The sequence below is a fragment of the Cryptomeria japonica genome, chromosome 10 (genome assembly GCF_030272615.1).
Source record: "Cryptomeria japonica chromosome 10, Sugi_1.0, whole genome shotgun sequence".
Taxonomy (NCBI): domain Eukaryota; kingdom Viridiplantae; phylum Streptophyta; class Pinopsida; order Cupressales; family Cupressaceae; genus Cryptomeria; species Cryptomeria japonica.
The window spans coordinates 625,607,189-625,679,277 of record NC_081414.1 but is presented as its reverse complement, the minus strand read 5'-3'; the positions used below and the strand labels follow the sequence as shown (position 1 = coordinate 625,679,277).

General features: G+C 37.9%; 1 protein-coding gene across 1 annotated transcript; it reads right to left on the bottom strand.

The window, feature by feature from the left end:
• Positions 1-53,438: 53,438 nt before the first annotated feature.
• Positions 53,439-55,813, bottom strand: LOC131036138 (GDSL esterase/lipase At2g30310-like). Its single transcript, XM_059212638.1, has 4 exons — positions 55,555-55,813; positions 55,337-55,467; positions 53,858-54,116; positions 53,439-53,763 (listed from the first exon to the last, which is right to left on the bottom strand). Exons 1-4 carry the CDS (start codon positions 55,811-55,813, stop codon positions 53,570-53,572), a joined length of 843 nt encoding a protein of 280 aa, XP_059068621.1. The 3' UTR covers positions 53,439-53,569.
• Between the last annotated feature and the right edge of the window lie 16,276 nt (positions 55,814-72,089).

Sequence of the window (72,089 nt, the reverse complement as noted above, 5' to 3'; positions counted from 1 at the left end):
GTTGCCCATACTTATCATACTAGAAATAATAGGCAGCCTAATCCTCCTCCTGTTACTCTAGTTTCTCTTCCTAATCCTCAACCAACTCTTCCACAAGCTCCACGTATTTCACAAGTTCTTGGCAAGGAATATGATCTCATAGAACAACTTAAAGCTACCCCTGCTAAGATATCCCTTTGGGATTTGATCCAAACTTCTTCTGCTTATCATGGAATCTTACAAGATGCCTTGAAAGATTTGAATGTTCCTCCACCTAATGCATCTAGTAATATAGTATCTTTAGTTAACTCTGTGATGAATCCTAAAGCTCAAATTGTGTTTACTCAAGACGAGTTTCCTACTAGTGAAATTCAAGATCAATATGATCCCTTGATGATTGTGGTTATCATAAAAGACACTGCTATAAGACGAGCACTGGTAGATAATGGCTCTGGCCTTAATGTGTGTAGCATTAATCTATTGCATAAGATGAATGTGGATACATCCCTTATTGAGCCTGACTCTCATCCCATTCGAGGCTTTGATAATGTGGCTAAGTCTTCATTAGGTATTATCACCTTACCCATCATGGTGGGATCTGTTACTTTGCCTACTCCTATCCATGTTATGTCAGGAAATCTAACATACAACTTGTTATTAGGGAGACCTTGGATTCACAGTATGCAAGCTGTCCCCTCTACATTGCATAGACAAGTTAAATTTATCTATAACAATAAGACATATACCTTGATAGGTGATACTAAGTTTCAAGCTTGTTTGCAAACATCTACTTCCAAAGGGAGTTCTTCTAAGCCTTCCTCTTCTGGTGATGACTCTTTACCTATGGACGAATCATCACCCTCTGATAATCAAAGTTCTTTGGATGAGCCTGAAGTTCCTGAAAAAGATTCTTCTCAACTTGAATCAACACATGAAAAGGCTCTTGATCCTGAAAAGGTTCTCGTAGAAGATGACTGGGGATCTCTTGATTTTAATCCCACCTTTGTAGGTGAGTATAGGGTTCCTTCTAGAGAGCTTAAAGTTGAAAAGAAGGAAGAGGCTAAAAATCAATCAATCTTACCTGAACCTATGAGCAATAATTTTGTGGCCGCCTCTCAAACTTCTTCTCCTCACACCTCTAATTCTGAAGGATTTGATTCTTTGTCTTATGAAAAACCACCTTCTCTTTCTGAAATGGCTGATCGTTATGGTCGTGGTTTTCATATTCTAGCTAAGAACGGGTATCATGGAAATGGTTGTGGTGCTCACGAACAAGGGATAAAGGTTCCTCTAGAGAATAATCTTTATGATGTGACCTTTGGACTTGGTTTTAATCCTTACAAGCGCACTAAAGCTTCTAAGAGACCATGTATTAGTGTTAATACTATTTCTACATCTCTACCAATGAGACACCCTGAGCATATTGATGGGGATCCTTCGTGTGCCTATGCTTTGGATGTCTTTCCTACCGATGATGCTTTAGCTGAGTTTTTAGGAGCATATGATACTCTCCCTCGTTATCATCACAATAGGGGACTTCCTTATTGTTTGAACACTGAAGCCTATTATGGAAAAGAGATTGATAATGATGAGATTGTGAAAGAATTCCCTTAGTTAAAAGATACTCCTCAACAAAGTAATCTTCTCACAACTGACACCATTGATGTTAAGATGGATCTTGGCAATGAAGAAAAAGTTATTAGAATTGGAAAATGTTTGGATGAAGAAGAACAAAAACAATATGCAGATTTATTGCATGAATTCCCTGAGATCTTTGCTTGGACATATTCTGACATGCTTGGTATAGATCCTAAGATTGTTACTCATAATATTGTCTTAGTTCCCGATGCTAAGCCTATGAAACAAAAGATTTGAAAAATGAATCCTAAGGTAGCTTTGCTTGTTAAGGCTGAGATTGAAAAATTATTGGAGGCTAGATTTATCCGCCCTATTGATTATTCCCCGTGGCTTTTGAATATTGTCGCTGTGGCTAAATCAGATAATAAAATAAGAATGTGTACCAACTTTCAAGATTTAAATAAGGCTTCTTTAAAAGATGATTTCCCTCTCCCAAACATTGACATGATAGTTGATTCTATAGCAGGACATGCTTTGTTATCCTTCATGGACGGTTTTTCAGGATACAATCAAATTTTCATTAATCCTCAAGATCAATTCAAAACTACTTTCACCACTCCTTGGGGTACGTTTTGTTGGGTGATGATGCCTTTTGGACTAAAAAATGCAGGCGCAACTTATCAATGAGCGATGACCCTTATCTTTCATGATTATATGCATAGGATTTTAGAAGATTATGTTGATGATGTTTTAGCCAAATCCATTCTCCGTATAGATCATATTAAGATCCTTCGTCAAATCTTTGAAAGAATTCATAAATATCACATGCGCTTGAATCCTCGAAAATGTGTTTTTGGTGTGGATAGGGGAAAACTATTAGGATTCATAGTTTCGCATCATGGGATTGAGGTGGACACTAAGAAAATAGATGCTATTGTCAACATGCCACCTCCTAGAAATGTGTCTCAACTCAAAAGCTTACAAGGAAAGATTCAGGCTATTCGTAGGTTCGTATGTCAACTTGTGGATCGTACTTTTCCTTTTACTCAACTTCTCAAAAAGAATATCACTTTTCAATGGAACGAAGATTGTCAGCAAGCATTTGAAGATTTGAAAGTATATTTGGCTAATCCTCCTATCCTTCAACCTGCCGAACCTTCTAAACCCTTCCTTCTTTATACAACTGCTTCCTCTCATGCTCTCGTAGCATTATTGGCACAACATGATAAAGATGGTAAAGAGTGTCCGGTTTATTATATAAGTTGAACCTTGCTCGATTATGAGACCCAATATTCTATGATAGAAAGACAATGCTTGGCCTTGGTGTTTGCGACTCAGAAATTGAGACATTATCTTTTGAATTCAGAAGTCCACGTCATGGTAAAGTTTGATCCTTTGAAGCATCTTTTCTCTAAAGCTGATTTATCAGGACGCCTAGCTAAGTGGGTTATGATGTTAAGTGAATTTGACCTTAAATTTGTTTCACAAAGAGCAAATAAAGGGCAAGCGTTGCCCGATCACTTAGTTGAGGCCCATTCACCTTTCTCCTTCCCTAACCCTGAGTCTTTTCCTGATGACTTCATTCTATGTACAGAGAAAGATGAAACTTGGGAGCTGTACTTTGATGGCTCTAAGTGTCGTACGGGATCGGGGGCAGGTGTTGTTATGATTTCTCCTACAAAGAAATCCATTCCCTTATCTTATCGCCTCAATTTCCTATGTACCAACAACATTGCTGAGTATGAGGCTCTTATAGTAGGAATAAAGGCAGCCTTGGCTCTGAATGTAAAGCACATACATATTTATGGAGATTCTCAATTAACTATAAGACAAGTAACAGGACTGTATCAAGCAAGACAAGACAAACTATCACAATATAAAGACCTTGCTATCTCTTTGTTACAAAAATTCGATTCTTATACCATGGAACCTGTTCCTCGAAAAGATAATCGACATGCAGACGCAATGGCATGTGTGGCTTCTCTTGTATCTTTAGAGGACCCTGTGGTTGATCTTAAATTTGTTATTCACAACCTTATTTCTCCAGCTATTGTAGATGATTCTAGCCTGGTGACATGTTGCGACTTTATAGACTCAGATGAATGGTATTCGCATATCGTAAGATACTTGACCGATGGTACCTTTCCTAATTCCGCCAATAGAAACACTAGGGCTAGAATCCGCAAGTTGTTTGCTAGATATATCATTCTTTCTAATGTTCTTTACCGAAGGGGTTATAACAGTCTTCTCCTTCATTGTCTTAACAAATCAGAAATCCCTCTTGCTCTTGAAGAGGCACATTCAGGTGCCTGTGGGGGGCATTTTGGAGGCAAATCCTTGGTTCAAAGATTGCTTCATATGGGATATTATTGGCAAACTATGCAGAAGGATTCTTTTTCATTTGTTAAGAAATGTCATCAATGTCAACAACACAATAATCTGATTCATGCTCCTACCCAAGAACTCCGTTCTCAGGTAGCCTCTTGGCCTTTCTCTGCATGGGGGTTGGATCTCATCGGTAAAATCTCTCCTCCTTCATCTCAAGGACATACTTTCATTATAACCGCAACAAATTACTTTACAAAGTGGGTAGAAGCTGTTCCTCTTTTCTCTACTATTGCTGACGCGATTTATTGATTTCTTCTAGAAAACATTATTTCTCGATTCGGGATACCTTCCACTATAATCTTAGATAATGGGACATCATTTAAGAACAAAGACATGAAGAAATTCCTTGAGAAATATCATATCAAACATCGATTTTCTACACCATACTATCCTCAATCAAATGGTCAAGCCAAATCATCCAATAAAATAATTGAACAAATTATTCGCAAAACCATGAATAAGCATGGTAAGGACTGGAGTACTCAGCTAATTTATGCTCTTTGGGCTTACCAAACGAGTGTACGAATTGCTACAAGAACTACCCCTTATAATCTTGTTTATGGTGCTGATGCTATTATGCCTTTAGAATTAGAGATTCCATCACTTAGAGTTTCTCTCAAAGGTATAGTAGATGATGAATCTTATAGAGAGCAAAGACTTCAACAACTTGAGATGCTTGATGAACAGTGTATAAATGCTCTTGAGCATATTCAATCGTATCACAAAACTCTACAATGAAGCTATAATGATAAGGTTATTCAACGTTCCTTCTCAATAGGTGACTTAGTTCTCTATGAGAATCAACACAATGTGAATGCCTTACTTGAGGAAAAGGGAAAATTTAGTCCTAATTGGCTTGGACCGTATATTGTTATTGAAGATTATGGATTAGGTGCTTACAAAATAGCAGATGTAGATGGTACGCCTCTTAAAGAACCTATAAACACTATGCACTTGCGTAGATACTATGCTTAATTCCTCATTCCTTATCATTCATCTATTTCCTTTTCACTTCTTCAAAATTGGATAATATGTTAGCATATCTTTGTTAGAGAAATTAGAATTAAATGATATGTTGTTTAATATATATTGCTTTGTTCCTGACAAGCGTGTTTTTTTACTCTCTAGTTTGTCTTGAATTCATTTATGTAAATTGCAAAATATTTACATTTTCATTATGTTGGCATATTATACAATGTCTTTATGTGTTAAGTTGAATTGTGTCATGTTGTGTTTAAGTTCAAATTAAATCACATTAGTTATATGATTCTTAGGCTTAACACATATTTCTTCCCTATCATCAATGTAGTACTTGATCAAATATTTTAATTAAGTCACACATGTACCAATTTAATCATGGAGCACTGAAAAATCAATCACATGGAAATTAAATTCAGAACATACATGTAAATCTACCAAATGTGTTAGCCTTAATCAAAGCAAAACATACATTGTTTTAGGCATTAGAGATAACACGTTTGAGACAAAGAGAAGCATGTGTATATATATATATGTGACTAGTATGATACAAAAGTAAGTCACTATACAAAATGTGACCTATCCTACATCATGAGATCATCTCCTATCCCTAGGGCTAGTGGCTAGAGAGTGACAACTAGACGCTCCCTCCTGATCTGGCCATGAAGGTGGACCCATAGGTGTATAGCATGATATAGACCATGAATGACTCCGAGAGGAACTCCTACGATCCCTATCCATAAGGATCACGTGATACGAGGTAGCCTCGGCCTGAGCTGCTGCTAGGTCACGTTGTGCCTGTTGAAGGTTCTCTGATAGAACTCTCTCTCTCTCCCTCCATATTTCCACCTGTACTCGAAATGGGGAAAATAAGTCCTCATGCCAACCCATGTTCCCCTAAGGCCTATAAGCAACCTGTGAGGAACTAGGGATCTGTGCCCTCATGGAAATATCTGTCACTGCTTGTTGGATCAAGGAGCGCCACTCTTGCACATTAGCTGTAGCAGTAGAACAGATTTTGTATTAGTACCATTCTATATCATCAAAAAATTAATCAATCAACATAAACCTACTATACCTGGATCTCCCTCGCGCCAGTAGGGATCGTGATATGGTAGCATCTGTGACTGGGAACTGCTAGGCTCCCTGCGCTTGAATGATCTGTGCACGATGGGTACAGGTCTCCGTATCGCCTCGTGTTCCCCCTTTTGATGAATATGAGGAGGATCCAAGGCTATGGTATCATCTCTTGAATGGTGGGGAGCTACATCTGACTCCTCCTCATCATCTCTATCCTCCTCCTCCTCGTCTGCATCATCGCCCACATCCTCGTTCTCCTCATCATCATCTCTATCTATGTCATCCTCCTCTCCTTCCTCCTCCTCCTTGGCACTAGGCTGATCTCCTATGGGTGGATCAGGATCTCTTGCCTCCTCATGACCCTCTCCCTCCTCTAGCTCCTCTGATCTGGATCCCGGATCCTCATCTCAGTCTCCATGTCTCCATGGACCTGGATGGCCTGTCGAGTGATCCGGTGGAAAGATAGGCCCTGGGTATGTCCTCACAAACCATGACAGATACCTGCGCTGTGCTCCGAGATCTGCGGCATAATCAATGACCACATCCTGATCGGACCCCTCTATATCTGTGATCTCGATATCATCTATCGTAGGTCTCGCTACTGCTCTGGGTCTAGGAAGGACTCGTGAGTGTCGAGTGAAGATGGGTACATCGGCTGGAACACACTGCTCTAGCCCAAACTGCCTCCGTACTCGGTCAAAGTAGAATGGGACTATGATATGTGGGTATCGTCCTCTCAGTAGGTGGTTCCTCTATAAGCATGCTAGCTGCCTCTCCATCCCATCCCATCTGTGCATCTGCAGATATGGTCTCCATACTGTCACCTCAGCTGTCAATCTATCAAATGTCACTCTCCAATGTAATAGATCCCCAAATCTCCACTCGCTGGTAAGTGGATAGGCAAACACCCTGGGTCACTCGCTAGCCACAGTCATCAGATAGCCGACAGGCCTAGTGCATGTGAAGTGCTCAAATATCCACACCTGCAGAAGTGTGCATGTCATCAAGCTACAACCCTGTCCAAAAACATACTCCTCGAGGTCGTGATAGAGATGTGCAAGCATACTCCGACCCCAGGCATATACTCTCCTATGTCTCTCCATAGCCCTAATGCACCATGTGAGACCCCCATGCATGTGCATACCTCGCCCATTAGGGCAGACAACTAGTGCAATGATGGCAATCATAAGACGTCTCATGAGGGGCACCTCTCTGGTAGGATGTAAGAGCCAACTGACCATGATGCGACCTCTCGTCTCACTCGGCATGACTCTCCCTATGCAGTATACCTACTCCCTCTGATGGTCCTCTGCTGACCGATTGGTCGCGTATGTCATGGTAGCTCCTTTGATAGGTAGGCAAAGTATGCGGTACACATCCTCAAGTGTCACTATCATCTCCCCTATTGGAAGCTGGAATGTACATGTGTCAAGATCCCATTGCTCCATAAGTGCCATCAGCATCACAGGATGGAATCAAATGGATGGCATGAGAATCGTGGACCATAGACCTACTATAGATAATGTATCTCTCTCTGCCTGAGTCAGCTAGGGAATCTGATCTCGCAGACTGCGAAGAATCTACCCCACAGTGTGCTCTCTCATGTACGGGAGACCCTGCGATACAAAAACATCAGTGTAATCAGTACTCAATCATCACAATCATCTATGCCAAAAATGAAAGTTGTCGACCATCAAAAGCTAACCCTAGCATCCCTCTCCAAGTCCTGATTGGGACCATGGTGCCCTTCAGGGACCATGGCGCCCTAAGAGGACCATGGCACCCTCCAGGGACCATGGCACCCCACAGGGACCATGGCACCCTGAAGGGACCATGGTGCCCTGGGTGGGACCCAAGGTCAGATTCCTGGGCCCGCATTCGATCACAGAAACTCAAAGTCAATAGAAATGCAGTCAAAGTTCAGTCAACTCACCTCGTCTAGTGGCTCATCGCTGATCACAGCCTGTCGCATGATCTCTATCCTCGTGGGATGCTCTGGTCATCATGAAGGCATGATGATGGCTATGTGGGCTTTGCTGCAATGAACAATACTCAAAAATCAACAAAGTGACAAATGCAATAGTCACTTTCAAGGTATATACTTTCATTCCTTTACCTTTACTTTCAAAACCCTAATTCTCCTCTATCACTCGTTTCATCATAACTTGAGTTTGGGAAATGCGATTTTTGAATTGCTTTTTGCGTAGGAATCGTATTTTCATTCCCTTACTCCCTTGATGTTCCAAAATGTGCTCTGATGAAGCCTTTTAGTGAACATCTATCATCAATAATCTCTCACACAATTTGTCATCAGTAAACATGCTACCCTGTTTCACCTCCCTAATAAGCAAGCCGAAACAGGGGGGGCATATAGCTACTCGCAAATTTCATCACTTTCCTTAGTAACCATTAGGTGATTTTGTGATCTAACGTGTGTTTTTTAGGGTGCGGTTCCTAACTGTGTACTGCAGATACCGCTGGGGGCTTCGTTCGACGGACTTATGGATATATCCTTTTTCAAATAATGTTTACTTTCCTGTACTTTAGCTTGCATATGCATGTAGTACTCATATGACCGCTAAAGTGGGGGCTAAATGTAACGTCGTAAATTATACGCACTTGCTAAAGCAGTACAATTTCACACCTAGTTTAGCACCCGCATTGGTGCATTTTGCATTTGGCATTGCATTTCCCCTTTAGCACTTAATTAATCAAATTAATTAGGTCTAAGGTTCTATTTCATCATCTTCCACATCATAAAGTCGGGCCCTTTTCATTAAAGTGTGCCCCTTTCATTTTATTCCTCCAATACATCATTTAACCAAAAACCCTAATTAGGTCCTATTTTTAACTTAGGGGATTGATTTCGGGGGTCAAAACATCTCGAAATCACCTATAACTTCGGGATTCACTCTAAAATCATCATATCTGACGGCCCTAAAAATTTGGTGAAAAGTTGTCAAGACCGTGGTGCCCGGAGTGCACACGGTCTCAGACATTTTTCCCAAAATTTTCGAAGCGCAATCCAATCATAAAATAAAGCTTAACCCCAAGAAATTGGCGGGAGATTCAATCTCTAGGTCAGCCAAAAGTTGGAATTAAGACCTAGGGTTTCATACATAAGAGCTCTCTTTCTTCATTTGAAAGGATCTAAATTTTGGTTTCAGGAACCTCATCTGCAACAAAAGAGCAGATCTTTGAAGACTTCAGCAACATTCAACATTCATCCATCAAGCATTGATCAATTTCATTCATCCACTTAGGGCTTGGAAGACATTGAAGAGCAATAGGGGATCACTGATTGAAGATTGGCTTGTACCCCTCCATTGGGGTTGGGTATGATTTCATGCTGTTTTCATGTCTTTGCATAAGCTTCATTATATCATTTGCATTCATGCTTTAGATCACTTTGCACCTTGATTTGGAGCATTCACATTATCATTTACAAGCAATTAGGGTTTACTTTCTAGGTTGCTCTAGTTTGCTTACTTGCATTTTAGGATCTTGCACACACACAAGGTCTGCACACACATTACTTTTACAATACATCTTGGCTATTCATGGAGGTGGAAATCACCAAAGCGGGGGTGTGACTAAGGTAAAACCCTATATAGCCACCCAAAACACCTTTTTAGATATAAGTGCAGATTTTGGGATTTAGACGACGCCGCAAGTTGCAGATCCGAAAGAAGCAGACGGAGACCAAACCATACACCAAGTTTCAGAGCCAAAGACTAGGACAGGGGTGTGGGGCACCCTGGTCCTGCTAGGACAGGGGCGCTAGGTGCCCTGGTCCCTAGGACAAAGGCGCTGGGTGCCCTGGTCCCTCTGTCAGACAGCAAGTTTTCGGCAGTTCGGACAACTTTCCAGGTTGTAAGACAATAGTTTCAGGGCCAAAATCAGGACAGTGGCACCTGCGCCCCCGTCCTGAACATTTTCGCTTAGATTTTGACTCTGAGTACGCATTTGCATTCTTGTCTTGTCCTTGTGTTTACAGCTTTCCATAGTTTAAGTTTAATTCTGCAATCTTGTTATTAGTTCATACTTGCACTTTGGGGTTAGGGATTAAACTTGCATCATTTTATCTTTCAATTACAACAAAGGAATAGAAATCCTAATAGGTAGCCCATGGCTCTCTCTTTCACAAAAAGAAGTAGCCAATTGTGTGATACCTCTAGGCTCTTTCATATTCCATAATGTGTGTCAAAAGGTAGGATTAGGACATGTTAGCCTAGTCTCGCTTTTTCCCCTACACACATACATTTATACTTGATGGTCACTTTCTTCAATTTCCTCATGAAATTTGCTTCCATCTCATCTAGGATCTCATCATCATCCAGACCATCTTCAGATGCTTTGAATGTTGTTTCTAATTTATCCTTATCTTTTCCAAACTTTCTTACTTCAAATATAGACAAGGTACAAATAGTGTAGAACACAAGATGCCACTAAGAGGGGGGGTGAATCAGTGGTTTCCAATCTTAACCCTTTTAAACCTAATTGTGAATACTGGTTAACATATCAAAGGCCAAGAGGACATACCAGTGAGATAAGGAGAAGAGAAAAAGATGCAAGCACACACAAGGATACATCACATAACATCGAATGTCAGAGGAAAACCCAATGTGAGAAAAACCTTCGTGAGAAAATCTATTGGAGACTACTGCTCCAATCTAGCCTCACAATAAACATTGAATACAAAGTTTAGGGCACCAACCCAAGGAGCACCAACCCCTGCACCAATATCCAACTCAGTGATTACAATGACTATAAGTGATATAGTAGTAATATGCCAGTTACAAATGAGATATGTAACCTCAGCAATCTCTCTTCTGGTTCAGCCTTGATCTTTTCTCTTCTTAAGCGGTTCTCTACTTTTTTTTCCTCTTTGGTGCAACCTTAATAGTTCAACTCTTCTCAATATTTCTTCTTCTATTCTCTGTTAGTTCTGTGATCAGTTTTACCCGCTTCTTCTTGACACCATCGATACTCTTCACTCTACCAATTTTTTTCACTCTGATCTCTACTGGTTCTCATCTTACTGGTCAAGACCTACTCTGATCTTTCCTTCTCTGATCTTCACCTACACTCCCACTGCACTACAACACCCTATGTTGCCTTCCTACAGGTTCTAGCACCACTAGTTCTCTTGACTGCAACACACTTTGCAGCTTAACGCTCACTCGAACCTTCTTGGTTAAACCTCTGCTAAACACTCTTGCCAGTTGCACCTCCACACACTTAGTCATTTATGATCTTCACAGATTACACTTGGACTGAACCACTAATGCACTCTACTTCTCCTTTATCTAGCCTGCAACACCATAGGCAACATTATCCATCTTCAATATTCTGCTTGCGTATATATTCATCAGTCTTCCCACCAAAACTAAAAATAAAACCTTCACACGCTTAGGGTTTCTTCTATCACACCATTCATATCAAATCATATCTGATCTTGTCTTGGGATTGCCAACTTACAACAAATTAGATAACATGTCATTTTTCCTTCCAATACATGTTTACCAAACATGACAACCTACAACCTGTTTGTCGGCCATATTGCTTTTTGGTCAATCATCATAAATAACCTCGCGGTTGTCTTCACCAAAATAGACCTGTATCTGCACAACCTGCATCAGTCATCACAACACAGACCTCCACTATTCAGTCTGCCTTGAGCTACAAACTCCTGCACTCAACTCGTGATTTACACAATCAATATTAATATTGACCAATAACCAACTACCTCACTGACAACTTCAATGACGCATTGTTCATTTGCCACTTGGAGACCATGTGGCAACTCAGTTGACATCCAACTCAACTCTATCACCCGTGTTGATTTAGATTCTATCACTGACCACATCATACACTATCGATGCTTACCTACCGGCTCTATAACCCTTCCAGATAACCTTTATGTCTACACTTTATTGTCCTGCCAATCGAACACATCTACCCGGTCACCAAACATACCAATCCATCACATCCTCATCTCCATTTGATGGGAACCTTTCACTTCTGCACTCTTTTCTCTCTTTCCAGTTGACATTGACATGTGAACAGTCTTCAAGAGTCATACTCTAGCACAAATACAATCTAACCTAGAAATAAAGTAAGCAAACAAATACTAATCTGAGAATGCAGATCAAAGAACAATTGATACACTGCCAAAAAATACAGACCAAATGACAAAATCAAGGGTGCACCTATGTCTAAAATCTGAACAGAAATGTTCGGGACTAGCGTGCCATGCCACTGTCCTAATTCTACAATTTTGGAGTTGCAAGTGAGAGGAGGGATTCTAAGACCTATGAATTATTGTTCTGCCAAGTCCTGTTGATAGATGGGCAGGACCAAGGTGCCACACCCTTATCCTTGATAGGTGTTCTACACTTCTAAAGTTTCTGAGTGATGTAGATGCCTATTCTAGTCATGTACTTGCTTCTAGATTCCTGTTTCTGCACCTGCAAGATGAAAAGGGAAGGTTTGGGGTGGCTATATAGGTTTTTGTCATAGTCAAACCCTCATGTTGGTGATTTCCACCTCTACGAATAGACGATAATGTACTGAAATAGTGTGTGCAAGAACCTTGTGTATATGCAATATCCTAAGAATGAAAGTAAACAAAGTAGAGCAACCCTAAAGAGTAAAACCTAATTGCTTATAGTTGACAAAGTAAATGCTCTAAATCCATAATGCAAAGTGATCTAAAGTATGAATATGAATCAAAATTAAGCTTAGGCAAAGATCTAAAAACAACATGAAACCATACCCAACCCCAAGGGAGAGGTACAAGCCAATCGTCAGTGGATGATCTCCTATTGTTCTTCTACATCTTCAAAAGCCCCCAATTGATAAAATGATGTTGGATGAATGTTTGATGGATGAATGTTGGATGTTTTTGAATAATTCAAAGATCTACTCTTTTACTACAAAGAAGGCTCTAATACCCCAAAAACCTGCTCTTAGATTCTTAGAAGAAGACCCCTTCAAATGAAGAAAGAGAGCTCTTAAGTATGAAACCCTAGATCTTAATTTCATGTTTAGGCTGACCTAGGATTTGAATTTCCTACTGATATTTTGGGGTTAAGCATTATCATATCATAGGATTGTGCTCCCAAAATTTTGGGAAAAAAGTTGTGGACCATGTGTATTCCCGTCATGGTCCGACCAACATTTAAGCGAATTTTTAGGGTCGCTAGATATGATGATATTAGATCGTATCCCAAAGTTAGAGCCAATTTCTAGGTGTTTTGATATGTGAAATTAGGCCTAAATGGTAAATATAAGACACAATTAGGGTTTATCATTAAATGATTCATTGGAGGAATAAGATGAAAAGGGGAACACTTAGGGTAAAGGGCCCAACTTTGTCATATGTAAAGTGATGAGACATGAACTTAGATTTAATTTAATTAATTAATTAAATGCTTAAAGGGGAATGAGAAATGTAAGATTCCAAACACACTAAGGCAGGTGCTAACCTAATTATGAAATTGTACCACCCTAGAAAGGGTGTATAATTTATGACATTAAATTTTGTCCCCTTTAGCAGTCATATGACACTACGTGCATATGCAAGCTAAAGTATAGAAAAGTAAACATCATTTGAAAAAGTATATATCCATAAGTTGTCGAATGAAGCCCCCAACAGTATCTATAGTACACAGTTAGGAACTACACCCTATAAAACCACATGTTACATCACAAAATCACCTAATTATTACCAAGAAGAGTGATGAAATTCGTGGGTAGATATATGCCCCCTGTTTTGACTTGCTTATTTGTGAGGTGAAATAGGGTATCATGTTTTCCACAACGAATTGTTATAAAGATTGTGATGAATAAAGTTCAAAACAAGGCAACATTACTCATCCAAGTGCATTATGGAACTAACACAAAGCAAGAGGGTAAACTCACGATTACAATTCCACCGACGGTGTGAGAATTGGAGCTTCCTAGCTCAAGATATGATAGATTGAAGAAAAAGTGAAGAAATTAGGGTTTTAACTTAAGAACATAAAATCAAAAAGTGCATAATACATTAATATGAAAATGACACCTTCATTTGTCACTTTCTAACTTTTTATCACTATTCACTATAGAGGAGCCCACATACAAGCCATCACACCTCCATGTTGACCTGATCAACCTACGTAGATGGAGATATTACGCCAATCCATACTCATCGGTTGACCGCTTGATCAGGTGAGTTGACTTCCCATTGACTGCATTTGACTATTTCATGTTTTTTTATAGTTTTTAGAAGTGATGATGTCGCTACCTAGTCTGGGCCAGGGCCCACCCTTCAGATACCTAGGTGTCCTAGGGTGCCTTGGTCCTTTTAGCGCCCCATGGTCCCCTCTGGGTTCCATGGTTCCAGTAGGCTCCCTGGTCCATATAGGGCACCCTGGTCCCTATACGGGGTGACTAACGATGACACTAGATTAGGTAATGAATAATAGGAATGATAGAATGATTGAATTGATTAGATGATGATAGATGATTGATGGATTACTGATGAGAGATTTCTTTGCATTTTGCAAACACTACCTTACATCCATGAGTATACCGCTAGCCTCACCTTTCAGAGCCTTCAAGAGCAAATCCCAATACTGATAGTAGGAGAGAGGGATTTGCTATACGCGGTGGGTTTGTGGGATGCAATGACCATGCCGGCCATCCGATTCCATTCTGCTATGTTGATGGCACTAATGGAGAGGTGGGATGTACATACCTCGATATTCTCACTACTAGTGGGGGAGATGACGGTCACCGTAGAGTATGTGTATTGTATTCTGCATCTACCCATCAGAGGAGATGTTGCTAGATATCTATCTGACCGTACAAAGCAGGACTACATGAGAGAGTAGGTATACGCTATGGGGAGAGTGATATGTAGTGAGATGAGGGGTCACATTATGGTCAGCTACCTCCTACACCCTACAAGCGAGGTTCCATTGGTGAGGCGACTCATGATTGTGACCCTTGCATTAGTTGTGTACTCTAATGGGCATGACACACATATGCATGGAGGACACATCTACACCATAGGAGCTATGGAGAGACACATGAGAGTATAATCTTGGGGTCAAAGTATGGCTGCACATCTCTATCACAACCTTGGAGAGTGTGTGTTCAGATAGGGATGTAGCCTTATGACATGCACACTACTACAAGTGTGGATGTTTGAGCATATCACATGCACTAGACCTGGTGGAGCCGCTATAGAGTTGGTCCCAGAGCACCCTTGGCTATATGCTTATCCTCTTACCCATGAGTGGAGATTCAGAGATCTCCTGTATTGGAGAATGAGCATGGATAGATTGACAGTGGGCGAGATCATATGGATACTCTACCTCAAGATGTCCATGTGGGTGGAGCTACACAGATAAACGTTCAGCATGCAGAGGAACCATCTACTAGGATGGTATAGCCACATAGTCATTCCTTTCTACTTCGACCGAGTTTGGTGGTAGTTTAGGTTCGAGCTGTGTGTTCCTCCTGATGTGCCTATATACATTTGACACTCACGAGTGTTGCTGAGGCTAGGAGCCATTCCTAGGCATAGGAGTGATGAGATCGACATCAAAAATTCAAATGGAAAACATCAGGACATAGCGACAAATTATAGAGATGACTTAGATGCACATTGATGATACATCACATGGTGGAGGAGGACATACCACAGAGCCATCTTCCCAGTAGAATTCCCTAGAGGGAACCCTAGACCATGGAGACAAGGAGGTGACAGAGAGGGATCCGATGCATCTGAGTAGGATTCAGATGATCAGGGTGATGACATAGAGGAGTAGGAGGTAGGTGGAAATGGAGGCGATCTTGATACCAGAGAAGGAGATAATGATGGAGATGATGATGATGATGAGGATGAGGAGGAGGAGGATGACATTGAGGATGAGGATGAGGAGGACATGGAGGAGGATGAGGAGGAGGAGGATGAGTCAAGTGCAATTCATCACTGCAAAGAGGATACAAGAGCCATAGATCCACCAAGTCTCGTACAACAAGAAGAGAGGGGTCCCATAAGGGGTCCTGATCCTAATCCTCATCGGCCTATACCTATACAAAGACAGTAAGAGCAGGGAGAGCCCAACAGATCCCAGACTCAGGCAGTCATTGTCCCTGATCCTCAATGGTGAGAGGGAGATCCATGTAATGTGTTATGTTATTGATTAACATATGCATTCTACCTGCTTTAGATTTAATGATATAGAATGTTACTAATGAAAATTTATCTCTATCTTGTAGCTAGCGTCTAGGAATGGCCTTCTCTGATTCAGATGGTAGTAACATACCTTATTGTGAGTGCACATGTACAAATACCACATAGACCCCAAAGGAGTGCATGACATCATGAGGACCTTTTCTCCCCCATTCGAACAGAGGCGGAGGACCTATGATACATATTACGATAGCCAAAGTGTGATCTAGCGGCGACGCAGACAGAGATAGCCACATACTGAGGGATCATGATGGAGAGAGATTGCAAGAGCTCCTCGTGGTCCATATCATGATACACCCCCATGGGGCCACCTGCACAACTAGATCAGGAGAGGGAATCTAGTGACCATCCTCCTATTACTAGCCCTAGGGATAGGAAATGATTTTGATGTACTGATGTATATATGAAGACACTCATGATTATGTTATTTTTAATTCTTAAACAATGTACGCATTACTTAGATTAGAAGTAAAATATTCAGTAATGAGCATGTATATCTGATTTAATTTCCATGTGATTGGTTTCTCAATACTTCATGATTAAATTGATACATGTGTGATTTAATTAAATAACTAAGTATTTAATCAAATGTTATTGTGATTATATAAAGGAATAATGTATTAAGCATGAGAACTATATGACTAATGTGATTTAGTTAACTCTAATTAAACACAACATGATATAATTCTACTTAACATATAAGAAATTGTATAATATGAAAACACATATGAAATGTAAATCCAATACAATTTACATAAAAAGAATCCAAGAAAAATAATACAGTAATGAAACATGCTTGTCAAGAATGAAGTAATGTAGACCAAACAATATAACATCATTTAATCTTACATACTTTAATGAAGATATGCTAAAAATTACCCAATTTGGAAGAAAAAGATATAGAGAGAGAACAGAAAGAAGATTAGAAAGAGAGATAGAGAGAGAGAGAGAGAGAGAGAGAGAGAGAGAGAATAACTAGGCATAGTATCTATGAAGGTGCATAGCATTTATGGGTTCCTTGAGAGGTGTACCTTCCACATCTACTATCCTGTAAGCACCTGATCCATAGACCTCCATGAGGATGTATGGCCCAAGCCAATTAGGACTAAATTTTCCATTCTCCTCAGGTAAGGCATTCACATTGCGTTGATTCTCATAAAGGACTAAATCCCCCACCGAGAAGGAACATTGAATAACCTTATCATTGTAGCTTTGTTGCAAAGTTTTATGATATGATTGAATATGTTCAGGGGTATTGATACGTCATTCATCGAGAATCTCAAGTTGTTGAAGTCTTTTCTCTCTATAGAAATCATCATCCACTATACCCTTAAGAGAAACTCTCAAAGAAGGAATTTCTTACTCTAAAGGCATAATGGCGTCAACACCATAAACAAGATTATAAGGAGTACAACCCGTAGCAACATTTACACTCATGCAATAAGCCCATAGAGCATAGGTTAATTGAGTATGCCAATCTTTACCATGCTCTTTTACAGTCTTTCAAAGAATTTGTTCAATTATCCTATTAGAAGACTCAACTTGACCATTTGATTGAGGATAATAAGGTATAGAAAATTAGGTTGAATGTGATATTTCTTGAGAAACTTCTTCACATCCTTATTTTTGAATGATGTTCCATTATCTAAAACTAAGGTAGAAGGTATCCCAAATCAAGAAATGATTTTTTCTAAAATGAATTGACAAATTAATTCAATGGTAGTGGATCTAAGAGGAACAACTTCCACCCACTTCATAAAGTAATCAGTAGCATTTATGATGAAAGTATGTCCTTGAGTTGAAGGAGGAGATATTTTACCAACGAGATCCAAATCCCATGTGGAAAAGGGCCAAGATGCTACCTATGATCGAAGCTCTTGGCTAGGGGCATGAATCAAATTGCTATGTTGCTGATAGTGATGACATCACTTAACAAATGCAAAAGAATCCTTTTCCATGGTTTTCCAATAATATCTCATTCAGAGAAATCTCTGAACTAAAGACCTACCCCCAAAATTCCCCCCACAAGAACCTGAATGCGCTTATTCAAAAGTTATAGGGACCTCAGCCTTGTTTAAGCATCGAAGGAGAAGACTATATAACCCCTCCTATAGAGAATAATAGAAAGGATAATGTATCTATCAACCAATTTATGAACCCTAGCCCTAGTATTCTTATTTTTAGAATTAGGAAAGGTACCATCACTCAAATATCTTACGACATCCAAGTACCATTCATCAGAATCTATAATGCAACAATATGCCATATCACCAGGGTTATCAGCAATAGACGGGGAAGTAAGGTTGTGAATAGTGAATTGAAGATCTACCATGGGGTCCTCTAGAGACACAAGAGAGGCAACACATGCCATCACATCATCATGTCAATTATGTTTTCAAGGAACGGGCTCCATGGTGTAAGAATCAAATTTTTGTAACAAGGATAAAGCTAGATCTTTATATTATGATAATTTGTCTTGTTTAGCTTGATAAACTCCTCGCACTTGTCTTATGATTAGTTGATTATCTCCATAAATGTGTAGATTCTTCACACTCAATACGAAGGTTGCTTTAATTCCAGCTATAAGAGTTTCATATTCAGCAATGTTGTTGGTACATAGGAAATTGAGATGATATGATAAATGAATAAGCTTCTTTTTAGGAGAAATTGAGACCACCCTTTCCCCCGATCCTATATGACAATTAGAACCATCAAAGTATAGTTCCCAGGTCTCATCAACCTCAATGGAAAGAATATATTCATTAGGGAAAGACTCTGAATTAGGTAGGGAGAAGGGTGAAGGAGAATCAATTAAATGATCAGTCAATGCTTGACCCTTTATTGCCTTTTGTGAGACAAACTTAAGGTCAAACTCGGTCAACATCATAACCCACTTAGCTAAGCTTCTAGAAAGATTGGTTTTGGAGAAAAGATGTTTAAGAGGATCAAATTTAATGATAACATGAATCTCAGCATTTAAGAGATAATGTCTCAACTTTTGGGTTGCAAAGACTAAAGCAAGGCACTGTCTTTCTATTGCATAATATTGGACTTCCTAATCAAGTAGAGTGTGACTTATGTAATAAACTGAGCATTCTCTACCATCCTTATCACATTGTACCAATAAGGTTGCAAGAGCTTGAGGAGAAGCAACGGTGTATAGAAGAAAAGGCTTAGTAGGATCAACAGGTTGGAGAATGGGAGGATTGGACAAATAATTTTTTAAGTCTCCAAATGCTTGATGACAATCCTCATTCCATTGGAGAGTGATAATATTCTTTAGCAATTGTGTGAAGGGAAATGTACGATCTGCCAGTTCAAAGATGAACCTACAAATAGCTTGGATCTTTCCTTGCATACTTTTCAATTGAGAAAAATTCTTATGAGGTGGCATGTTAACAATAGCATCTATCTTCTTCATATCCACCTAAATTCCACAATGTGAAACTATGAATCCTAATAGATTTACACTATCCACACCAAAATCACTTTTTTGAGGATTCAAATGCATGTTGTACTTACAAATTCTCTCAAATATTTGATGAAGGATCTTAGCATGATCTATACAAAGGACGGATTTGGTTAAGATGTCATCAACGTAATCTTCTAAGGTCTTATGCATATAATCATGAAAAATGAGAGTCATAGCATAGTGATAGGTTGTGCCTATAGTTTTCAATCCCAAAGGCATCACAATCCACTAGAATGTACCCCAAGGAGTGGTAAAAGAAGTCTTATATTCATCTTGGGGATTGATGAAAATTTGACTATATCCTAAGAAACCATCCATAAAGGATAGTAAAGCATGTCCTACTACCGAATCCACTACCATATTGATATTCGAGAGGGGAAAGTCATCTTTTAAGGAGGCCTTGTTCAAATCATGGAAATCAATACACATCCTAACCTTGTTTTTAGCTTTAGCCACCACCATAATGTTCAAAATCCATGGGGAATAGTGGATAGGAGGAGTGAATCGAGCATACAACAATTTTTCAATCTCAACTTTAACAAGTAATGTCACTTTAGGGTGAATCTTTCGAATCTTTTTCTTCATAGGTTTAGCATAAGGAATTAGGACAATGTTATGCATTGCAATCTTAGGATCTATGCCAGGCATGTCAGAATATATCCAAGCAAAGATCTCAGGGAATTCATTTAACAATTCAACATATTATTTTTTCTCTTCTTCATCAAGACATTTCCCTATCTTGATGATCTTATCTTCAACACAAGGACCCATCTTGATATCAATGGTGTCATTTATTAGGAGATTTCTTTGTTGAGGAGCATCTCTCAATTGAGGAAATTATTTTACTATCTCATCATTATTCCTTTTCTTCCCAAAGTAAGCTTCTGCATTTAAACAATAGGGAAAACTACGATTATGGTGATAACAAGGAAGGTTGTCATAAGCTCCTAAGGAATCATCGGTAGAAAAAACATCCAAAGCAAAGACACAAGAAGGGTCAAAGTCAATATATTCTTGATATTTTAATGAGAGAGAAGTAGAAATGACATTAACACTAATAGATAGTCTCTTAGAGGCTTTAATACACTTGAAAGGATCATAACCAAGCCCAAATGTCATATCACAAAAGTTGTTTTCCAAGGGAACTTGAATCCCTTGTTCTTGAGCACCACATCCATTTCCATTATATCAACACCTAGCTAGGATGTGAAAACTAGGACCATAAAGGTTAGTCATTTCTGAAGAAGAAGGAGGATTTTCAAAAGGTGAAGGATTAAAATCCTCTAAACTAGAGACTAAGGGAGATGAAATCTGAGAAGCCACCATGAAGTTATTCCTCAATGGCCCAGATAGAGTAGATTTATTTTTAGGTTCTTCTTCTTCTTTCTTCTTTTCGACCTTAGGTTCTCTAGGGGGAATTTTGTATTCCCCTATGAAAGTAGGATTGAAATCAAGGGATCCCTAATCATCTTCTGCAAGGATTTGTTCAAGAGAGAAAGTGTTCTGAATCGTAAACTCAAGTTGAGAAGATTCTTCCTCAAGAACTTTAGGTCCACTTGAGGAAGCATCGGGGGTTGATCTAGATATAGGAGATAGGTTTGATGAACTATTCTCACTAATTGGAGTAGAAATTTTAGAGAAATTGTCTAAGATATTTGGGGAATAATTGATTGAAGAGGATTTAGATCTTGATGTTTGTAAACAAGCTTGAAATCTCGTGTCTCCTAACAAGGTATATGTTATATTGCTGTAAATGAATTTGATTTGCCTATGCAATGTAGAGGGAACAACTTGCATGCTATGAATCCAAGGTCTTCCTAGCAACAAGTTGTATGTCAGCTCTCCAGACATAACTTGGGTAGGAGTAGGTAAAGTAACATGACCCGCCTCAATAGGCAAGGTGATGATACCTAGTAAAGATTTAGCAACATTATCAAAGCCACAGATAGTGAGATAATTAGGCTTGATAAGAGATGTATCAACATTGATATTATGCAATAGGTTAATGCTACAAACATTAAGGCCAAAACCATTGTCCACTAATGTTCATCTTATCATGCTATCATTTATGATGAACACAATCATTAAGGGATCATAGTATTGTTGAATTTCACTAGAAGGCATCTCATCTTGTGTAAACACAATCTGAGCCTTAGGTGATGTAATAGAGTGCATCAAGGAAGCCATATCATTGGATGTCACTGTGGGTGGGACATTCAATATTTTCAAGGCATCTTATAGCATTCCATGATAAGTCTAGGAAGTTTGAAGAAAATCTGAGAGGGATATCTTGGTAGGAGTAGCTTTAAGTTGTTCAACAAGATCATATTCCTTACCAAGTGTTTGTGAAGTATGAGCTTCTTGAGGAAGAATGAGTTGAGGATCAAGTAGAGGAGTCAGAACAACTGGAGGAGGGTTAGGTTGCCTATTGTTTCTTGTTTTGTAGGTATGGGCAACTGCATTATAAATCTCCTTAGTAAGTTGTCTAGCATAGCTATAAGGACTCTTAGTGGGATTCCTTCCTTGAACTATAATGATGGGTTTGTTCAGAGTGCTAAAGGAATCATGACCATATCCACCTTGAACCGTGAAAAGAGGTTGATTAGGAAGAGGTGAAGTTAGAGAAGGTAAAGCACCTTGGACAACAAAAATAGGTTTGATATGTTCATTCACATTGATCATGTTGATTAACTTTTTAGATGAATTATTCTTGTTTAGAAGTTTAGGTAGAGACATAAAGTCATCAAAGGCATCATCTAATAAAGCATGGTCATATTGATTGGAAGGATTATCTTTAGATTCAAAAGGAGACATAACATTATAGAGGAAATCATGGGAATCAACTATCTTGCTAGATCTAGTGGAGGAGTTGATAGGAATATACCCACGAGAGGGATCATTCAACTTATCTTTCTCATCACCACGAAACGGCATAGTAACAAGGTTGATTAATTCTTGACAAAATGAGGGTTTAGAAGGCTTAGGGTTCAAAAATAAATCTAGAGCTTCATCTAATTCATCCTTACTAAACTCATAATCAACAAAATTGCATACATCATTAAAAGAATGAACTTATTGCAAATAGAAATCTGACATCTTGAAATGAAAATTGCATAAAACTTAAGCACACAATGCAAGGAAAATGAAAGAAACCTATCTCTCTTTTTTTCTTTTTCTCTTTTTTTTTTCTTTCTATTATTATTTTTTTATGTTTTGAAAGTAAATGAAATAAAATAAATCTAGATATAACAATGCCATGCAATACAAATGAAATTGGGTTCACGTCAGGTTCACCAAAGATGTGTAAGGGAAAAAGTGAGACTAAGTATGGAAACTCTAATCCCACTCTCATACACACTCATGGAATATGAAAGAGCCTAGGGAGGTAACACACATCTTCTACTTCTAATTAGAAAGAGAGAGTCATGGATTACCTCTTAGGTTCTCTATTCCTTTCTTGTAGATGAGAGAGAGGAATGATGCAAAATGCAATCTAACCTAGAAATCATATAAGCAAACAAATCCTAATCTAAGAATGCATATCAAATAACAACTGATACAATGCTGAAAAATACAAATTAGAAGACAACATCAGAGGTGCACCCATGTCTAAAATATGAACATACATGTTTGAAACCAGGGTGTCATGCCACTGTCCCGATTCTACAATTTTGGAGCTGCAACTAAGAGGATGGATTCTGAGACCAATGAATTGTTGTTCTACCAAGTCCCACTAGTAGAGGGCATGACTTGGATGCCACACCCCTATCCTTGATAGGTATTCTGCAATTCTGAAGTTTTTTAGTGATGTAGATGCATGTTCCAGACCTGTACCTACTTCCAGATTCCTTTTTTTGCACCTACAAGTTGAAAAGGGAAGGTTGGGGGTAGCTATATAGGGTTTTTTCATAACCAAACCCCCATGTTGGTGATTTACACCTCCATGAATAGCCGATAATGTACTGAAATAGTCTTTGCAAGAACCTTGTGTATATGCAAGATCCTAAGAATGAAAGTAAACAAACTAGAGCAACCCTAAAGAGAAAACCACAATTGCTTATAATTGACAAAGTAAATTCTCTAAATCCATAATTCAAAGTGATCTAAAGCATAAATATGAATCAAAATGAAGCTTATGCAAAGATTTGAAAACAACATGAAACCATACCCAACCCCAAGGGAGAGGTACAAGCCAATCGTCAATCGGTGGTCTCCTATTGTTCTTCTACATCTTCAAAAGCCCCCAATTGATAAAATGATGCTTGATGAATGTTTAATGGATAAATATTAGATGTTGTTGAAGACTTAAAAGATCCACTCTTTCACTACAAAGAAGGCTCTAATACCCCAAAAACTTGCTCTTAGATTCTTACAAGAAGACCCCTTCAAATGAAGAAAGAGAGCTCTTAAGTATGAAACCCTAGATCTTAATTTCATGTTTAGGTCGACCTAGGATTTGAATTTTCCACTGATATTTTGGGGTTAAGTATTATCATATCATAGGATTGTGTTCCTGAAATTTTGGGAAAAAAGTCACCAACCATGTTCATTCCCACAATAGTCCGACCAACTTTTCACCAAATTCTTAGGGTTGCTAGATATGATGATTTTAGAGAACATCCCAAAGTTACAGCCGATTTTGAGGTGTTTTTATAGACACTTAAAAATAATTATTTTAATTATTTTTAATTCCTTGCATAATTAATTAATTAATTATATTAATTCAAATTCCTCTCAATATTAATTAGATATAATTAATATTGTCACTATAACATATGATTGATTTATTTAATAAATCAATCCCTTTCTTTATTCTTCTAAAAAAATCAAATCCTCACAAATCTTCCTCTTAGCTAATTAATTTCAATTAATTAGTTAACCTACATAATTCCTACAAATCATCTTCTTAATTCATTCTTCTAGAAACTCCCTAAACTCACTTAACATTATTCTTCTAATTTTTTATTCCCTCCACTCATTCTCTCTCCTAGTCAAATTCTTGTACAATATTAATGCCACCTAACATTTCCTCTAATCCCCCTCCTAATGAGTCTTTAATGGTTAATCATCACGATTAGCCACAAAGTCAACTCTTTGTCCTTTTCATCTAGCCACTAGCTTTAAATGCTCTTTTCCTAGGTGAATGTAAGATTTTCGAAATCACACATTCCTCTAGGCATCCCCTCTCCCAAGGAATTTTTAATTCCTTTTTTATTCCTCCAATCCCCATGATATCCTTTTTTGGAGAATTTTTAATTCCTCCAATGCATCTTGTGGAGTGTGGAGATATGAAATGCCTTTAAGGCATATTTCTTGGTCTCCACACTCTCTCTTGGACCTTGTGTGAGCTCACAAGTAAATCTTAGCCCTTCATCTCGAATTTATCATAGCCCTCCATTTTCCTCTCCTCTTCCTATAAAATAGGGCTCCATCCTTTCATTCAAGACACCTTGAAATCCAGTAAGTTTATGCTGCCCTTTTGAGCCCAGGAAATCATCCTGGCAACTTGATCAACTCATCCTTATCATTTTTCAAATCCATTCCATTTGTGCACAACATTGGAGATCCATCCACATCCAGCAATCAAAGGAGCACATCAAGTGGAGCATTATCAAGGGGCGCCTTCACTTCATCAAGCTCAATCCGAAGGAGAAGGTAAAATAGCAAGGTGAAATGGTCTTTTAATGATATTTTAGCATTTTGCATGTTTATTTTGTTATGTTTTGATCATTTGACCTTCAAATCTGTTTTCCCCTCTTCATTTTGGCACGCCCGGTGGGACCCACGTCCCTAAGAACTAATGTTTTTTTTTAGGTTTTTGTGAGTTGTGAGACGCAGGTTCCAGAATAGCGCGACTGTAGAAAAAAAAATTATCTTTTTTGTAGGTTCTGGAATAGCGGTCTGCATTTCTACGTGATAGCTCCTCCTTATTCTTTTACTTTTTTATTTTCTATTTATTTGCTATTTCTATTTCAGCACGACAACTCTGTTATTTGTTCTGTTTATTTATAATCTATGTGAAAGTAGGAGAGTGTGCTCTTGTCTATATAGACAATCAAAAATTCGGACCTTTGACACTTTTCTATTCTGTTTAGCGCGACTGTATGCTCTGACCGCAAGAAAGTGTGAAAATAGGAGAGTATGCTCTTGTCTATCTAGACAATCAGAAGTCCAGATTTTTGGCACTTTTCTATCTATTTAGTGTGACTATCTGCTCTATTAATATGTCTAAAATTTGTTAGGCGCTAACAGTAGTCTGCATTTTCTTTTCATTTCATGTTATCTGCTCTGTTTAATCATAATCTGTTTGACCACAGGAAAGTGTGAAAGTAGGAGAGTATGCTCGTCTAGCTAGACAATCAGAAATCCAGACCTTTGGCATTTTTTTAATTCTGTTTAGTGAGGCTGTCTGTTCTGTTAAATCTAGGGTTTCTGTTTGCTCTGTTAAATCTAGGGTTTCTGTCTATTCTGTTAAATCTAGGGTTTTTGTTTGCTCTGCTAAATCTAGGGTTTCTGTCTGCTCTGTTAAATCTAGGGTTTCTATTTGATCTGTTAAATCAAGGGTGATCTGTTAAATTTAGGGTTTCGTTATATCTTCTTTATCTCAACTCCATTTTCCTCCAAACTTCACTAGATTCTCTGCATTGCCATTTTCCACATTTCCTTCCTTGGAGGCCTTATCCCAAAAATCCACTTTTTGAAGCCCAAAATCTCATATTTCTCTATTTTTAGGGTTTGTCATAACTCCTTCCCCTTTTATCCAATCACCTCCAAATTTTTCTCATATTATCCATCTCCAACTTTTGCTTCTTTGTCCCTCTTGGACAAATTTTCCCATTCCTTCATCTCTCCTCCAAAATCCCCATTTTTCGCATGCCTATCCCTTGGAAAGTGGCAAAAACCTAGTCAAACCCCATTTAGCCATCAAAGCTTTCTTCAAATCCACATTTGTCATTAGTAAAAAAGTTTTTATTCATGTTTTTCTATTCATTCGCAAAAAATTAAAAAAAATTAATATTTTTGTCATTTTGTTGTTTTTTGTAGGATGCTTGTTGAAGACTCTATTTTTCCAAACTACTAATCAAGTTGTTTTGCAGGACACTTTTTGAAGGCTCCATTTTTCAAACTACTAATCAAGTGGTTTTGCAGGTTGCCTAGCTGATTCAACCAAATATTGTGCATTTATTTAAATTAGGCACCTAGATATTAATTAAAATGGAATGAACCATTGTCTTATATGTCTTTAAGAAAAGTGTAAAGGTAGGAAAGTATGCTCTCGTCTTACTAGATGATCAGAAATCCAGACCCTCCAACCTTTTCTTGTTTGATTGTGTGTTTACCTCTTGCAGGCCTGCCCTCCCAACTTGCTCTTTGAGAAGGTAAGAGGGGAACGACCCAAGTGAGTACACCCCGACCTGGGGTTCCCAACTCACTATAATAAATAGGCCATTGAATACGAAAGGGTTAATGGTTGGGGCTATATAAGAGTTCACTCTCACATTGGGTGCTTAGTAGGATCCTAGAGATCTCAATCATGCTTGCATGACTACTAAGTTCTTGGTGCTTCGTTGGGCTATAGGCCTCAATTGCGCTTGCGCAACTTCGAAGGGTAGCTCCTAACGGGAAGACTTACTAAACACCTTGTTCATAGTGGCCAAAAACCTTCGAGTCATTGGTGCAAGAGGTCGGACCTCTGAAGCGGCCCATATTCTTATGGCCCTTAGTAGAGACACAAAGTTCACTATGAGGAGTTTTTATGGGAATTGATGCTTGGCTGCCCCGAGAAGTGAGTGTCGTGGAGGGGAGCCAATGGGGTCAAGCATCTAAGTGTCCGCTCTGGGTAAGCATAGATGGGAAACCAATTGGGATTCAATGACTATTGTCCTTGCCAGCCTTAAGAATGTTGTATATGAGCATGAGTGTCTTTGATATACTATGCATTTGATCACTGTGTTTTCTTTGTTTGATACATACTTTCCAAGAGTAGACTAAAAACACATCACTATCTCCAAACACTTTGCAAAAACATTTGTCAAGACACAAACAATTGTCCAAGTCATTACCCACACAAAGTCCAAAATTGCGTCAAAACTTTGTTCGTCCCATTTTTCATAAGCCTAAGAGAGAAGCTAAGAGTCCGTCATCTCCATCAACATTCAAGTTTGTCCTTTGAAACACCAACTATCGTCCAAATCAGGGTGGTCATATCCTTTCATACAACTTTCCATTCAAATCGATCCTCCATTAAGTCGTATTCATGTCCAAGACAACCTAGTTATCAAGTTTCTTCTAAACCATCACTACCATACCTTCTTCATCAATCATCCTCAAATTTCTTAAATCCTTTCATCACAAATTTCTCAAATCCTTTCATCCTCAATTTTCTTAAATCCTTTCATCACAAATCTCTCAAGTCCTTTCATCACAAATTTCTTAAATCCTTTCATCACAAATTTCTCAAGTCCTTTCATCACAAATTTCTCAAGTCTTTTCATCCTAAAATTTCTTAAATCCTTTCATCACAAATTTCTTAAGTGCTTTCATCCTCAAATTTCTTAAATCATTTCATCACAAATTTCTTAAGTCCTTTCATCCTCAAATTTATTAAATCCTTTCATCACAAATTTCTTAAGTCCTTTCATCCTCAAATTTCTTAAATCCTTTCATCACAAATTTCTTAAGTCCTTTCATCACATTTTTCCTAAGTCTTTTCATCACAAATATCATGTATGGTCACAACTCGATCCCAAAAGAAAAAGATGGCTGAACAACAATATGGCATGCCAGACATTGATGTCCTATATGAAGATCCCACGGAAGATCATACACAAAGTGGACAACCTAGCAATCAATATCAAAGTCAAAATCTTGACATGGTTAACCAAGATGAACTTTATCCGGAACTGCAAACTTTCCTAGCGGATTCTTATAACCAAGAGATGATGGAAAAGTTTATTAAACACAATCCTACTGCACTTCTAAAAACTCTCCTTGAACATGGAGCTCAACTTGTGCCTGAATTTAATAGATCCGCTCTCACCCAACAACCACAAGGAGACCTCGCTCCCACACAAAGTGTTGCACCTACTATTCAAACTCAATCAATTGCAGCCCCATCAATCATCCAGGCTCAATCAATGCCACCCATGGTACCTCCCACCGTGGTCTCCATCGCACCTTCTTCCTCCTTACCATCCATACCACTATCAAATCCGATCTCATCCATTCTCCAACAAACTTCTATACTACCTCCTTCTATTCAACCACAAATTTCTATTCCACAAACTTCCCTTCCTCCCAACAATGTCGCAAATTTTATCCGAGCCGTATTCAATCCTGTCACAATCGTTTGCGGACCACAACCAACTATCACTCAAACCCCAGTGACATCGGTCATCACATCCCACATTCCCACCTCCTCATCATATCAATATACTGGTGGTGGTGCATCTTCTTTGGCTCATCCAATCCTTGGGGCAAATACACTTCACCATTATCAAAGCCCACAACAAGACCTCATCAAGGAAATTCAAGACATGAAAAATATCATCAAGGACATGAAACAAAGGACTAATAACAGAAAAACTTACTCGTTCGAAGAGTTTTGCCCTTGTCCTTACGATCTGTCTATATCAGTTGCACCATATCCCCCAGGATTTGAGATTCCTAAATTCACCAAGTATGAAGGCAAAGGAGGCCCTCGCGATCATGTTCGAGAATTCCACATCTTATGCCAAGAAGTCTCCTATAGTGACCTTTATCTTCATAGACTCTCTCCCAAGAGTCTCATGGGAGACGCCCTGGCATGGTTCTCATCTCTACCATGAGGTTCCATTGTCTCTTTTCCAGACTTGGTAGAAAAATTTGTGGCCCACTATGCATACAACATGGGTAATGATGTTTCTATGATGGACCTATGTAATACAAAATAAAGGCTCAGAGAAACCTTCGCCAATTTCCTACAAAGATGGTGACATCTTATCAAGAAATTCTAGTGGGACATGCCAGAACAACGTCAAATTGAATTATTTTAAAAGAACTTGGTGCTTGAACTTTCAAGACCTTTAATATCTCAATGTATCAAATCCTTCCAAAAATTGACAGATAAGGGCCTCGCCCTCGAACGTGTCTTGTTGGAGGAAGGAACCTTGAAACATTACCAGAAATCAACACAAAGTTCTTCCTCTTATTATAACGACAAGCCAAAATTCTGGTCCAAAAACAAAAATGTGGTCAATGATGGTATAACTGATGAAAAGCAGGTCCAAACCGTGGCCGCTCCCCCAAAATCCACCACCAATAATCATCAATTCAATAATCAAGACAATCCAAAAAACCTCACAACAATGTCTCAATCTAGGGATGACCACCCCGATCAAATAACAAGACTCTAAGAGATTTCACTCCTCTGGTTGAGCCTATTGAAGTGGTGTTTCAAGAACTTGTCCAAGCAGGTATAGTGGTTTTTCCAATCACTCACCCATTTGACCCCAATCAACCTAAACCGAGATGGTATAATGAAAATGAGTATTGTGAATACCATCGTATCAAGGGACATGATACATGAAAGTGTATGAAACTGAAGATCTACATGCAAGATCTCATTGATAGAGATGAGATTGAGGTAGTAAATGCAAAACCTAGTAATAACAATGACAAACTCAAAATGTACCAGGAACCCTTCCCGAAGCATGATAAAGGAAAAGGCTCATCATCTAACGCAATGGGTTATGACTATGCTAATCACATAACCGGTTTTGATTTTCTAGTAGGTCTCATTGAACCTACAGACAATCATGTCAATGTCATAACCATCCAAGGAGTCAATTCTCCTTCTTCCCAAAGCAGACCAAATCCTGCTAGGATAGTCATTCAAGGCACCATGCCTTCCACTTCCCATTTCTAGAATGACTACAAAGCAACTACACATTGAGAAAGGGTCACCATCTAAGGAGTCCCTCCCCCACCAAACCCCCCACCCATGTCTTCCACCCACCGATATGACCTCCTTGATCAACTTGGGAAGACACCCATGCAGATCTCCATTATTGAACTTCTCAAGACCTCCCCGGTCCATAAAGAAATTTTGGAACAAGCCCTTCTCCAATCATGCGTTCTAGATAACATCAATGCCACCCAATTCCAAGCCCTCATTGGAAACCTTGCTTCCTAGTAGCACATTGTATTTAACTCCAAAGATGCTCCCGCAAATGAAGACCATAACAAACCTTTGCACATCGAAGCTCTCATCCACAAGCACAAGGTCAAATGTATCCTGATAGACAGTGGATCTGGGCTTAATCTGTGTACATACAAATTAATAAAATAATTGAGACTTTCTGAGGATCTGATAGACACATCAAGAAGGATCACAATAAAGGCCTATGATGACACAGAAAGAATTTTAAAGGGCATGATCACCTTACCTCTTCAAGTGGGCCCCATTACAATTGAAACCCCTTGCCAAGTACTAGATCTTGATCTCCCCTACAACATTCTCCTTGAGAGGCCATGGATTCATTCCTTGCAAGCCGTATCCTCCACCTATCACCAATGCATCAAATTCCCATATAATGGAAGAGTGATCACTATCAAAGGTGATCCCCAACCTTTTCAATATTGCAAACAATTAGAGGGGAAGCATCTGTATCATTGCCCACTAAATAGACCCTTGCCAACGCCTCCATCTGACACATCAAATGTTGCCTCCACATCATCCCAACCAGATAATCAAATCAAGATCTTGGATAATAGTTGTGGAGAATACAAATTGGAGGACGTCTTATTAATAGGCAACATTCCTCTCTCTCCTAAGTCATTTGGCAAACCAAAAGAGATAAAAAAGGACCCAAAACCAGTCATGAAATGCCAAAACACTATCTTCCAGCAATGGACCCCACTTGATAATGAGAGCCTCGAAGTAGATATCTCTTCATGGATGTACCGAGAAGAAGATGAAGATCCAACAAGAATATCCAAAGAAATGTACCCAAAAGCATCTGCCATAGTTGAAAAAATGGGTTACAAAGGACACGGCTTGGGACCAGAGGAGAGAGGAAGAAAAACACCCATAAAACCTATCTCCTACAAATACAACAAAGGCTTGGGGTACACCCCGGTGCCTAAGATTACTATTGCTGGTGCCCCTTCTAGTCCTTCTTCGGATATCGAAAGCACTGACGAAGAGGAATTCCATGAAATGCCTTATGAATATGAGAAAGATATCTTCTTGGATGCTTACATCAATAGCATCACCCCCGTAACCCCTCCCACTTCACATGAGCTACATCTTGTCCATCCTAAACTTATTGATTGGGGCCAACAAGACAAACCCACTTTAGATATCTAGGCCAATGATAATGCTCTCATTGCTCTCCTAATAGTGCAAAATATGGAAGATTGTAGCAGAATCGAGGGTATTCAACTACACGAAAAGGGATACTTTGGTAGTCAAGTCAATGCCCTTAGCCACAAAAAAGATAATAAAAGAAAAAGATATGATTCCCTAGGTAAAAACCTCCCTGAGGCGCCTTTGGATGAACAAGAAATAAAAACAAAGGGCATATCTAAAAGTGAAAACTTGGAAAAGGCACTTTATGATGAGGGATTTGACCTCCCTATCATTGGTTACCTTCCACAAGACAAATCAAATTTGTTGATAGAAGAAACAGATAGCATCAACATGGGCATCGAGGTCATTCCAAAAAATGTGCATGGTCCTATTTCGATATGCCAGGGTTGGACCCTGCCTTGGTGGTTCACAATCTCGCCGTCCACCTAGATGCAAAACCTGTAAAACAAAAATTCTGCAAAATGCACCCACATATTGCACTCCTTGTTAAGGCGGAGCTCCAAAAGTTGTTAGACGTAGAATTTATCAAACCAATAGATTATGCTGAATGGGTCTCCAGCATTGTACCTATCGGCAAACCTGCTGGGGGCATCCGCATCTGCACAGATTTCTGAGATCTAAATATAGCTTGTCCTAAAGATGATTTTCTACTCCCTAATATAGATATGATTGTGGACCTTACAACAGGACATGAAATTTTATCGCTAATGGATGGGTTTTCATGATACAACCAAATCAAGATAGCAGATGAGGATCAACATAAAACTGCATTCACAACACCATGGGGTACCTTCTGTTACCGGGTCATGCCTTTTGGCCTTAAAAATGCTGGAGCTACGTATCAACGGGCAATGCCAACAATTTTTCATGACCTCTTGCACAAAATTATGGAGGACTACATGGATGATCTGCTAGGAAAATCCAAGACAAGACAAGAACACATCCCCATTCTAAAACAGATCTTCGAAAGATTGGAAAAATACAAGCTGTGCCTAAATCCCAAAAAGTGTGTGTTTGGCGTCACATCGGGAAAACTACTGGGATTCATTGTCTCCCATAGAGGCATCAAGGTTGATCCCGCAAAGGTAAAAGCTATTATGGAAATGCCTCTGCCAAAAACTCTCAAACAATTGCGCAGTCTCCAGGGAAAACTCCAGTCTGTCAGGCATTTCATTTCATAGCTAGCAAACAAGTGTCATCCATTTGCACACCTGTTGCGTAAAGACACAAAATTTAAATGGGATTGCCTATGTCAAAAGGCCTTTGAGAAATTAAAAGAATATCTAGCATCACCTCCCGTATTGATGCCTCTTGCTCCTGGAAAACCCCTTATTTTGTATATATGTGCTACTGCAATGGCATTGGGAGCATTATTGGCGCAAACAGATGATCAAGGGAAGCAACATGCCATTTACTACATCAGTCGGACGTTGGTAGGATATGAACTCAATTACACCCCCATTGAAAGAGCATGTTTGGCATTAGTGTTCAGCACACAGAAACTATGACACTATATGCTAAATAATAAGACAAAATTAATTGCTAAAATTGATCCACTTAAATATCTCTTGTCCAAAGCTGCTCTCACTGGTAGAACTGCCAAATGGGTCATGCTCTTAAGCAAGTTTGACATTGAATATGTGGACAGAAAGGCAATCAAGGGACAAGTCATTGAAGATCAGTTGGCTAAAGGTCCACTTCCAGGTGACCATCCTCTTCTTACAGAATTACCAGATGAGTTCATTATGACTGTTACCACATCCTCCACATGGAAATTGTATTTTGATGGCTCCTACACTCAAAATGGATCAGGGGTAGGAATATTATTGGTCACACCTCAAGGAGATGGCATCCTCAAATCATACAAGATAGCCTTTACATGTACCAATAACATAGTAGAATATGAAGCCCTCATCATAGGTTTACGCTTGGCTATCCACTGGAAAATAAAGGAATTACAAGTTTATGGCGATTCCCAACTCATCAGAAAACAAGTCAATGATGAATACCAGACAAAATATGATAAAATCCTTCCCTACCGTACCATGGTTGAAGATCTTAAGAAATATTTCACGGCAATCAAGTTTGACCAAATCCCACGAACAAACAACAGGGCTGCAGATGCAATGGCCACCATTGGCTCCCTCCTTCAAATGCCAACACATAGTCAAAAGGGTGAGTTCTTGGTCGAGCAATTGTTTATACCGACATATGACCTACCAGAGTCTGAAATGGTGTGTGTTCTCATTGGTCCCGAGTCCCCTTGTTACCAAGAAACCTTCGCTTTCCTCAAAGACAACACCATTCCCCCACACCTCACCAAAACCCAACAGCAAACCTTCATCGGTCGATGTACCCATTACACCATCCTTGCAGACACCTTGTTTAGAAGGCATTTTGATGGTTCCCTCCTAAGGTGTTTAGATAAACAAGAAGCAGAATGGGCATTATGCGAAGTACATGAGGGTATCTGTGGGGCACACTCAAGTGGACTCACGTTGGCTAAAAAACTTTTGAGAATAAGATACTATTGGCCTAAAATGGAATAAGATGCATATAATTATGTGAAGAAATACATCCCTTGCCAGCAGTATGGCGACAAGATTCATGCACCGTCACAAGAATTGCAGCCATTCATTACACCATGGCCCTTCTTGCAGTGGGGGCTCGATCTCATTGAGAAAATCCACCCTTCATCTTCCAATGGACATAAATTCATTATCACCACCACCGAATACTTCACCAAGTGGGTAGAGGCTATTCCTCTTACTTTTACCACCGACAAGCAAATATCCAAATTTATCTTGAACTACCTAATCTACCAATATGGCATCCCAAAAGTTATCATCATAGATAATGGTAAACAATTTAAGAACCAGGATGTCAAAGAACTCTGTGAAAAATTCAACATCCAACACCGCTTCTCCACTCCATATTACCCCCAAGGCAATGGCCAAGCTGAGGCTTCTAATAAAACCCTAATAAAAATCCTCAAAAAGATAGTCAATGAAGTGGGCCGTGATTGGCACCTCCAAATCCATCCTGCATTGTGGGCCTACCGCACCTCCATCTGCACCCCCACAGGTGCCACTCCTTATTCCCTGGTATTTGGTTTTGAAGCCATCCTTCCCCTTAAGATAGAGATCCCCTCTCTAAGGGTATCACTGCAAAACATCCTACTAGAGGAAGAATACAAAATTGTCGGCTTACAAGAGCTAGAATTGTTAGATGTAAGGCGCCTCAAGGCCTTGAATCATCTCTGGGTATATCAAAATCATTTGCGCATGAGTTATCATAAAAAAGTTAGAACCCAAGAATTCCAAGTTGGTGATCTTGTCCTCATGGAGAATCAAAAAAATCTACAAGAAAGAGAAAAGAAAGGCAAGTTCGAGCCTAATTGGCTTAGACCATATGTAATCACAGCGAAATATGGATTAGGAGCTTATCAGTTGGCTACTCCTGAAGGAAATCATTTGGATGATCCAATGAATATCATGCACCTCAAAAGATTTTATGCTTAGTCCTCAAAAAGTCTTAAATGGTCACAAAAAAAAAAAAAATCAAGAATTTTTTTTAAAAAAATCAGAAAAAGAAAGAAAAACAATTCATCCATTAGTGAAAACCACTTGGTAGTGCTATGGACAAGTACCTTGGTGAAAACATCTGTGTAGATGCCAAGGTAAATAACCGGGTCCACTATCTATCATGTCGATACTACAAATCATCTGCCATCCAGCCCACCCATGTGCAACATTCCTTCTTTTCTGCCTCCCAATAAAACATGTGTATGATAATGAGTCTTCACCCGAGTCATGAACAAGGAATGTCCCATTGAAACTGAGATTTTATGCCTCTATGTGTAAGCTTCAAGAAGTCTTGAGAAACAATCCCAAGTCCATCCTAGTTCTACTCTTGGCAAGAGGTATCATGTGGTCCCAAGGAAGAGACTTGTTAGATTTTGTTAGATCTTTTCATATAGGCTTGCATCTTTTGCCCTACGACTACCACTATTTATGACTGCCTAGGTTCTTCCATATCTAGGTACATTAAGATAGGTGCATACTGGGGTATATTTCATAGTATGGCATGTTTTGGATCCTTCTTGTATAAATCGGTGACCTAGTACTAGTGTTTATCAACACTTACCTTCTCGTGTACAAGAGGTATCGGTGTGTTTGAGGGTTTCCTTGCACGAACCCACAATTTTGTATTAGTGTTGCTTAAAACTTGCATTGTTGTGTGCACGAAATTCCCGTTTGTCTACAGAGTCAGTCCACACCTTGGCTTTCTCATGGCATCCTGATTTCTATAATCAGTGGTGCAAGTCACTCAGGGAACATCAAACTAGGTTGGCTCTCCACATTTGTTGTGCACAAAATCTCACCATCATTCCATCAAATCCTAAACTCAATGTGTTTGAGGGTTTCCTTGCACGAACCCACACTTTTGTATTAGTGTTTCTTAACACTTGCATTGTTGTGTGCAAGAAATTCCTATTTGTCTACAGAGTCAATCCACACCCTAGGTTTCTCATGGAATCCTGATTTATATAATCAGTGGTGCAAGTCACTTAGGGAAACATCAAACTACATTGGCTCTCCACATTTGTTGTGCACAAAATATCACCATCATTCCATCAAATCCTAAACTCAATAATCCCATGGATTTCTCAATTGCCCCCATTTTCCTCCGTGGTCTCGCATCTCTTATTCTTCTTTCCAAATACCTCACGACTACTTCATATATCTTCCTCATTTATCCCTTCCACCCTAATTTTTCTTCCTCTATTTTTTTTTTCCTCACATAATCAATTCTGATTCTGATTCATGTCTTATATAGGATGTATCCTTCCTGAAACCAGACATTCTAATCATGTCTTATATAGGATGAATCCTTCCCGAAACCAGACGTTGTGATTTGATCATGTCTTATACAAGATGAATCCTTCTGAAACCAGACATTGTGATCAGTCATGTCTTATACAGGATGTATCCTTCCTGAAACCAGACACTCTGATCATGTCTTATACAGGATGAATCCTTCCTAAAACTAGACGTTGTGATCAATCATGTCTTATACAGGATGAATCCTTCCTAAAACCAGACGTTGTGATCTGATCATGTCTTATACAGGATGAATCCTTCCTAAAACCAGACGTTGTGATCGATCATGTCTTATACAGGATGAATCCTTCCTGAAACTATACACTCTGATCATGTCTTATACAGGATGAATCCTTCCTGAAACCAGACATTGTGATCAGTCATATCTTATACAGGATGTATCCTTCCTGAAACCAGACACTCCAATCATGTCTTATATAGGATGAATCCTTCCTGAAACCAGATATTGTGATCAATCATGTCTTATACAAGATGAATCCTTCCTGAAACCAGACACTTTGATCATCTTTGTCTTATACAGGATGAATTCTTCTTAAAACTAGACTGAATCTAGATCTTATCAATCGAATCAAATCAAATCTATCGGGATATCAATTTCGCAAAAACTCCAAAGATCAAATACCTCAATTGATCTCCCGAGGGGGCATCACCATACCATAATCTATCAATCAAGAGCTAGGGCATCCTATCAAACCAATATTAGCATCAAAACAAGATTATTCTTTGAATCAATGTGTCATCACACCTCGCTTCAGAGAGGGTCAAAATGTAGACACTTAAAAATAATTATTTTAATTATTTTTAATTCCTCACATAATTAATTAATTAATTATGTTAATTCAAATTCCTCTTAATATTAATTAAATATAATTAATATTGTCACTATAGCATATGATTGATTTATTTAATAAATCAATCCCTTTCTTTATTCTTCTAAAAAAATCAAATCCTCACAAATCTTCCTCTTAGCTAATTAATTTCAATTAATTAGTTAACCTACATAATTCCTACAAATCATCTTCTTAATTCATTCTTCTAGAAACTCCCTAAACTCACTTAACATTATTCTTCTAATTTTTTATTCCCTCCACTCATTCTCTCTCCTAGTCAAATTCTCCTACAAATATTAATCCCACCTAACATTTCCTCTAATCCCCTCCTAATGAGTCGTTAATGGTTAATCATCATGATTAGCCACAAAGTCAACTCTTTGTCCTTTTCATCCAGCCACTAGCTTTAAATGCTCTTTTCCTAGGTGAATGTAAGATTTTCGAAATCACACATTCCTCTAAGCATCCCCTCTCCCAAGGAATTTTTAATTTTTTTTTAATCCTCCAATCCCCATGATATCCTTTTTTGGAGAATTTTTAATTCCTCCAATGCATCTTGTGGAGTGTAGAGATACGAAATGCCTTTAAGGCATATTTCTTGGTCTCCACACCCTCTCTTGGACCTTGTGTGAGCTCACAAGTAAATCTTAGCCCTTCATCTCGAATTCATCCTAGCCATCTGTTTTCCTCTCCTCTTCCTATAAAATAGGGCTCCATCCCTTCATTCAAGACACCTTGAAATCCAGTAAGTTTATGCTGCCCTTTTGAGCCCAGGAAATCATCTTGGCAACTTGATCATCTCATCCTTATCATTTTTTAAATCCATTCCATTTGTGCACAACATTGGAGAGCCATCCACATCCAGCAATCAAAGGAGCACATCAAGTGGAGCATTATCAAGGGGCGCCTTCACTTCATCAAACTCAATCCGAAGGAGAAGGTAAAATAGAAAGGTGAAATGGTCTTTTAATGATATTTCTGCATTTTGCATGTCTATTTCGTTATGTTTTGATCATTTGACCTTCAAATCTGTTTTCCCCTCTTCAGTTTTGATATGTGAAATCGGGCCTAAGTTGTCAAAATAGGACATAATTAGGGTTTATGATTAAATGATTCATTGGAGGAATAAGATGAAAAGGGGAACACTTAGGGTAAAGGGCCGAAATTTGTAATATTTAAAGTGATGAGACATGACCTTAGATTTAATTTAATTAATTAATTAAATTCTTAAAGGGGAATGAGAAATGCAAGATGCAAAACCCACTAAGGCGGGTGCTAACCTAAGTGTGAAATTGTACCACCCTAGCAAGCATGTACAATTTACAACACTATAATTATGCATTAGGTTATTCTAACTCCAATTTCATGATACCAAGTGTTGAAGCTGACACTGATACCAATTTGATATCACTTGTATGTGTTAGAGTAAAGTAATTAATTAACTTTACTCTCCTCTTAAGATTTCTCTTTATGCATACATTAGTCATTTAATAATTAATATTTAATTATAAAATGCTCTCACCTTAGGGTTAGGTTTTCCTTTCAGTGTTGATCTCCTTTATAAGGATTGATCTCTTGTATTATTGTCATTCTCTCTTGATTCATTTTTCTCTGATAATAAATCTTTTCACTTTGTTAGAGCCAAAACACTTGTATTCGTTCTCTCTCTTTCTCTCTGACAGGTTTCTTGCATGCAGGTTCCTTTGGGTTTTGTGGATTTGTATTTCTCAAATCCTACATGGTATCAGAGCCATATCTGCTATAGCTTGTTCAGACTTCTGAAAGATCTTGAGATCTAGGTTTTGGTTGCATCAGATCTATTTTTGTCTTTTGTTTTTTATTTTGGAATAGGGGGTATTTTTTTCGGTGCACTTTGAGCCCAAACGAACCACACCGTTGAGCTCGTAGTGCCCAAAAACCCCTATTTTCATATAAAATTCATCCGATTTGGACACAGTTGCTCCAGAAGGCAAAAAAAATTTATGCCCCAAGGCCGTACGGCCCCAGGGCACGAAGTTTGAGGCAAAATAAAAAAATAAAAATAAAAAATTACAAAAATCATGGTTTTTTGGAAAAACCGGGCGCAGTTGTTTTACACCCGCTGCCCCTGCTCCGCCAGTGTGCCACCCGCTCCCTGCCGGATCCAGCGGTACCACCCCTGCGCTGCCCCCACGCCACCAGCCCCCTGCGCCAGCTCCTGATCGCCCAGAGGACCAGGAGCCTATTTTTTTAAGCCCTTGAGGGCTCTAAGGGCCCATTGGAGCCTTTTTGGAGCTGTTTTACACAATCGGGCATAAATCGGGCGTCCGATCTCCATTTTTTGAAAACGAATAGGTGTTGGAAAACTGACTCTGAGCCTGTTCTAATGGTGCAAGAATTTTTTCATATTTCTCTAGTTTGATTGCATTTTTTTGCAGTCAAAGTCCGATGAGCCTTTTTGCACTCCGAGGGGCATAACTTGCTCGTTTTTGCTTCTTTTTTGAAAGTGAATAGGCGTCGGAAAGCTGGTTCTATGCTCTTTCCAGATCTACAGTCTATTTTATTAGTAAATTCTTCAGGTGCTCAAAATTTTGTCTCAACCCGTTACTGCTTTCTATCATTTTCAGGCTTTCAATTTGTACTGGGGATTAGTTTTTTGCATTGTGGGGGGGTGTTTTTTCTTGCTTTTTGTTATTTAAATCAGAAAACCAGAATCTATAAACACCAAAACAAATAACCAAACCCCTTCTGCATCTTCTGTCCAGTTCTGAAAGACCACTTAATAATAATTAAAAAATTCTGAGCAGTTGAGGCACAGTTCACAGGATGGTCGACAGACCTATTGAATCTCTCACCCCGCATAATTACCACACTTGGAGGGGTCCCATGATGACTCTTCTCCAGTCTCGAGGGTTATGGTCCTGTTTGGATGAGGTTCAACCTCAGTTGACACGTCCTTTTGAGGTTATGCAGCACAGGAACAATATGGATCAGGCTATGGGATTGATGGCTTTACACATTTCGGACAGTCTCCAGTTTCATCTTGAGGGTTGTCTCACTCCTTGAGCCATTTAGACCAAGTTTGATGGACTTTTTGGTACTATCAATGAGTTCAGAGCTTTGCAACTTGAGGCAGAGTTAACTTCCTTGGTACCTGATTCATTTCCCTCTATTGAGGACTTTCTGATGAAGTTCAAACATCAAAGATCTATCTTGCAGGGTTTTGGTAAGACTAAGACTGATACAGAGTGCATTTTCTTGATCCTCTCCAAGCTTTAGGGTCCATTTCAGATCTTCTCTTCGACCTTCTATTCCACCATGGATACCTTGGGTGCTGTACATGTCATGCCTTCTTTTGAGGTCTTTTGTGATCGTCTGACTCATGAGCAAGCTAAGCTTAAGCAGTTGGATTCACTTTCAGGTTCACAGAACCAAGCATTGGTAGCCCAGTCCTCCAAAGGAAAACAGAAGCAGAAACCGAAGCCTAAGAAAGATTCAGAGGCTAGTGAGAATCCCTCCAAGCCACCACCTAAGTTTGATTCAAAACCACAGTCCAATTCTAAACAGGGCAAATCTTCAAAGTCTGGTGAGTCTTCCTCCAAGACTAAGAAGAAATCTGGTGATCCTTGCAGTTTTTGTGGCAAGGAAGGACATCCCGTTTCTAGGTGTTGGAAATGTTTAGAGGCTTTGGAGGAAGCCATGCAGCAGCATAATATCAGTGCACCTCGGCCTCCTTCACAGCCCATAGGGAAAGGTCATGCTCTTTCTACACGAGCATTGTCCTCAGCATCCACTTGGATTCTAGATTCTGGTGCCTCTCACCATATGACACACACAGAGGATTTGGTCACTGCTCTTGCCCCTACAGGCACTAGACATATTGCAGTTGGTGACTCAGCACAACTTTCCATTCAGGGTTCCGGTACTGTTTCATTGGATGGTGGTTGTCTTCAGGATGTGCTTTTGGTTCCTGACATTTCGACAAACCTTCTATCCATTTATCAAATTTGCCACTCTGGCTCTGGTAAGATAGTTGAGTTCTCACCTCATGATGTGGTTATTTGAGATCTTCATGATCCTGACTTGGTTGTGGCTACTGGGAGTGTGGATTCTACATCTCACTTATATAGTTTTGATGGCTTTGAGAGTTCAGACACTGTTGGTTCCTCTCTTATAGAACATGCAGATTCAGTGAGCAGGCTTTGCCATGAGCATTTTGGCCATGTCAATTACAGATATCTATAGCAGATGAGCACATAGGCACTTGTGATTGGGCTTCCACAAATTTCTTGTACGGATGGTGTATGTCATGGTTGTGTCCTTGGAAAACATCATCGAGATCCTTTTCCTAAGGGTCAAGCCTCTCGTGCTAGGGCAGCCCTAGAGTTGGTACACAGTGATCTTATGTCCTTTCCGACTCTTTCTTTTTCAGGGGCCCATTATGTGCTCACTTTTATTGATGACTTCTCCAGACGTGCATGGGTGTACTTTCTTAAGTACAAGTCTGATGTCTTTGACTCCTTCAAGATTTTTAAGACATTTGTTGAGAAGCAATCTGGACTTTCTATCAGGAGGATACGCACAGATAATGGGGGGGAGTATGTTAATCAGGCTTTCAGAGATTTTTGCACTGAGCATGGTTTACAACATCAATTTACCATTCCTTACACCCCTCAGCAGAATGGTGTTGCTGAGAGAAAGAACAGAACCTTACGGGAGATGGCAAATTGTATGATACAGTCTCGAGCTATGAGTTCTTCATTTTGGGCTGAGGCAGTCAATTGTGCCAATTATATTCAGAATCGGATGCCTCATAAGCCATTGCGACATATGACTCCTGAGGAGGCTTGGACCCATGTCAAGCCTGATGTTTCTACATTCTGAGTTTTTGGTAGTGAGGCTTGGGCATTTATTCCTGATGCTTAGCGGAACGCCATGGAGAGGAAGAGCCGACCACTCATATTTGTTGGCTACTGTGAGGATGTTAAGGCATACAGGTTGTTTGATCTTGATTCTAGTGAGGTCCTGTTTCAGCGGGATGTCCAGTTTGATGAGCTCTATCCTTAGATGGATTCTCCATCACCAGCTTCTCCCTCATTTCCTACTCCTTCCTCTTCATCTCTTGAGGATTACTTGAGGATGATGTAGATGGTGATCCACCATCTCCACCACCACCAGTTGCTCCATCTTTGCCGAGGTGGGCCCGTGATACTGTTGAGGCAGCTGGTTCTTTGGTAGGTGATCCTTCCGATACTCGTCGCACTCGTGCTTAGACATCTAGTTCTAGTGTTTTGAGTCATGCCATTTCAGATGATCCTCAAAAGTTTTCAAAGGCGACAGGACATCTTGACTGGGATAGGGCCATGGATGAGGAGTATTCTTCTTTGATGAAGAATCATACTTGGGATCTTTGTCCTCTTCCTAAGGGAAGAAAGTTGGTTCGGTGCAAGTGGGTGTATCGTACCAAGTATGCTACAGATGGCTCTATTGATAAGTATAAGGCCCATCTTGTTGCGAAGGGGTTCTCTCAGGTAGAGGGTATTGACTACTCTGAGACCTTTGCTCCTGTCACCAAGATGAATTCTATATGCCTAGTACTTTCACTTGTAGCTTCACAGGGATGGACAGTGTTTCAGATGGATGTGAAGAGTGCCTTCTTGCATGGAGACCTACATGAGGAGATCTATATGGAGCAGCCTCAGGGTTTAGTGCAGGACACTTCTTTGGTTCGCAGACTTTGACGTTCATTGTATGGTCTCAAACAAGCCCCTCGGGCTTGGTATGAGAAGATGGACTCTTTTTTGCTTTCCTCTCACTTCACACGTTGTCATTCCGATGACACAGTGTATATTCAACGTCAGGAGGGTGATCTTTTGATTCTTGTGCTATATGTAGATGATCTCATCATTACCGGTAGCTCATCCTCCATGATTCAAAGTATTCAGCGAGCGTTGATGGAGCAGTTTGAGATGACAGATCTTGTTCTCTTGCACTTCTTTCTGGGTCTATAGGTTATTCAGTCTTCGGATGGGATATCCATATTTTAGGAGAAGTATGCTCTTGATATGCTTTAGCAATTTGGCATGCTTGATTGCAAGTCTGCCCCCACTCCATTTCAGTCAGGCATTGTTTTGTCTTCCACTTGCTCTACTCCTTCAGTAGACCCCACTTTATACAGGCAGTTGGTTGGCAGTTTGTTGTACCTGACACATTCTCATCATGATCTTTCCTTTGCAGTTGGCCTTGTCTCTCAGTTCTCCCATGATCCTCATGAGAGCCATTGGAAAGCAGCCAAACATATTTTGAGGTACATTCAGGGCACCACTTATTATGGCATTCACTACACTTTAGGATCCCCTCACATCATTGGCTTCACTGACTCCGATTGGGCTGGTGATGTCAATGATCAGAAGTCTACTTCTGGCTTTGTTTTTTGCCTTGGTTCTGGTCCTATCACATGGTTTTGCAAGAAGCAGTCTACTATTGCATTATCATCTACAGAGGTTGAGTACCGTGCAGCAGTGTTAGCCAGTCAGAAGGTTTTATGGCTTCGGCAGTTGATGACAAAGTTTGGGTTTCCTCCAGATTGTCCCACTACTCTTTGGTGCGACAATCAAAGTGCCATTCATATTTCTCGCAACCCAGTGGAACATCAGTGGACAAAGCATATTGAAATCCACATGCACTTCATCAGGCAGTTGATTCAGGATGGTTCTCTCATCTTGGAGTACATTCCTACAGAGGAGCAGGTTGCTGACATCTTCACTAAACCTTTGGCATCTCTGCGCTATCTTCAGTTGCGCTCCATGCTTGGGGTGAAGGAAGTTGTCTTTGGGGGGTCTCAGTGAGGCCTTCCTTCCTTCCTTCATGTTTTCTTTTTCAGCATGATTCTTTATCTCTTTTTGGAGAGGAGTTTTTTCCCACTGGGTTTTCTCCTTTACTCCGCTTTATAGAGATTTTCTTGTATTAGGGTACCTGATCAGGCCTTGTTGTCAGGACCCTCTTTTGCATTGTAGTTCCTTTGCTTTCTTCTGCATTGTTTGTAGCTGCATTGTAGCTCATCTTAAGGGGGGGTGTTAGAGTAAAGTAATTAATTAACTTTACTCTCCTCTTAAGATTTCTCTTTATGCATACATTAGTCATTTAATAATTAATATTTAATTATTAAATGCTCTCACCTTAGGGTTAGGTTTTCCTTTCGGTGTTGATCTCCTTTATAAGGATTGATCTCTTGTATTATTGTCATTCTCTCTTGATTCATTTTTCTCTAATAATAACTCTTTTCACTTTGTCAGAGCCAAAACCCTTGTATTCGTTCTCTCTCTTTCTCTGTGACAGGTTTCTTGCATGCAGGTTCCTTTGGGTTCTGTGGATTTGTATTTCTCAAATCCTACAGTATGTTCTCCCCATTTGCAGGTAACACTCCCTCTTTCTTCACAACCGGTTGATCGAGGACTCATCTCTTCCTTTGTAGATCTATCTCCTAGTGGGAAACACAACTATTCCTTTAAATCGATGGCCTATACTACAACATACACACTTAATGTCCCCTTTTCTCCAACATGTTTGATACCAATCAGAAGATATGGTAGTGAACTCCCCCTGAACCATAGATTTCAGATTTCTTTGCCTGACAGGTTCTAAATCAGAGCTCCAATCTACACCTTATATTAGTTGAGATGAGTGTATAAGTGATCTACTAATGATCTTCCAGCTCCATGAAATCTATTACAGCTTATAACATGATCTTACTTGACCATAATGCCAAGCCATATAATAATCATGTCAACTATCAAACCAGTTGGCCCATAATGAAGCAAGCACATGAGATCAACTACAGGACCAACACAATGGTATTCATGACATCTCCAATATCGTCTGAGACATAATTTTTTCAAACCAAGCCATCAGAGTCACAACAATGACCTCGGAACACATTGACTCACATAATCTACAATACTGGTTAATCTCCATACCGGTAACATAATATACTCACTGGTTTACTCTATCGCACCAACATATCCACTGGGACATCTTATCCACTCAAATACATCTTTCTGAATCAAACAGCTCTACTACCAATTTTGTAGATTAACCATTTATGACACTTGCAATAGAAAACCATTTCACATATATAGATGTGTAGCCAAGGTACTAACTACAGACACTATCATTTCATCTTCTTCTTTATACTGGTAGCATATAGTCCTTTCATCCGTCCATTTCCACTAAGGGGGTGAATAATATGATCAATATGTTACTCCCCTGAGTCCTGCATCTCCTTTAATCCTTAGGAGATATCACATGTGCATTGAATGCATAGTGTTGGTCCATGGTTCTACTCTCTTGCTTCTTCCTCCATACCTTCTTGATCTCCCTTTTCTGATTTGTAGTCTTGGGAGCAGTTTTGACTTCATTCTGCTGATTGATCCTTGGTCCAACAAAATTGTTGTAGAAGTAGACTATGTTCAAGCCAAGCAACTGTCTTTAGGATCTTCTATCAAACTGGTTTACCCCTCTTCTTCTAATCATGCCATTGTAGCCAGCTACCAAAACTGGTGGAATTATTGATCTTCCAGGGACAATTCTCCTTTTACTCCATGTAGCTCTTTCATTTTCATATGCTCTATAAGAATTTCCATATTGAGCATGACTGTTATATTGGTTGCTATATGACTGCATGTTCTTCTTTCTACATTCATCTCTTGTATGGCCAAAACTATTACATTTTTCAAAAATAGAATTACTGTTCCTAGGAAAAACATTTTGTCTATAACTAGACCTCATTTTACATTCATCTGTCCTATGACCATAATCCTTGTATGAAAAATATAAACGGATAAGGAGGGTATACAACTTACAAATTTATTTTGCCAAGCTTGAGGTGATCTTATCGGCTTGGTTTCTTCATTTCTACTTCTCCAGGGATTGTTCTTGGGAACAACATCTTTTTGTCTTCCACTGACAGAAGGTCCTCTAGGTTGTCTTCTCATGTCCTTGTTTCTGATGAAGCCATCTTCCATCATCTTTCCTTTCCCTTTAGGATCAACATTATTCCTTCTTGCAACACCGGTCTTCATTCTCATCTCTTCACTGGTTGTAGTCAAGCCTATCTTCCTTCTTGGAGCATTTCTGATAGCGAAGGTTTGTCCTTTTTTGTTTCTATTTGTGGAGATAAATTGAATCTCTTTGTTGGTGAGAAATTTTCTTCTGGAGCATTCACTGACTCCAAATCCTAATCCTCTGGTATCCTTGGAGTGCTTTTTCTTGTTCAACATTTTATCCAAGGCATCACTGCTGCCATCAAACCTGATCCTCACCTTGAGCTCATCTTGGCATTTTTCCAACTCCACTGACAACTTTGTTATTTCCTCCTTTAGATTTTGACACTTTACCTTTTGTTTCCACTTCTAGCTCTAGCTCCTCACATGTTCTCTCCTTAGCATCAAAGACTGATTTCAATTCATCAGTCATTCCTTTGGCTTCTTCTAGTTGAGTTGTCAATATGCATATATTCTTATCTGACTCTTCAAGACACATTCTCAATTGGCTGCATTCTTCATGAGATGAAATTTTATAATTTTTAAATTCATTTCTAACATTTTTCAGCTCATCGAGGGCACTTACCAACTCTTTTTCAAGATCAACTTGAGCTTCATCATCTTCTTCATCTTCACCATCACTGCCAAACACATCTGGCCGGTAGGATTGATCGACATGATCACTTTTAGATGTGTGCATCTCACTTTGTGTCTCATGAGGCATGAAGACATGGGTTTCTTCTTCATCATTGTTGTTGTTGCTAATTGATCTATCTTCATTTGCATACAGATGTGTTCCATTTCTCTTCATGCTTTCACAAACAGGTTTAGCAATGATAGGTCCATTTTCATATAGTTTCTTCAATCTGTCCCATAGGCTTTTTACTGATTTGCATATGTCCACCTGTGAAGAAACATCATCAGAAATCCCATTGAGTATGGGTTTCATGGCTTCAACATTGTACATAGATCTTCTTTCAGCTTCAGGACCGGTGGGAGGACTGACCGGTGTAGAGAGACCATTAATAATCGACATCCATACATCACATACTTATGAGGACAAGAAGACTTCCATTCTACAACTCCATATAAAAAAGTTTGAACTATGAAACATAGGCGTAGGAATTGACTCAAATCTAACCATTGTGTTGAGACACTAGAATCAACACAAGCTAGAGAAAGCTTATCTAACTAGGAACCTGAGCTCTGATACCAATTATAGAACACAAGATTCCACTGAGAGGGGGGTGAATCAGTGGTTTCCAATCTTAACCCTTTTAAACCTAATTGTGAACACCATTTAACATATCAAAGGTGAAGAGGACATACCGATGAGATAAGGAGAAGAGAACAAGATGCAAGCACACACAAGAATACATCACATAACACCGGATGTACAAGGAAAACCTAATGTTGGAAAAACCTCAGTGAGAAAAGTTGTTGGAGACTACTTCTCCAATCTAACCTCACAATAAACATTGAATACAAAGTTTAGGGCACCAACCCAAGGTGTACCAACCCCTGATTTAGGGCACCAACCCAAGGAGCACCAACCCGTGATTTAGGGCACCAACCCAAGGAGCACCAACCCCTGCACCGAGCTCAGGCTTAGTGATTACAATGACTGTAAGCAATACAATAGTAATATCCTGGTTACAAATGAGTTATGTAATCTCTTCAATCTCTCTTTTGGTTCAGCTTTTCTCTTTTATCTGCTTAACCGGTTCTCTACTCTTATTTCCTCTCTACTGCAACCTTACCGGTTCAGCTCTTCTCAATCTTGTTGCTTCTATTCTCTATCATTTATGTGATCACTCTAACCTACTGCTTCTTGACATGACTAGTACCCTTCACTCTTTCAGTTTTGTTCACTTTGATCTCTACCAGCTCTTAGCTTACCATTCAAGCCCTCTTCTGATATTGCCTTGCTGGATCCTCAGTTACACTCCCACAACACTGCAACACCCTCTACTACCTTTGTGTAGGTTCTAGCATCACCGGTTCACTTGACTGCAACACACTTTGCAACTTACCGGGAACTCTGACCTTACCGGTTAAACCTCTACTAAATCCTCTTGTCGATTGCACCTCCACACACTCTCAGTCATTTATGATCTTAATAGATTGCACTTAGAATTAACCACTAATACGCTCTACTTCTCCTCTATATGGCTTGCAACATCATAGGAAGCATCATCCATCTTCAATCTTCCACCTGCATATATATTCATCAGTCTTCCCACCAAAACTGAAAATCAAACCTTGGCGTACTTAGGGTTTCTTCTACCGATACCATTCGTATCAAATCATATCTAATTTTGTCTTGGGATTGACAACCTACAACAAATCAGCTAACACGCCATCTTTCCTTCTAATACATGTTTACCAAACATGGCAACCTGCAACCAGTTTGTCGGCCATTCTTTTTGGTCAATCATCATAAATAACATTGCGGTTGTCTTCACCAAAATAGATTTGTAACTGCACAACCTACATCGATCATCACAGCATAGACCTCCAGTGTTTAGTCTTCTTGGAGCCGCAAATTCCTGCACTCGACCCATTATTTACGCAATCGACATTAATGTCAACCAATCACCAACTACCTCACCAAGAACTTCGATGATGTATTGTTCATTTGCCACTTGGAGACCATATGGCAACTCAATCGGTATCCATCTCAACTCAGTCACCCGTGTTGGTTTAGACTCTATCACCGACCACATCATACACTACCAGTGCTTTCCTACTAGTTCTGTAACCCTGTTGATTAACCTTCATGTTTGCACTTTAATGTCCTGCCACTGGAACACATTTGCGCAGTCACCAAACATACCAATCCATCGCATTCTCATCTCCATCTGATGGGAACCTTTCTAATCTACAGTCTTTGCTCTCTTACCAGTTGACATTGACATGTGAACAGTCTTCAAGAGTCATACTCTAGCACACCGGTGATATGACAAAGTCAGACATCAGCCATCAACAGGCATCTTTGTTGATGTCAGCAATCCAATAACTCCATGTTTGTAGCTTTTGAACCTAACCTTCATCTTCATTTGACTAGTTCCTCTCAACTGGTTTGTCAAAGTGACAAACTCATCATTTCTCACTCTTCTTCTTCTATCCTAGTAGCTCATCATGCTTACACTTGCTGAACCAGTGTACAACTCATGTTTCACAAATAGGAGACTCATGATGCAATCCCTGCATATAGTGGGATAAACTAAATATTACCACTTACTGGTGGAAATAGATCCTTATCATTCATTTTGCTTCTAGAATCGCATAGATATGTCTTAGTTGATATTGAGCAAATACATCTTCAATTAGACACATATGATCTGGTTGGGCACACTCTTTGTCAATCCTTCTCTTCATCCCGTGACAACATCTTCATCCAGTGGGAGTCCTGCTGTATGACATCTAATTGCACACCGATTTCCTCTACTTTCTCCATTTGCTCACCCTTGCTTTCTTACCGGTCACATGCTTGCCAGTTGGCAACCACACACAACCAATACATCACTCACCGGTTAGCATTGCCATAGTGCCAACTATCTCCAATGCCTACTCACCGGTTAACACTAACTTATATACCGATGACACCAATGACCATAATGTCGGTTGACATCCTCTTGTTATTGATGACAGGCTATACTGTTGGCATGCTATACTAGTTGACATCAATGACACCATTACTGGTTGACATCAATGACACCATTACTGGTTGACATCAATGACAACACAATGCCAACAAATAGCTATTCTCTAGTGAAAGTCTTTGGATAATAGGTTTCTTCAATAGCTAAGATTTTATCATTGTAACCCACTAGTAAAGTCATCAAGATTTTGTCAACACTGTCCGCGTCACAGAAAATGCCTCTAAATTCTTTGATTTCATTGACAACGCTGTCAACCTTCTCAAAATAGCTTACAAACTCTTCTCCTTCTTCCATCTTTAGATTTTCATACCTTCACTTAGATGTTAGCCTCTTTGTCAACTTAACTCTCTCATTTCCTTCATAGATATCTTTCAGCTTCTACCAAACCTCATAAGCAGTATTGAAGGAGATAACTTTTGTCAATTTGGCTTTTTAATAATGCACTAAAGATAGCATACCTTGCCTTTTCATTTTCTTCATAGGATTTAACTTCATCCGAAGTAGTAAGACCATTTGCTGGTAGAACATACTTAGTCTCCATAGCCTTCCAAGTGTTGCAACCTAGAGAAACCAGTTAACCTCTCATCTTCACATTCTACAAACTGTAATCAAATCCTTCAAAGATAGGAATGGATAATTTGTGTGCCATCAGATCAGGATCTACCTCAAGCAGTTAATCTCTGTATCAAGGAACCAAAGCTCTAATACCGATTGTTGAATATCTAGGCAACTAAGAGGGGGAGGTGAATCAGTTGACAATAAAGATTACTTTTAATATTAATTCTCAGATCCAGAATGATTAGAAGAATTAATAAAATAGATAAATACCAAAGCACAAGAACATAACAAATCAGACACAAGAGACACCAAAATTTACATGGAAATCCCAAGAAGGGAAAAACCACAGAGAATGCTAATTCTCAATATATAAACACCAGTTAAGGTGATTTTTACAAAAGGGTAGCTCACTCCCTAGAAAAGCTCACTACCCAAAAAAAGACTCACTTCTGAAGAAGAAAGAAAGAGAAAATCCACCATTGAAACACAATCTACACATTTCGAACTGCTTCTGATAACAATCCGCAACACAACTTTGACCCATCAACCAAATTCTTTCAATCTTGCATGTCTTCAACACAAAAATCCATACTTCCACTCATCCAAATAAACCTCTATATATACCGTCTCTAGAAAAACATGATCCTCAATGTTGCCCAAGACAGGGATCCAAATAAGGTCTCCACTAAATATTCTAGTGGTGGAAATGAATGAGAAGTAGACCTCTTCACAACATTCCTCATTCAACATATCAACATGCTACACACTTTGCCAAAGACAAACCCAAAATATCATCCATATGCTACACAATTGTCATAGCACAATCTCGACTTTCGGACCAAGATCTTGACTTTCGGGTTAAACCAAACCCAAGAATAGCACTAAATAATATTAGCAACACATCTTCTAAAAATCCAAGTCATCAGGGAATTTTAGAAACCTCCAAATGCACAACACCATTTCATACATACGTTGTTTCTCAACATACCACATCCAGACCTAATCCGGACCACAAGATCTGACATCAATGCCAACATATAACATAATGCTAACAATTTTAAGTCCACTCTATCTCTTGGTTTGGATCGCTTTCTCCACAATATGTCTGTGATACTAACCTAATTTCATGTTTTTCTTTCTTGCTTGGAGGATATATAGAGAAAATCAAATCAGTTGCAAAAGTGGATAGTGTGTGGACTGTGAAAGATGCCAAATTGAGGCATTAAAAGACTGTGGTGAATGTTTTGGAGCTCAATTGCTTAATGGGTTCTTGAGGCAACGTGTCAAGAGAATTTCAACTATTCATGTATCCTGCTTTGAGATATCGAATATGCATGTCAAATCTATTAAGGACAAGGAAAGAAATGTTAAACTTGTAAGATCAATGTAAAATAGTACAATCCCATATATTAAAGTGTAGAGTTTTCTTTAAAAAACAGTTTGATAGGGCCACAAGAAGGCAATTTTCATTAGCCAATTTGTGTTGCTGAAGCACAAAATAGTCAAATTCTAGGAAAGAATATAGCTTCGATTTTTCTTTTGGTGGTGGAAATGCAATCTGTATCAATTTGTAATTGGATGTGTTTGAAATATGAAATTCTTCTTTTGAAAAGAATGTTAGTTCTTTTTTTCATATGCTTCTTAGAAAAAAATATTTTTCTTCTTCCATATCTTTAATTTCCATGTCTTTTCATACAAATTTACAATTGCCTTGAGAACATTGACATGGTTTGCCTTCAAAAAATTTAGTACCATAGAAATTGAAAAAAGACATTTTATAATTTAATCAAGCTTTTCCAATCTTAGGCCATCTATCTTCACTTGATCTTGAACTTGTTCGTATGGTTCAAACATTATTCCACTTTCATTTGTTATGATTACTTTATCATATATGATTTCAGTCTTATCTGAAAAAGAGCTTTGAAGGAGAAGTTTTTAGTTGCGTTCTTTCTTTGAATTCGTGAAGAGAAAATCCTCTCTAGATTCTTCTCTAGATCATTTCCTAGACTAAAAAACCAACTTCCGCTTTTCAAGATAAATCTGGACACTTTTCTATTATGTATTATTGTATTCATATATATCTATCATCCTACAAGCATGGTTCTACTCCAATCAATTTCACCCCTATCAAAAATATTCTATTTTAAACTACTCACATAAAAATTAAGAAAAGAATCTAAATTTGATTGTAAGTATCCGAATTCATTCACAATCCGCCACATTCTTTACTTACACAAAAGCAACAACAATTAAACTATTACAGTTTCCAACGTTAAGATAAATACTAACTCATGAAACTGAAAAAGTAGAACTCTAATTTAAGAACCCACATGTTGGAGCTGGTTAAAACCATCGAAACCCAGATAGATACTTAAAAATGCGTATTCAAACGGGGCAACGTTATTGCCACCTTTACATAAATTCTTCAATAACTCACCGCTTTTACATGGCAGCAATTTTCTATACTATTGCACATTAATTTATCGCACTTCGAAAATAAACATTTTGGTTATTTCTTAGAGCAGCTTTGGAATATTTTGGAGCAGGAGCTTGTCAGCAATTATCTGATATGTAGCCTGTGTAGGATGAGCAGAATCCCAGAAAACACTTTTTGATGTATTGGAACAAGTAATCGGAGTTCTATTATCACAACGTGGCCCAACCTCGAGTAATCCTGTTCCACAGCAACCCCTATTTGATATCTCAAATCCTGCATCACACAGCCCATAATTATACTTACAATTATATGACTTCAATTGCTTAGAAAGCAAAAAAAGAATATGTTTTGCTTGCGCAAATCTTACCGTATAACAAAGGATGTTTTATCATGTCTAACATATTGTCATAGATGTCTACGTACTCCAGTCTAATGCCTGGAAGACGAGCTTTCAATCCTTGGAGGGCTTCCTTGAGCTTTTGGTTGTAAGAAGATGAAATATAGTTGATTGCCTGAATACATCCATTCAGCATTGATTCTCCCTGTAATGTTTTCTCTATCGGTATGCATCCCAGTGGAGGGTGCCCTGCCACGCCCAGTTTGCGTACCCCAAGCTTGTATATCTCCTGTTTAAAAAACTTTAGAGCTTCAGAAATTAGAGGTTTTTAAAATTGTGTTATGGGAAAGTTTGGTCACTAAAAATGAAATTGATTTTACCTCAATGAAATCGACGCAGATCTCAAGAATAAATTCTTGGTACTGTTGGACGCTAAATTGAGATCTCCTTATAGGAAGATAGAGATAATTCAGTAAAAAATCGTTGGTCCCAGCGACTAGATAAAATATGGCTTCTCTGATTATGTTTGATGAATTTTCCATTCCCACCAAATTTTGCAGGCGCGCCTTATATGTCTTGAATAGTTCAACTTGTCTCCTCATTGATATCACATTCTGCAAGAAGGGCATATAATCTCTCTAAATTTTACTATGAAATTTGAAGGCACTGTAATGGGTAGAGCATGTGAAACTAAAGACTTCAAAATAATTAGGAGAAATGTAGTTTCCTAAAATGCAGTTAGTTTATGAAAAATTGAGGTGGCTGATGAGTTATCGGTGAGATGTTTTAGTAGGGTGGACGAAAATGGTCATTTGAAAAGAATCTACAGGAATTAAATTTTATAATAGAAACGTCGCTTCTATTAAATCAAAGTAGATGCAGAGGAATAGTATTTATAGGGATAAGATTTTCTATTGATCCTAAGTAGGAGGAGGTGTAAAGCTTGATTCCATAGAGGGCATCTTGTTTTTTTCAATTAGGTTGAAGAAGTTTTTGTATATTTAACATTAATAAATGTAAAACAGTGTATACAACCAACATTATAAAAGAAAAAGATTTCACTAAATTAACATGGAATTACTCATCATAAAAAATGAGATTAAACTAAATCAAAAAGAGCTCAGGATAGAAAGATGTAAAAGACAGACTATAATACTTGAAACTTCAATCCTCAATGGTAAAATGAAAGAGATTATAACACAAACACAATACTGACAAGCTCAATAGGCCCCAACAAAATATAAAGAACCACCAAGTTAAGAAATAGGACCACTCAAATTGTTCACAACTAATAGACTGCAAACAGATTTATTGACTAAAGACTTCGCAATTAATTGTATTTCTTGTAATTTGCATACTTTCGTAATTTTATGTTTCCCAAAGTTTTTTGTGACTACAATTGTTGATTTTTCTGCAATTACGTAGTACTTCTGAGCAGCTTGTTAAACGTAAACCCTGGTCAATATTTACTACAAGCTGTGTCAATTAAAAGAACAAAAATTAACTTACAAAACGTGTGGAAGTGAGGTTGTCAAATCCGGTTCCAGCGGAAGCAAAACTAACACCTGTGAGAAGCTCCTGGCTGTTGAGATTAGGATCCAAAAATGGTGGAATGTTTTCCTTTACCCCAAGTCTAGAAGCTGCAACCCCAAAATCTATTAATTAATCTTATATCTAGATATACTTTTAGAAAAATGCTAGAAATAAGTAATGGTGAACAAGTTTACCGATAAAATCTGTTGCAAGTTTTCCATTAGAAAAGCGACCATTTTGTTCGTGACCTCTGAAATCTTGCCCATATGGAGCATGGTTGGCCTTGGCAATGGTGTTAATAAAGTTATTGTTGCCAGGATCCACGAGTGAGTCGCCGAATGTGAAGAAAGCTGGGATTTTTGCTTTACCTTTAATGGTTTCAATGCCTGAGGAGATTGAAAGGAGAATACAGAGAACCAGGCAAATACACCCAACGTGATTTAGGCGCCCCATTTTTGTTTGAATGCCTGCACAGATTGAAAGCGGAATATAGAGGACCAGGCAAACACACCGACCGCGATTTTGGCACCTCGTGAATAATTTATAGTATCTTGATGAGATAACACGAGGTTGGCATTCCAAAAGGACTGTCTAGTAAATATTATTCAATGGCGTGATAAATAGATCTGATAAATTTCGTAATATGTCTTAGCAGAAATAAGCTTGTTTTTAATTTGAGAGAATTTTAAACAACAATTTATAATCCAAACGATCAATTCTAAACCATTTACTAATCTTTAATCTTGATCATTTATCTTCAACGACCATCTTTCCAAATTCAAATCAATTTTGAATTTTGGAAATCCATCTAAATAAGTTAATCTTAACTTTTCATACTTCAAATACCACCATTTAATTTTACCTCCCTAGAACAATTTGATTTTGGATGGCCTCTTGTTCAATTCTGACCATCAATTTCCAAAAAATATCAACCCTCCATTTCTCTCATCCTACATTTAGTAATCAACCTCATCCTAAACCAAAATAATGAACAAGAATTAACCAGGTGCATTGAGGACTACCAAAACTAACCCAACATCTAAAAATATCAACCCTCCATTTCTCTCATCCTACATTTAGTAATCAACCTCATCCTAAACCAAAATAATGAACAAGAATTAACCAGGCGCAATGAGGACTACCAAAACTAACCCAACATCTAACATTCACCTACCCTACTTCTGTAATGATTTGTATTTTATCTAATATTGTTACGAAGATAGTGGTAGGATTTGAAGTTGGATTCAATCTTATCATTTTTCCTTGTTCTTTCCTTGATTTCTCTTGTTTGCATTCTAGGACATTCTAGATTCATAAATTGTTGACCCTAACAATTTCATGTCATATTTAGCAGCCATTTTAATGTATATGCTTGTTGCTTTCTGAATATGTGTGCTCATGGATCTATTTAACAAAATTCATTATAGTTTTGGTTATTGGGCCTTTTGAAGCATACCCGATGCCCATATCATAATATTTTCCCTCAAAAAATTGGGAATTCAATTGCTGGGCTTTGGTAATCCCAAAATCCAACCTTTTTTACTACCCTTAGGTCTAATTATTATTTTTGAAGGCTATGAATTCATATATAAGGACATCATTTCTCATTCATAACTAAGGGAATAAAAACTAACGATCTTTAGGAAGAATCCACCTAAAGACTATCAATATAGTAAATCTCAAGCATATTTCAATCTACAATTCAATTACAATGATGTTAAATTCAAGAATTGGTTCTTGTTTCTTATTTATTACAAATATGTTGTGCACTAACACTAGGAGGATTAATGAAAGAGCATTACATCACCATGTTTTATATGGAGCTCCTTTGAACATATATGATTCATTTAGCCTTTGTCCTAGCAAGGATACAATCTCTCTCATCAATTATTGTTGTATAGGTAGAAACACTAACATGAGGTAAATGATTAGGCAAGCCCTTATACAACACAACCTTTTCTCCATTTTTAGTTTGTGCAAGTTCAAATTTGATCACAAGAGTGAAGAGAAGACATTTACTTGCAATTTTTTGACTTCAAACAAACAAAATCCTTGGAAATAGGTTCCTAATGCACCCATTTTACTAGTTTTTTCCTAATTTTTAGGAGATAGTGTGTAGAACCTATTGACTCCATTTCTCACCATTTCTTGAGTACCTACATTCGTCAAGCATGAGAACCCAATGCTTCTATCCTAAACTATCAGTTCCAAATTTCACTTCTAGGTTCTTCTTAGTATCTACATTACAAATCTATCTTTACCTTCTATTCTTCTATGATGTATCTATTACATTCTATAAAATTTAGTCATTGATTCATCATTCATAGATGCTTCAAAACCCTCTTTGGAATATTGAACACCTAAGTATCCTAGGTCCTTCCTTGATGACAACAACCTTAGATTATTGTTGATATTCTGGATGACATATTGTAGAAGCCACTAGTCATGCTATGTTGTTGTAATGAACTAGGATTTATTTTCCTTTATTTAACACACTTAACAAGACACGTGAGCCAGCCTATTTTTTATGCGTATGAGTTTATTGGAATATTTTGAAAGGCTTTTTCTCTTTCAAACCCCTTTTTTAAATGGTATTTCTATCATTTATGTCCACATGCATTCACCAAGTGCATGCATCCATCCTATCACATGGTGCATCAAATAAATTGAATGCACACACCCATCCTTTGAAATTCCTATTTCTATAAAATGGCCATTCTATTAAAAGTCATAGGTTTATTGTATAGTATATATACATTAGACAAACAATAGTTTCATCTTTTATAGAACTTAGTTCCCTTTTTTTTCTTGAATTTATTCAAATATTGTATTTTATACAACTTTGTCTTGTGATGACTAAGGGAGTGCATTCTCTACAACCCTATCAACTTCTTTTGTAGGTCATTTCCTACTAATTATTTTTTGTAGTTTTCTTCAAATTAAATCAATTCATCAATTGAACATTTATATTTTTTATGCCAAGTTTCAACACATCCATTCTGTAAAGATGCATTTTTATTGGTAATAACTTTTGTTCCTATCAATTTTTATTTTATTTTACTTTTAATCTATATATTTAATCATTAAACTTGGATATGTTGTATGTCTTAGTGCTTCATTTATGTTTTACAGTATATTATTTTTCTCAAATTTTGTGTATAGTGAATTCTTTGTTAACCTTCATTTATCTTATCCTTATTGTACTAACCTTATTTCTATAGAAAAACATAATTCCAAATTAACTTTTAGAAAATGAATAAACTAATTGTGTTTCTACGTTAATTTGTACAAGGTGAACTCACAATAATGGTTCCCACTTTTTTGCCACTTTTGACACTGAGATGTACACTTTTAAAATAATCTTCAACTTCCGAGAACTATAACTTTTAACCTATTAAAAATTTGAAGATGATGTAAATTAGTGATTTCTAGCATTTTGTTTGTAGATTCTATATACATTTTTTTCAAATTTTTTTGAAGGATTTTTAAAAAAAATTTCCATCTCCCTCGAAAAGTAGTTTTTTACAACAAACTACATTTTTTAAGAGTGATGTGCCTCCCGAAACGCATAACTTTTTTTCTATAAATGATAAAAACTCAATTCTTTCGAATTTTGGTTTGTAACACCAATATCCAGGGCTTGCATTTGGTTTTATAGTGATATGTTCAATATTTTTCATTTTATAAAGTTTTGAAGTCCGACTAGTCATAATTCAAACATAGGTTTGCGTTTGAACACATAACTTGGTCTATATAAATCGAAATTCAAATTTTTTTTTTTTGTTAGAAAGAAGACATCAATACCAAGGGCATAGATATTTTTCAGAATTTTTTTGAATTAGTTTCTTATTTTTCCCAATGTGTTGAACAGAGAAGTTCATGTTCGGTGAAAAACCAATTTTTAATAAAATTAAAAAATCAAGAACATAATAAATTCAAAATATAACAAAATTATATTCGTTGGAAAGCTTGCTTCGAGTACTACCATCTAATATTTTTGGATTATCAAGATTATTTCATTCGTGCATTGAACCAGAGCTCCGAAGTCATTAATTCTTGAGAACTCTGAAATATTTTGGGAGAAACTTCTAATTTTTGGGGTTTGAACGAACACGAGTTCGATCGGATTGGGTTCGCTCAAACCAAAATGGGTTCGAGCGAACCCCCATTCGCTCGAACAAGTGAGCTCAATTTTGGCATGCCCGATGTTCGAGCGAACCCACTCGATGTTCGAGCGAACCCAACTGAATAGTTTGGTTCGCTCGGACTACCAGCGAACATTTGTATTTCGCTCGAACACTGGCAAATCCGAAATTCCCACTTTCGCCAAATTCCTTCATTGGCAAAAGTGGGAACCAACTTTGTGAATTCACCCTACATGGCTAATTTTTGAAACCTCTTTCACATTTCTTTTTGTTAAAGAATTAATATTTTAATGGGTTATGTGTGTTTTATATTTATATTTAATGTCCATGGAATATTTTTGTTATAGTATCCTCTCACATCATAACGTGATATTGAGGGTAAAACGTAATATTTCTTATTTTTGTATTCTAACGGGGCCTTGTGTACATGCTCTATCCTCATTCCTCAGTGTGGTCTTGGAGATAAAAATATAGAGTTAGTTTCTACTCTTCTGATAATTTGTCCTAGCTTATATTTCATCAACAAGTTTCAACTTGAATATACATCTTTCTATGGGGTATATAGATTGGGTAGAGATTAAATAGGCTACCCTTTTGAGGCTAATTTTCTATTGAGTTAAGCTAGTAGGAAACTTTATAGCTTGCCAAGTGAAGGAAAAGAGTGGGCTATATTTTCATACCAAGACATTAAACATACACTTTGTTGGCCTATCTTTAAAATCTGTTCAAATTTAAACATTCTTGATTCTAGCATATCCTACTACCCACCATTAAATCCCAATGAATTATTCATAACCATTTGAAAGGTGACAATAAATAATGTAAATAGCTTTATATAATTTCAAAACTAACTCCTAAACCTCACAAACACCTTCCTGAACAAAAATTGAAATGTCATTAGCTTTTTGTTTAGGTTCCGAAAAAATATTTAAGAGCTCGATAATGGTTCTAGAACCTCATTGTTTCACTAAAATTAAAGTAAAATCTTATTTTGGTGAAGACAACTTGGAGGATGAAGTTAGTGCTCTTCTTAGATATGATAAATCACATGGGATATGTGGAAGTATCCCATCACATTACTATTTTTGATGAGGGGCAAGGCCAGTATTACTATTCATGGCATATATTATGGCAAGGTGTGTGGAGGTCCTTTGGATAATGGCTTGCACACTTTATGGGTTATTCGAGAGCTCTTCTGGATTTTAACTTGGTTGCACATTCTATCAAACAATTTTTCTCTTGAGGGATTTGTTAATTCTAAGATGAGAGGATAAAGACGTTGTGCCAAACCTATGGACTATGTGTTGGCAACAATAATGAGAGAAAACCAAGGGTGGGGGGGGGTGAATCCAATTTCTACTAGATCTACAAACTCAACCACAAATAAAAATATGATAAAGTACAACAACAAAAAAGATAAGAAAATTGATAGAACAACACACAACACCAATACTTTAACATGGACAACCCGGTTAAGGGAGAAACCACAATGGGAACATACCCACAATAAGATGATACTCTACAGTAGTATGTGAAAATATTACAATGGGGAATGCACTAGCATTCAAGCACACTACCTAGAGCTCACTGCTCAAATATAATAACCCAAAAGGCTACAAGCCTTAGGGAAGTCTCATTGACTTACAATAAGATTCAGAATACAATCCAGAAGGAATGAACTAGAATAATAGCATCTGCAAATTCCTGATGATAGTTTTAGTTAAGCATAATTGTCTTCTTTGTATCACCAATATTTGCTCAATCACAGTGTCGAAGGATGAATCACTTATTCACACATACACCACTCTTTGATAATGCAGACACCTCGATATGAAAATTACATGACTAAATCACCTATGCATACAATTTATCAACCTTGACAACAAGGTTGACTAAACCCTCAACTCACAATTACAAAATTACATCACACAATACAAAGATTGACCACCAGACCAACATAATGATATACATGACATAACATGGACCTAAATAAAATTTCCAAAAGCACGTCACAGTCGATAATCATGCCAAGATCAACCACAACATGCTACACCACTAGGAAAACTGCATAACACAATGAACATGACCGGTTCAAGAAAATCACCAACAACTCACACAACGATCAATGCAGACCATCAAAACAAATAGGACATACTTAGGAAACACCAGCATGTGTTGGTAATTGACACATCTAGTTACTTTCGATACCTTATTTATGGTCTAGGGTTGTCATTGATGGTAACTCTTTTGGTAATTCGATCTGACACTCGTGATTCATCTTATCTGAAAGCTAGAGTTAACTGATAGGTAGTTAACCGGTATAATAGGGTATTTCAATAATGTTTTGGTCTAAAATGATTTTTGATGACTACAGTGTTTTTGGTGACTTTTTTTGTGATCTCGTTGATTGGGAAGACCCTTAGGAAGGATGTGATTATAATCTTTCAGTCTAGTGCTATGCCTTGTTCTAGATTGAAGTTGACTTGGAGATACATGTTACACTTCTTGAAGTCGACTTGAAGAAGATTGTTTTTTTATTAAGACCATATATATAAGATCGATTTGGTGATTTATTTTCAGTGTGTTAGTGGTATGGTGATCCATTTTGGTGCGATTGAGCATAGTTTCATGTGCGCACTTTGTTGGCAATTGACACTCTATTGGTGGTTTTACTATGTTGTCATTGAGGCAACATGGTATTGTGTTCTGGCTTCATTTTTTGGTTCTATGGTGTACTAGTAGGCACTTCACCGATACTTCACCAATAACAGCACCGATAGGACAAACAGATTTCCTTAAACATCAACATCATAGGCTGACATGGTTTAGTAAAGGTTATCAGCATTGGAGGCTGACATATCTTGGATCCGACATTGATAATTAATTTTAATGTTTATGCATTTATGTTATTTGGCTGACATGTAAATTGATATTATATATATCTTTGTAAGTCGACATAAGGCACAAAAAGTTGTATAGGGTATATAGGTCTGTTTGATAGATCATTTTGATATATACATGAGAGAGATAGAAGAAATATAGGATAGGATATTATGGATATGGGAATGTAATATGAGTCAAAGAGATTATGTATGTGAGGAAATTATTGTAAGGGTTAATTCGGTAAAGGGGTTAGGGATTCATACCAGAATAGACAAAGATTAAACCAGATTTATATTCTGGCATAGAAAGATGCTATCTTAGTAGTTCACACCTCTCTAGATTGTAGTTTGGAATTTTATGTAGTCAATGAGGCTCCTTTTGTGATTGAGTAGTGTGCTCTAGGCTATAAGCCTTCCTGCAAGTGCAGGCCCCTCATATTTTGTAATATCTCTTCATATGGCTAGTGGATTGATATTGTGGGTCACAAATCCCACTGTGGTTTTTCCTCTTTGAGGTTTTCCACGTATAAATCTCTGTGTTATGATTCTTGTTTATGTGATTGGCTTATTACTTGCTTTACTTGTTTCAATTCTGTATGTACCGGTATACCAGTTGGTGTATGCATGTTTTGATAAGGCTAAAATTTACTATTCTAGTATAACATTGATTCAACCCCCCCTCTCAGTGTTATTAGTTTCCAATAATTGGTATCAGAGCCTTGTACCTCAGAGGAAGTTTAACAACTTGAGGAAGATCCTAAAATCAAAATCCATGGATATAGCTTTGGAGAAGCAACCTGAGATGGCACTTGAAGATTATGATGCTAAAAGGTTGAATAACTTAAAGCTACATGATGAATTGAATTTTTCTAAGGAATTCATTCTTGTCTTACAAGAGAGGCTATCATTTGTTCAAGCTAGGAGGAAGGAACTTTTGCAAAGTTAGGATGACAAAGAGAAAAATGCACTTAAGGAACAATGTTACAAATTGAGTCAAGAAAACATGGTTATAAAAAATGAAATGCAAGTTATAACTATGAGGATGTCTAAGGAGATTGAGGATGGAAAGAAGAAGGAAGAAAATCTTGTTTTATCCCTGAGGAACAAATTTGAAGAATGTGGTAGGTTGGTTCATGAAAATGACATGTTGAGAACTGATTTGGTACAATCCTCGAGTAATGAACAAGAGCTTGAGAGACAAATGAGAATACTTAGAGAAGATTTAACTACTGCAAGTGAGTATAAAGAAAAATTCAAGATCATCTCAGCATAGCTTCAATATGTATTGAAGAGATAAAGGCAGATTGGAGATCCCAGTGGACTTGGATCTGAGAAAGCACAGAGTTTTGGTACTGCTAATGATGATCAAAACCATAAGGCACCAGTAAGGCAACTTAATTCTTATAAATTCAATTGTAGATGTTTTGTTTGCAATAGATTTGGTCACATGGCTAGGCAATGTAGAAATAAAGAAAAACATAATGTTGATTCTACTACCAGTAAATGTTCTAAATGCAATAAGGTTGCTCATAAGACAAAAGATTGCAAAATGAATGTTAAATGCTATGCTTGTGGAAAATTTGGACATATGGCTAATCAGTGCAGGTCAAGCAATTTAACTGGTTTTAGCAAAGCAATTCAAAGGAACAATGTTACATGTTATGCATGTAATGAGGTTAGACATATTGCTAAGTTTTGTAGAAGCAAAAATCCACCGGTTAGTAACGGAGGATCAAATGAGAAAGGAAAAGAGAAGGTTAGTGAAATCTAGCAACATCATACTCAGAGATGGGTCAGGAAGACTGAAGAATAGTCATTAGATGGGAATGTCCCGGTTACTTATCTGACAAAAGAGGCTTCTCCTGCATCGGCAAGGAGCTCATCCAGTAACTAAGGCAGATACCTTAGGGGTAGGAAAAATTCATGAAGATGTTGCATATGCCTCGGGAAGAGGTTCTGGAAGATGGAGATGATTATCTGGAATGGATATGTTCTAAATGAGATCTGGTATCTTTCACCGATAGTCATTTATGTCAATGAAAGATTAGCATTTTTCTCAAAGGATAAAAGGTCGAATACACTTCATTATTAATCACTTTTCATTTAGAGCGATTAAGAGCGACTAAGTGTAATCAAAGAAAATTCAGAGCAATCAGATTTCTTCTTGCGTGACCTCACGGACGTTTGGAAGAATTTGTTGGGGGTTTTCACCAAGAGAAATCAAAAGGTATTTATCTTTAAACATGGAAGTGGGATCATATTCTATTCTTCTTTTTGTTGCAAACCCAACTATAGTAGAGGTCAAGGACCGCCCTAGGCCAATTTTCAAGCAGTATCCACATGTGGCTACCCTGGAAGATTAGGTTAGAGCATTTTCTCATGTTTTGGAGGGAGTTGTCTATGTAGAGGATATTAGGGCATATATTCAATGTCATATCAAGGACTTGGGAACTTAAAAAATTAAGGGCATGTATATGAGTGAGCTAATGGGAGAATTTGGAAAGATCAAACCGACATTCAAGCATATTGAAGACCTAGGGTTTACTGATATTGTGGAGTTTGAGGATGAGATAATTAGATACCTTCTAAGTAGAGTACATGGGGAATTTATATTGTTAAACAAACCTTACAAAATCACCAAGGAAGCCATCCGAGCAATCACTAGTTTACCATCGGTTGGGCAACATTCAGACAAGAAGGTTTCAAATGATTTCCTAAGGAAGATCATCGGTGCGACATCTGACAAAAGATCCCTGAAAGTGAGCACTATCACCAACACAAACATCAAATTTGGTAGCATGATCATTGGGTATAAGGTAACTCAATCAAACCAACTGTATTTTGTTTCCAGATCATGCATTTTGGTTGCATAGAAAATAATGAGAGAAAATATGAAATTAGATCTATGCGGTTGGATGCTTGATGAGCTATTGATAAATATAGGGAAGATTAAGGGTGAAAAGAAAGGTACATTCTGGTATGACAACTTGATAGTTTGCCTGATGTTATATTTCCTGAATGACACACCCAGTTCTGGTAAGAGGCAATGGGCATTTGACATCCCAGTAGGAAGACAATTGAAATAGTCAATTGTTGCTTTAGGAAGCCAGAGAGATGATAAGGTATGGGGGTATTTTAAGGCATTCCAAAAATCTATGATGTCTAGGGTAAGGGTACTTGAGCATATTGTAGAAAAATATTCTATTGACATATGCTTCATGGTAAAGAAGGATGAGACACTCATGGAAGTAGTTATGCCTTGAAATATTTGGATTCAAGAAATGGGCTATGATGTGGATGCATAGATTCTTGATGTTTATCCAAAAATATTGATTGATGCACCAATAGATGAGGAAAAGAAGCCCTGTGGTATTGCACAACAGAAAACGCAAGAGGTTGAAACAGAGTTCAACCGGAAGAAAAAAGAGTAGGAAATGAAAGCAAGCAAATTTGTGGAGAAGGCCTCAAAGTAAATTCAAGCATTAATTGATGTTGTCCTAGAGAAAGGTAGAAAGAGGAAGGATCCTAAGGTTCATATTGAGCCTGTTATTGTAGAATTAGAATTTGAGGATGACACAATGTTGGCATTTAAGAGGGTTGTTAGGAAGAAACTAGAGGAAACAAAGGTAGAAGCTAAGAAGCAACCGGCTAGGAAGGTTACAATCAAAATAAACACACAAAAGAAAGCACCTAAAGAAACACCTTCAGCTACATCTGGTACTGCAAAAAGGAAGAAGAAGAATGACACTGATTTTGGTAACGCTCCACCTAAAACTTGTGCAAAATTAGTAGATGAAATCACTAAAGATGGCATGTTGAAGAATGTTCAATTTTACTATGATCACTTAGAGGAGGATGAACAAAGAGAGGTAGGAAGGAGTCCTATTACACTTGGATATTTATAAGAAAGCCTTAATAGAAATAGAAAATCAAATACCGACTGAATAGTATAACATGTTAGATACTAGAAGACTATCAGCTATGCAAGAGGATAAACACATTAAAATTCAAGAGCTATTATCTATCTATACTACTATTGCTCTGATGAAATGGAAAAGACACTTAAGGAAGCAGATGAGAAATTTTTCAGTACAAAATATAGGATAACTAGTTTGATGCTAGGAAGAGTAAATGAAATAATAAAGGAGACTCAAAAAGCATGGGTTAAATTTCTTGGAGAAAACAGAGGATTCTTTACTTCATCGGAAACCAAAACAAAAACTATAGATACCCCGATTGAAGGAAAAAGGAAAGGGGATTATGGATACTTCACCCTCTATTTTGAAAAATATTAAGATAGTGGAAATTGAGGCCCCAGTAAATACAGATGTACACACAAATATTGAGATATCGGTTAATAAAGAGAGTCAACAAGCTAATATTGTACAATATACTAATATTTAGGATAATAGTCCTCTGGATACAAATGTACAAGTTGAGGTTACTATTGTTGGTATTTTGGTATGGTTTTGTCATTGATGTCAACACCTATCAACACTTATCAACTCTGGCACTTTGTAGGATCAGCAATGTTCACCAGCAAGCAAGTGACTTATGTACAGTCATCGGTATCTACTACACCAGCAGGATATAATGTTCACCAGAATTTGGAATGACATGGATAACACCTGGTTATGTCGAAGACATCGTTTGGATACTTTGTCTTAAAGATTTGTTCATTGGCATATTCGTATTTGCATATTTGTTGTTACCAGCAAATAGGTCCAGGTTATGCACCGACAGGTTTATCTATTCTAGATTAGCACGACATGTTTTGGAGATGATTTTGGTGTTATTGTAAATGCATTTAGCTGACATGTTGAATCAGATATTGCATCGGTTATTGATTTAATTATAATTATTTTATTATAATATCTTTTAGAGCCAACCTATTAAAATTGGTCTTAGGTCATGGTATATATGTAAGATCTTATTTGTAAGATTGATAAGCGATTGGGATAAGGAATTGTAAGAAGGTATATGCGAGAATAAGAAGAGCTATACACACAGACATCATTTGAAGGTGAAGCAAGGTATTTGTAAAGATAATCAAAACTACACCGGTACTGAATCTAGCATAGAAAGATGCTATTTTGAGCAGTACATTTTTATTGGATTTAACCACCCAATTGTAGTCAGTGTGACTCCTTTTTGTGTTTGAGCAGTGAGCTCTAGGCACTTGGCCTTTCTGCATGTGCAGACCGCATTTGTATACACATACTATCTGCAGTAGTATCATCTGATTGTGGGTAAGGTTTCCCACCATGGTTTTTCCCCTTATAGGGTTTCCACGTACAATATTGGTGTTATGTGTTGTGGATGTTATTATCTTTCTATTTCATGCATTAATCTTTATTGGTACTATAATGAACTGATAAACTATCTACTGGCATAAAGTTTTGTTTATCGGTATTAAGCATTAAGGTTTGTTAAGTAGTTTTGGTTTGAATTTATTTGACAACTGATTCACCCCCCCTCTTAGTTGTCTTTGGGACCTAACAATTGTTCCTACAGAGGAACCGACAGTTACACAGAATGCACAAAGTGGTGAAGCCATCAGTGTAAGTGAGGAGGTTATAAAGGATAAATCTTCAAAAGAAAAGGCAGGGGAATCTAGCAGGGAACCAATTGTTGATTCATAATTATTGTTAATTGACACTTCACAAGTAGAAAAGTAAAACATCACTTAGATGAGTCCCACTAAATTGATGATGATGGCTGCACAAAAACTGATGAAGGAGGGATCCACAAATAAAGGGATTATAGATCAATAAATCACTATTTTACACAAACTAGTCCTGGAGTGTGAGACTAAAAAATGAAGCGAGCCCATCTGGAAAGCTTAAGATAATCATTGAGCATATATCAAAAGACTTTCAATCCCTACAACAAATATCAAACTTGCAAGCACTAGAAAGGTTTACTTAGGCTAAGACAGTTGCATTTGATTAGGTAATTGAAATTGAGAAGAAAAATATTGAGGAGAAGTTGATCCTAATAGAAAACTCTTTGAAACAATATACAAATATATATAGGGTATGTTGTAACACATAAATACTTACAGTTAATATGGATTAACAGATAAAAGAGATTCATGAGAAAATTGCAAGTATAGCTAACTCGTTTGATGGATTGATTTCATTAACTACATCAATTGATGGTCAAATTTTGATTTTGGAGAACCAAAATTATGTTCTTGAGAAGGAAAGAGACAAAATAAGTTGGATTCACTCTGTGTACACAAGAAAGGATGCATGGATATGGTGGGAAAGCCCACACCAGCAGAGGTAAATGAGAAAGAGTATTTTGCATATTTATTGAGTGGACTTGTATCTATTTTCAACACATTCAAAACTAGCTGGGATACTAATGTGGAGTTACTAGAGAAGGCTTATCAAGAAATTTTGAAATTTGTCAAGCTCTAGTAAGACATTTTTGGGGATATTCATTGTACAATTCTTATTCTTTGACATTCCTTTTTGAATTTTTTTTTTGGCATCGATGTCAATGGGGGAGTAGAATAGATTTGAAAAAGAATAAGAAGATTTGTATATATTAGGGGGAGTTATAGAGTTTTGGAGTTTTTGGAGATAAGGAGTATTTTGCATATTCAGCTCGAGGGGAGCAGGGCAGGATGAAACCGATAGATGAAACTTTGACCATTTTTTAGATGAGTGTTGCCATCAATGCCAAAGGGGAAGATTGTTGGAAATTGACACTCTATTGGTGGTTTCACTGTGTTGTCATTGATGGCAACATGGTATTGTGTTTCGGCTTCATATTTTGGTTCTATGGTGTACCAGAAGGCACTTCATCAATACTTCATCGACACCAGCATGGGTAGGACAAAAGGATTTCTTTTATCACCAGCATCATAGGCTAACATGGTTTAGTAAAGGTTATTGACATTGGAGGCTAACATATCTTGCATCCGACATCGGAAATTGATTTTAATGTTTATGCATTTATGTTATTTGGCCAACATGTAAATTGATATTGTATATATCTTTGTAAGCCGACATTACGCTTAAAAAGTTGTATAGGGTATATAGGTCAGTTTGATAGATAATTTTGATATATATATGAGAGAAAAAGAAGACATATAGGATAGGATATTATGGATATGTGAATGTAATATAATTCAGAGAGATTATGTATGTGAGGAAATTATTGTAAAGGTTAATCCAGTAAACGAGTTAGGGATTCATACCAGAATAGATAAAGCCTAAACTAGAACTATATTCTGGCATAGAAAGATGCTATCTTAGTAATTCACACCTCTCTGGATTGTAGTCTGGAATTTTATGTAGTCAGTGAGGTTCCTTTTTTGATTGAGTAGTGTGTTCTAGGCTATAAGCCTTCCTACTAGTGTAGGCCCCTCATAATTTGTAATATCTCTTCATATGGCCACTGGATTGATATTGTGGGTCACAAATCCCACCATGAGTTTTCCTCTTTGAGATTTTCCATGTATAAATTTGTGTGTTATGATTCTCATTTATGTGATTGTCTTATTAGTTTCTTTACGTCTTTCAATTTTGTATGTACTGGTATACCGGTTGGTGTATGAATGTTTTGATAAGGCTAAAATTTACTATTCCGGTATAACACTGATTCAGCCCCCCCTCTCAGTGCTATTAGGTTCCAACACACAGTATTCAGTAGAGCAAAGATAGTCATAAATTTAGTACTTAACTAGAACTAATTATTGCATAGCCAAATGCTAAAGGTTGTAGCCTTCCAGGCAACTATATTTGAGTAGTGAGCTCTAGGAAGTGAGCCTAAATGCAAGTGCATTCTCCATCTATGTAATATTTATGTACTCTTGGCCATAGTATATGAATATTGTGGTTTCCAGCCCCATCATGGTTTTTCCCTTTCTGGATTTCCGTGTAAAAATTCTGGTCTTATTGATTTGTGTATTCTTTGTTGCATGTTTATGTTCTTTTATATTATGCAGTGCTAACCAGTGGATAAAATTTTTGGTAGATCATTGATTCACACCCCCTATCAATGATCTTTGATTCTAACAATTGGCACCTAAGCCTAGCTTCTCAGAGGAAGCCTAACCGCTTGAGGAAGATTTTGGAGATTGATTCTATGGATTCTGGTTTTCAAATACAACTCAATGTGGCACTTGAGGATATTGATGTGGCTAGAAGTGAGGTATATACCTTGAAGAAAAACCTGAATGCTACTGATGAATTCATTAGTAAGCTAAAGGATCAAGCAAGTGTGTGTAGAGAAAAGATGAAGGAATTAATGAATAAGTTGAAGTAGAAAGAAGATCAAATCAAGGAATACCAGGACAGAGCTTATGAGGTCAACAAGCTTGAGAGAGAATGTTTCTTTGAATAATGAGATGCAATCCATTGTGATGAGACTAACTAAAGAAATTGAGGACTAGAAGAAGAATGAAGAGAATCTGGCACAATCATTGAAGGAAAGAGCTGATGAATGCTTCAGGCTTACCTATGAGAATGATCAATTGAAGCTTTAGTTGACAAAATCAAGGAATAATGGTCAAGAACTTGAAAGACAAATTGCTACCTTGAGGGATGAACTTGCTACTACCAATGAATACAAAGACAAATTCAAAGCTACTTCAACAATGCTTGATGAGATGCTAGAAATTCAGAGACATGGAAAGGATATGTGAGGTCTAGGATTTGAGATAGGTGAATCCTCTGGACCTGGACAAGGCAATCCAAAACCTGATTAGAAGAATAGTAAGAATCATTCGGTAAGACAACCTAATGCTCATAAATTTAATGGTAGATATTTTACTTGCAACGAATTTGGTCATATGGTGAGTCAATGAAGAAATAGGATGAATAATTGAATGATGAACAATAAAAATATGATGAACAACATGAATAATGTTTCTACCTTTACCAGTTAGTGTTTCATATACAATAACTTTGGACACAATTCAAATGTGTGTAGAGAAGTAGTGAATAACCTTCAAAGAAAGATATGCTATGCTTGTGGAATGTTTGGACACATCTCTAATTAGTGTAGGACAAGACTAAACTAGATGAACTTTAGACCTATGCTTAATAATGTTGTTTGCCGAGCATGTAACAAAACTGGTCACATTGCAAAGTACTACAGAAGTAAGAATAGTGCTCCAGTAAACAAGAACAAATCAAATGAGAAAGGAAAAATGAAAGTAGAAGAGATCAAGGAGAAGCATGAGAAGATGTGGGTGAGAAAGGATGAATCTAGAGCTGACAACAGGTGTGCACTTGAATCTGGTGCATGATCTTCAACTGGTAACTAGCTAGGGCTTTATGCCTTAGGGGAGCTTTTCATGCAGATTCTAAGAACCCCATCTTCAGTGGTTTGCAATCGATTCTAGAAGATTTTAGAAGGACTGAATCATATGTGTGGTTGATATCCTGAAGTTTGTGAAGGATCTTGTGCTTTGGTATGAAAATTCATGAAGATCATGGTAATCGGTTGTTGTATTTATTACAGTGAAAAATCAGGTTTTTGAAAGATAAAAGTGCATCTCAAGACTTCATTTGTCACAGTGTGATCAAGTGAGTAAGAGCAGAGGAGAGATAAAATCAACTTGGCAATATCAACATTATTTTCAGCAACTTATAAGTGAATTTTACTGCTCGATTGTGAAGCAAGGTATCTATATTTTCTGATTTTTAGTTTTTTCCAAACTCTACGATTCAAAATGGCTATAGT

Coding starts and splice junctions, on each gene's coding strand:
- LOC131036138 (XM_059212638.1), bottom strand. CDS start 55,813: ATGGGGCGCCTAAATCACGTTGGGTGTATTTGCCTGGTTCTCTGTATT. Junction 55,468..55,554: donor ACTTGCAACAGATTTTATCG/GTAAACTTGTTC, acceptor TTGGGGTTGCAG/CTTCTAGACTTGGGGTAAAG. Junction 54,117..55,336: donor ACCTCACTTCCACACGTTTT/GTAAGTTAATTT, acceptor TTTTTTAAACAG/GAGATATACAAGCTTGGGGT.